This window comes from Dipodomys spectabilis, unplaced genomic scaffold (genome assembly GCF_019054845.1).
Source record: "Dipodomys spectabilis isolate Male_0828 unplaced genomic scaffold, ASM1905484v1 ptg000050l, whole genome shotgun sequence".
NCBI lineage: Eukaryota > Metazoa > Chordata > Mammalia > Rodentia > Heteromyidae > Dipodomys > Dipodomys spectabilis.
In genome coordinates this window covers 8,745,495-8,815,151 of record NW_024870727.1, presented here as the reverse complement: position 1 = coordinate 8,815,151, position 69,657 = coordinate 8,745,495, and the positions used below count along the sequence as shown (strand labels likewise).

The window sequence follows — 69,657 nt, the reverse complement described above, 5'->3', positions numbered from 1 at the left end:
TTCTTGGCACATCCCACTTCGAGAACCATTGCTTTGGGGATTTGATAGATGCTGTGTAATAGGAAATTAGGATGATAAATACTATTTAAAAACACTGGTATTGCCAGACACCAGTGGCTCATGCCTGTGATCCTAGCTGCTTCGGAGGCTGAGATCTGGGGATCAGGCTTCAGAGCCAGCCCGGGCATGAAAGTCCGTGAGACTCTTATCTCCAGTTAACCACCAAAAAGTCCATAAATGGAGCTGTGGCTCAGGCCACAGTGCTAACCTTGAACAAAACAGCTCAGGGACAGCAGCCAGGCTCTGAGGTCCAGTCCTAGGTAGCTGAGCGCTGGTGGCTGTTATAGGGTTGGATTGTGTGGCTCACAATCTGGAGTTCAAATCTCCAATATAGGAAAACAAACCAAAAAAACCCTAAAGAAACCCTACTGGTTATCGGCTGGGTATGGTGATTTCCACCTGTAATCTTAACTACTTAGCAAGCTAAGGCAGAGGGATACTGTGCCTCAAAATTTGAAAAAGAAACTAAAACCTTGGATAAGTCAGTTCTGGATCTCAACAAACAACTTTCTTACAGAATATATGAAGATTTGTGTTGCCAGTACTTCCCAGGTAAGAACACTATCGACTCTTTCCAGGACCTTTTTTCTTTTTAATTCCCTCCCCCCACCCCTCTACCCCTGCTTGTTGGGTGGTTTGAACTCTGGGCCTGGGCACTGTCCCTCAACTCTTCAGCTCAAAGCCAGTGCTCTACCACTTGAGCCACAGCACCATCTCCATTTTTCTGGTGGTTAATTGAGATAAGAATTTCATGGACTTTCTTGCCCCAGTGGCTTTGAACCTTGATCCTCAGATCTTAGTCTCTTGAGTAGCTAGGATTACAGGTGTGAGCCACCAGGGTCAGACTATTTTTTTTTTTTATGAGTTCTTTTATGTTATCTAGGCTGACTATAAACTCCTGGGCTTAAATAGTCTTTATATCTTGGCCTCCCAAGAAGCTGGGATTATAGTCATACACCACCATGCCAGGTTTACTATCATCCTTTATAATGGCCACATCGGTCTCATAGTTTTCAATTTTTAATCTTTCTTTTCTCATGTTTAAATTGGGCCATAACAGGACCTTTGGAGAATTTTCAGTTTGTCTTTCTCCTGCTTTGGGAAATACTGTTTTGAAGCTAAGTCCCTGGGTCAGGTCAGGGAGTTGGGAGGTCATCTGTCTGTCTTCCAGGGATCTGACCAGACTGATGTTATCTTATAACCTGGCTCTTTGCCTTAAAAGTTCAGGCAGCTGATTTTGTCAGCAAACATTGGATCTGGTCTATGAGCAGGTTCACATTAACCAGACTCCTAGCATTAGAATCACACAACCTCATACCATGTCTTTGTTTAATTAATTAATTAATTCTATTTTTGGTCCCAGGTTTGGGTTGAACTCAGGGACTGGGTGTTATCCCTGAGATTTTTTGCCTAAGGCTGACACTCTGTCATTTGAGCGACAGTTCCACTTCCAACTTTTTGGTGGTTAACTGGAAATAAAGAGTCTCAGGAACTTTCCTGCCCAGCTTGCTCCTTCGAACATGATCCTTAGATCTCAGCCTCCTGAGTAGCTAGGATTAAAGGCTATACTACTGGCACCCAGCTGTTTACACTTAGGAAAAGAGCTACAATATTTATGTTGGCACAGAATCTCCTCCCCCACATACAGATGGCTTATTCTTGGCTTATGAAGCCCAAGAATAAGCAAAGTTTCATCACAGGTAGGAAATTAGAATAAAGAAGGCTAAATTGCTTTCAGAATACCTTTTGGCTAATTAATTTCCTCAAATGAGAAAACATTGCCTTTTTTTGTGTGTGTGGGTACTGAGACTTAAACTCAGGGTGCTGCTTCTTAGGGTTTTTTTTTTTGTTGTTGTTGTTTTATCTTTGTTGTTTTTTTTTAGCTCAAGGCTGGCAATCTACCATTTGCATCTCATCTCATTTCTGGAGATAAACGTCTCACAGACTTCCTGCATGGCTAGCTTTGACTTGAGTAGCTAGGATTACAGGTGTGAGCTGCTAGCACCCAGTGTAACTTTGCCTTCTGAGGGATATATTTACTTTATAGATTTAGTAATGCAATTGAGTGGGTTCAGTTTTCACTCTTAATATATCACAATGAAGATTAAACTTCAACATGAACTTTGGGAAGAACAAATAATCTGTATTCAAACCATGTCATCATCTTAATATATACTGGTCCCCAAGTTATTGTCCTTTAGTGTTTCTGCAATACTCACTTCCAGTTTTCTTTTTTCTCCCTCTCTTTTTTCCTTCTTTGCTCTTCATTTTTTTGTTTGTTTTTTGTTTTGCTCAAGGCTAACACTCTACTATATTTGAGCTATACCTCCTCCACTTCTGGCTTTTGTTTGTTATCTAGAGATAAGAGTCTCCTCTTCACTGCATTTGATTCCGGTTCCCTGCATCTTTTATATACATTTTCTAATTTGGAGAGGGGAAGGGAAATAACAAAATGCTGAAACAAGGATACAGGTTGACCCATTGTAACAATGAGAGGTACAAGACACTATGTTGAAAATGAACTTTGCAACTTGGGGCGGGGAGGGAGGAGATGGGGAGGTGGGGAGGGAAGGGGTGATAGGGGAAAAACAAAGGAGCGGGCAACAATGCTCAATAGGAAATATACTCATTATCTTACTCATGTGACTGTAACTCCTCTGTACAGCATCTTTACAATTAAAAAATGTATATTAAAAAAAAGAGTCTCCTGGACTTTTCTGCTCAGGTTTGCTCATTGAACTTGGATCCTCAGATCTCAGCCTCCTGAGTAGCTAGAATTATGGATGTTACCATGCCTAACTCACTGTCTGCTTCTTCTATACAAGAAATCTTTTCAATATTTGATAGCAATTTAATATGATAGCTACTAGCCACAGCAGCCACAATAACCACATGGCTACATTGGATGGGGCAAGACTTATAACTCAACATTCTGTACAGAAGGTTCTATTGGAGAGTATTGGTTTAGAATCTACATTTAAAAGAAGCAGCAAGAAGATCCTTAAATATTTTATATTCTAAGCCAAAGGCAAAAAAAGTGTTATAATTATTTGATTTGACTAAGATTTGGCCTTTATAATTAAATCCAGTGATATATAAAATTAAAGTGGGCAGATATTTGCTGGCACATTCCATCTTTCTACTTCTTTCTCTGAGCCTGTTACTCTTAAATCACTTAGGATTCTCTGAGCTGAAGACCATAGATTCACACTATTGGTTTAAACCCAGAAGAAGAGTCGGTTCAAGGTTGCAGAACTATCCAGAGATAGAAATTCAGCTCAGCCTCTGGAAGAAACTGGAACCTAAGACTTGAGTCTTATCAGCACTCTGCTTCTCTCTGGCATCTGCTGCATTTAGCTCTAACTCTGCTGATTGGCTTACACTGCTCTCTCACTCCACAACATAGTCAGAATGACTGCCAAATGCTCCTAAGATTATATTTCTTCCATTCAATGTCCCAGCCAGGCTGAAGTTCTCTCAGCGGTCATTCCAAACATCTTTGGGAAGGCACTCATTGGTGAGGATTGGCTCAGGCATCAATTCCTGGTTCAACTGGGGCTGGGGCTGAGGACAAGCTCAGCTTACACTGCTTGAAGTCCTGTTTTTCCTGGTGATGTGGTTTTATGTGGTGTGTGTGTGTTTGCGCCTGCATGTGCACTCGCACATGTTTATGTGGGGGGGGGTAGCCAATGCAATTGCCACGTTACCATTTGGGGACACAGTAATCCTCATTTGGCCTTTTACATGAGCTCATTTTCCCTGGGCTTAATACTTCTTTTTTTTTTTTTTTTTTTTTAAGTTTCTTTGTCATGTGTTCCACTATAAGGGGCCCCTGCTAGATGATTACTTAATGTGATACAGACAATAAACCATAGTAAAGAATTCAGTTGAACCCCGCATAGGTTTTCTCGCTGAATAAATGATGATGAAATTGCCTACCTTGAAGATTCCTGTGAGGTTTAGAGACTAATGATAATAATATTATTCTCTTCAAAGAAAAAACGCTTTCCATTTAACCTGGGTATCAGAGCAGGAGAAGAGTGCTTGCCTAACATGCAAAAGGCATTGGGAAAGAAGAAAGAAAGAAACAAAGAAAGAAAGAAACAAAGAAAGAAAGAAAGAAAGGAAGGAAGGAAGGAAGGAAAAAAGGAAGGAAGAAAGAAAGACAGAAAGGAGAGAGGGGAGGGAGGGAGGGAAGGAAGAAAGAAAAAAAGAGAAAGAGGGGAGGGGAATGTAAGAGAGCTGGTGGCTTATGTTTGTAATCCTAGCCACTCAGGAGGCTGAGATCTGAGGATCTCAGCTCAAAGCCAGTCCAGGCAGCAAAGTCAGTGAGACTCTTATCTCCAATTAACCACCAAAAAATGCAGAAGTGGAGGTGGAGTGCTAGCTTTAAGTTTATGCCCCAGTACTGGCACGTGCAAGCTCTCTCTCTCTCTCTCTCTCTCTCTCTCTCTCTCTCTCTCCTCTTTCTCTTTTCCCTCTTTCTCCTCCCTCCCTCTCCCTCCCTCTCCCTCTCCCTCTCTCTCTCTCTCTCTCTCTCTCTCACACACACACACACAAACTTGGGCCTCAGTGGAAACAATCGATGAGAGAGATAGAATCTTTTAGTAATGCAGCCCTCAAATCATACAACATAAACTTTCAGATCCTTTTTTCTCTTTTTATATCCAACTTGATCCTGCCTAGAACTCAGATCTGAAAATCAAGTAAAAACCCTTCACACATTTCAAGGGTGAGAATGTATCCATCTGTGATCTAGGCAAAACTTCATACCCCTTTCCTCATCTGTAAAACAGGATAATAGCTACTAGTTCTTAAAAGAATTATGAGAATTAAGAGTTATGTAAAGTGCTTAGAACAGAGCCTAACAAAGTTAGACACTACATAAATGTCAACATTGATTGCTATCATTTGATTCCCTGGTTAAACTTCAGGTTGCAATATATTAGTGGTGGTTTGAAATACAGAATAGAATAGAATAAAATATCAGAGTGCTTGCATATATGAAAGTATTGTTATGGGTTAGGAATGTACCCAATCTGAGAGGTCTAGCATTTTTTTTTCTTTTTGACTAATTGGAATTGGTCCTAATTGCTTATTCGCATGTACACTAAGAGTCAGAGAATGAAGAGTAGAAGAAACTCCATGGGTGTTGTTAAAGTTCATTTGCTTCTAATTCTAGACCTGCCAGTGCTGAGCAATGTGTTTTTGGCAGATGACCTAAACTCTGCCTCACTGTCCCTTTTCTTCATCTTTTTTAGGGCCAGACAGGAAAGGTACTGACTGACTCTCTTACTTATTGGCTAGTACTCTACCAACTGAGCCATGCCTCCAACCCCCACCATCCCTTTTTTCTTTTTGTCAGACATGGGCTTGAACTCTGGGCCTGAGGGCTGTCCCTGCATTTTTCAGCTCAATGCTAGCACTCTACCACTTGAGCCACAGTGCCACTTCCGGTTTTTCTGGTGGTTAATTGAAGATTAAGAGACTCATGGACTTTCCTGCCCAGGCTGGCTTTGAACCACAATCTCAGATCTCAGCCTCCTGAGTAGCCAGCATTTTAGGCATGAGCCACTGGCGCCTGGCCATCCCTTTTCTTAAAGGAGTTAATTTCTAGCATGTATTACAGAAATAGTGAAATATTTTGAACTGCTCAGAATCCCACATTTCTACATAGAGAAACCTCTCTCAGCTTGAAGCCTGGCAACATCACAGGCAAATGATTCCTGTCTTTTTAAAAGCTTTAATTTGGAATAAAAAACTTCACCAAACTTGCTAAACATTTATAAAATTCATAGAAGTGACAATGAAATACAATCTAATGTGATGCTATTTTTGTTTGCAAATTTTAAAATGGAAAGTTTGCATATTTCTTTCTTTCTTTGGTCGGTCATGGGGTTTGAACTCTGGGCCTGGGAGCTGTCCCTGAGCGCTTCAGCTCAAGGCTAACACTCTAGTGGTTATTTGGAGATAAGAGTCTCATGAACTTTCCTGTCTGGGCTGGCTGGCTTTGAACTGTGAATCTTAAATCTTACCCTCTTGAATAGTTACGATTACAGGCGTGAGCCACTGGCAACCAGCAACCCCCAAGTTTGCACATTTCTTTTTTTTTGGGGGGGGGCGGTCATGGGGCCTGAACTCTGGGCCTGGGCACTGTCCCTCAGCTCTTCAGCTCAAGGCAAGCGCACTACCACTGAGCCACCTTCCCAGCCCAAGTTTGCACATTTCTAACATCTTTCTCTGTCGTTTTTGGCTATTCTTTCTGACTTTTTTTTTTCCCTTTCTAATCCCCTCCCCCCCCACCTTCCAACCTGAACTCATTTCCCCTGACATACATATATATATGTATGTGTATATATATATATATATATATACATATATATATATATATATATATATACAATGCTATACCAACGATTTCAGTTGAACCCTGAATACATTTTCTCGTTGAATAAGTGATGATGGAATTGTCCTTTGATGCTAGGCCTAATCTTGTTTCTGTAATAAAGATAATCATTTGCTTTCAATGTTTTAAATTTTATATTGTATGATAAATTTCACTGATAGTTTCTGAAAATCCTGATAAATCTTAAAAACCATGACTCAGAAAGCCACCCCAGCGGCACGTTCCCTGTACCTTTGAGGCCAAGACCTTGCAATTCAAGGGCAAAGTGAATTTTAATTTGGTACATCTTGTATTTTGACGAATCAATGGAAAAATATGTCCTCAAAGCTTGATTGGCTCTAGCTACATTTGCCTCTTATTTTTTTTTCAAACTATTATACATAAAATCACAGGCACAAAAGATCCTTCCAAAAACAGATTCCTTTGGAAAGCAAATCCAAAGGAGAGAAGAGACAGGGAATGCATCTGATTTTTCCCAAGTCTATTTACTGTTCAATTTATTTTGATTCTTAGGTCTCTGGACATTCCAGCAAGTACTTTTGTGGTTGGTAAGATGGCTACTATTTATCAACTGCAGTTTCAAAATCACTTCATTTTTTTTTTAAACTATCAGTTATAGTGCTTTCTGAAAATTGTTTCTCCTCGCTAGACACAGGAGTCGGATGCAGAGAGCTGGCGAGACGCTGAGTCTCAGGACGGTCTGGCCGTGGGTCCTCAGCTCTTCAGCTAAACCTTCCGAACGTTCTCGGGTTGGAACATCCATTCCCCCAGACTCACAGATGCCGTTTCTCCATCCCCCTCTCCACCCCCCCCCCCTCCCGCCCGGCTCTGCACAGAACATCATTATCTTTGCGGTGCTTCTGTCTCTATGGCAATAACAGATGGGAAATGCTGGGGAATTATTCATGTTCAGCAAAGGAGGCAGGGAGGGTGGGGGGGCGGGAGAGGGGGCACGACCTGGGGGCAGGGCGGCGGGGGCGCGGGGAGGCTGGGGAGCCTCGGGTGAAGGCTGGCTGTGGGGAAGGGGAGAGGGAGACTCAACGAGCCCGAGGAGGGCTTCCAGTCGGCCGATTCCAAACGTGGACCTCCCCCCCAATAGGGACCACCTCAAAACTGTAAAACAAGCATCGGACCACAACGGGGGCACACGAGGCTGCGGGGCGGTAGAGACAAAGCGCCCGGGTCCCCGCGGTGCCGCTCCCCGGAGGGTTTCAGTTCCTGGTCTTGAGGCGGGGTGCAAAAAAAGGGGATTTCTTGAGGTTTCCAAATGTGACAGCGGCTGGGCGGAGCTCACCCCTCAATGCTGCCGGGTCACCCCGGGCGCGCGGCCCACGGAGACCCCGGATGGTCGCGGTCGAAAGCTCTAAGAGAACCCCGAACCCAGCCCCCCGCGAACGGTCACGTGTGGACCCCCAGCCCCCGACAAGGCCGCGTCGTTCACCGCTCCCTTTCCGACCCGGAGAGCGGTCCGGCGGGGTGGGAGCTGGGAACCGGACCAGATGTCTTCTCTCGGTTTCGCCGGAACTTTGGTCACCGTCCTCCACGCCCCAGTCCTCTCCGGGCCCCCCACCCCGGGCCCGGTGCTGCGGGAGGTCGTCCCGTCCCCCCCCTCGGGGCTGAGGGAGGTCATCCCCCCACCGCCCCCGTCTGCCTAGCCCAGTACTGAAGGAGGTCGTCCGGTCTACCCCCCCCCCCCCCCCCGCCCGGCCCGGTGGAGGACAGAGACCCCCCAGACCCGCCCGCCCTCCCCATCGGTGCCTAGATCGGTGCTGAGGAAGATCGTCCCCCCCCCCCGGCCGCCCCGGTGCAGAAGGTCGTTCCCCCCCCCCCCCCGGCCCGGTGCTGAGGAGGACGTCCCGTTCCCCCTCCCATCGGTGCTGAGGGAGGACGTCTCGTTCCCCCCCCCCCCCCCCCCGCGGTCTGCCTAGCCCAGTACTGAAGGAGATCGTCCTGTCTACCACACCCCCCCCCCGGTGGTGGATAGAGGTTTCTCCCCCCGCCCCCCCCCCCCCGCCGTCTGTCTGGCCTTAGTGATAGAAACTCCCCCTCCTCCCCCGTCTGCCTGGCCTGGTGCTTGGGGAAGGTCGTCCCGTCTCCCGCCCCACCCCCGGGCCTGGCCCGGTGATGCATAGAGGTCCCCCCCTCCCCACGCCGCGCCCGCCTTGGGGGTGGATAAAGCGCCTCCCCCCCGGGGCCTCGGCCCGCTGGGCCCGGTGCCGGATGGAGATCGTCACCCCCCCCCTCCCCGTCTACCCCGGTGGCCGATGGGGGTCGTCCCGTTCCGCCCCCCTCCCCCCGCCTGGCCCGGTGCCGGATGGAGGTCAGCTGGGGGGAAGGCGTCTGGGTGGAGGCCGCCCGGGCTAGGCGCGGCCAGGCGAGGCGGGGGCCGCCGGGGCGGGGCGGGCGCTGCGGCGGCAGCTGGCAGGGCGGCCTCGGGCCGGAGGCCCCGCGGGGGCGGGGGGGGCCCCTCGAGGCGGGCGGGCCGGGGCGCGGGGCCAGCGCGGGGGGCGAGGCCGGGCGGCCGCCACCCGGCCACCTCCCGGGCGGGGCGGCCCAGCTGCGGCCCGCGGGGCGGGGGAGGGCGCCCGCGTCCGACCGCGGGCGGCGGCGGCGGCCGGGGTCGCGCACAGTGCACTCGGCCGCCCTCCCCGGCTTCCCTCCCGCCCGGGCCGTCGTGCGGCGGCCCCGAGGCCAGGGCGCCCCCGGGTCTGGCCCGTCACCACAGAGCCGCGGGTGGGGCGGGGGCGGGGCGGCGGCGGCGGCGGCCCCAGACAGCCGGCTGGGCGACTCGAGGAAGGAGGGCGGGCGGCGGCGGTGGGGGCGGGGCGGGAGGGAACATCCTGTCTGCTCCGGGTGCGCCGCAGACAGCGCCCGCGCCAGCCGCCCAGACGGCGCGCGGGGCCGGGAGCGTGGGGCGCGCGCCCGCGTGGGGGCGGGGCGAACGCGCGTGCGCGGCGGCAGGGAGGGGGGAGGAGGGAAGCCTGGGGAGCCAGGGTAGGCAGGCGGCGCGCGCGTCCCCGGGGAGTGGGGGGGGGGGGGGATAACTGGCGCGCGCGGGGCGGCGGCGGCGACGCCGGGCGGGGGCGCGCGCGCGGGGCCGCCGCTGGCTGCGCTCCCGTCCCCTCCCCCTCCGCCGCCCTCGCTCTCCCCCGGGCGGCCGGAGACGGCGGCGGCGTCTGCGGGAAGCCGAGTGTCTCCGCAGTGACGTGGGCGGGCCGAGGCCCGGTGACGTCAGAGGGCTGTGTGTAGCGATGTGTGTGGGGTTCGGAGCGGCGCCGGCACAGCCGAGGGGAGCGGGCGAGCGGCGGCGGCGGCGGCGGCGGCGGGCACAGGTGCGGCCCCGGCTCGCGGGGGAGGGCGGGAAGGGGGGACGCGGCGGGCGGCCAGGGGAGCGCGGACCCCGGGGAGCCCGACGGCGGTGGCCGGGGGGTGGTGGGGAGTTGACAAAAGCCCGTCGGGCTTCCTGGGTGCGGAGGCCGGAGTCGGGGTCCGGATGCGTGGGTCCGGGGTGAGATCGGGGGTCGCCTGGTGAACCCCCGCGCCCCCCGCGGCGCTGGCCTCGCCGACCCCGGGCTTCAGACTTGACCGGTGCCACGGGGACCCGGGGGACCGAGACGCCGCCGTGCGCTCCGCGGGAAGCCCTGGGCGCGTCGGGGTCGGGCGGCGCGGGGACCTGGGCTTGGCGCTGGCACGTCCGGGTTGTCCCGGGTTGCCCCGGGCTCGGGTCGGGCGCGGGGTGACGGCGGGCGGCAGCCTTGGGGGCGGGGGCGCCGAGGTAGCCCGCGAGGAAGTTCGGGGGGGGCGGTGCGCGGGATTTCCGTGGCCCCCGCAGCCGGGCGGAGTGGGGAGGACACTTGGGGTTCCCCCAAGCTCGTGGGTGGGGGTGGGACTGGGGTGGGGAGGGGTCTCTGACGCCCCCACCCCTCCATCCTCCCCGAGGTCCCGGGCCCCGACTTCCGCGCGGCTGTCGGGTCGAGATGGGTGAGTGGCTTTTCGTGGCTGAGGGTTTTGGGGCGCCCCGGTTCTAGGTCCTGCCTCCTGCCCTCTTTCTCAGCTTGCTTTGGCTGAGGTGTCCCTGTGGTGGCGAAAGTCAGCCCGTGATGGCTGGTGGCTTTCGCCCTTAGTCCTTGGCGTTTGTGTTCAGGGAAATGGCTCCGAGTTTGGAAAGCAAAAAAAAAAAAAAAAGAAAATAAAAAATTATTTTTTGGGGGGGGGGGATTCGCTCACGGAGGAAATGGAAGAAGAACCTCCCCCCCCCCCCCCATTTTCCTCCGTTTGCATCCTTTGTGAGGTCTTGTCTGCTTAGTGCTTTTTGTCCCGGATTAGTCTTGTTCAAGGATGGAGATTCCCAGGCGTGGAGTCTTGGAGCTTTTGGCCTCCATTAAGCATTCGCTCACCTTTTGAAAGGAAAGTTAATTTTTTGCCCACATTCCAGAAGGGTAGTGTACACTGACCGGATGAATTATGCACTTGAGATTGTAAATTAGTTACATATGGTAGATACCTTAACTTGTATTTTTTTTTTTTTGCGGGTGGGGGAAAAGGGAGCTGGTTAAACTGGTGAGTTTTTTTTTTTTTTTTTTTTGTAATTATATGCGATTGGAGAACTATGTAGGAGGTTTAAAAAATTAGTAAGATGGCATAGCTGATAAAACCTCTGGACAAAGTTTTGGAAGTGAGATGGTTGAATGGTTTTCCATCTCTGAATCTGTGTAGCCTTCCTCCTCCTGAGAGATATATTGTTCCCTTTACTCACCATATTGCTTTTCTATGTAAATGAAAATAATTCTGGTTAACAGGTATGTAAGTTGAAGAAATCACTTTAAGTGTCACCTTTGGTAAAGTGAACTCAGGTTAAGATTAAGGAACTGGTTTGAAACTGACCCTTTGGCCTCAGGAACAAACTCAACTATAACTCTCCTCCATCCTCTCTCTCTTCTTCCAGATTAATTAAAAGAAGAATGAACTAAACTCTGAAGATAACTGGGCAGTTTTTCTTTATCTTTTTTTTTTTTTTAATTATAGAAATTCAAGGGGAGTCAGAAGTGGTTCTTACTGGCTTGGAGGTTTATACAAGTCTTCAGTTTGTCAGCACAGACCAACAGACCATCATTTTTAGTGGAGATATTTTCCTTCTCCTTTTTTGGTGTCCCTGGTGGCAAAAACTAAAATTGATTACATCATTTTGACTTGTATTTGGGCCTAGGTTTTATGACACAGTAATAGCTTACATTTTCCACATGCTTTGCTTAAAAACAACCACTAAACACAATCATTGTGTTGAACCTGGACATCTTGAATGGAGAAATTGGTAGCTTTATTTTAACACGTGTATTTGAATAAATCAAGAAAACGAAAGCCTTTTCAGATCTCTGCTTATGATTATGTTCTGTATTACAAGCAAAATGAGGAATTTTATAGCATTTGCAGTGACCTTGTCCTAGAGGATAAGCAGAACCAATGCCAAGTTGCAAAATCTATTAGGAAAATTTCTCCTTGGAAATTAAAATTTCCTATGAGTAAGTCACAAGTATTCATTCACATTATTGTTTCTCTATAAGCAACAAAATGCAAATGCAAACCTCAGATTTAATTATTTAACCCAGTTAACGTAGCAATGGAAAATCTACAGACAAATTTCTCCTTGGTTCCGGGCTCAAATAAACTGAACGGGATGGGAGATGATGGCAGCCCTCCAGTGAAAAAAATGATGACAGACATTCATGCAAATGGGAAAGTGGTGAACAAGGTGCCAACTGTAAAGATGGAACACTTGGATGACTATGGCGATGCACTGATGGAAACGGATGGAGAGCATGGCAAGCGAAACCCTGTGACTGAACCTTTACATTTAAATCCCAGTTTGAAACACACACTGGCACAATTCCATTTAAGTAGTCAGAGCTCTTTGGGTGGACCAGCAGCCTTTTCTGCTCGCTATTCCCAAGAAAGCATGTCACCTACTGTATTTCTGCCTCTGCCAGCCCCTCAGGTTCTTCCTGGCCCACTGCTCATTCCTTCTGACAGCTCCACAGAACTTACCCAGACTGTTTTGGAAGGGGAGTCGATTTCTTGTTTTCAAGTTGGAGGAGAAAAGAGACTCTGTTTGCCCCAAGTCTTAAATTCTGTTCTCCGCGAGTTTTCACTTCAGCAAATAAATACAGTGTGTGATGAGTTATACATCTATTGCTCTAGGTGTACTTCAGATCAGCTTCATATCTTAAAGGTCCTGGGAATACTTCCATTCAATGCCCCTTCCTGTGGGCTGATCACATTAACTGATGCACAAAGACTGTGTAATGCTTTATTGAGGCCACGGACTTTTCCTCAAAATGGTAGCATACTTCCTGCTAAAAACTCATTGGCCCAGTTAAAGGAAACTGGCAGTGCCTTTGAAGTGGAGCATGAGTGCTTGGGCAAATGTCAGGGTCTATTTGCACCTCAGTTTTATGTTCAGCCTGATGCTCCCTGTATTCAGTGTCTGGAGTGTTGTGGAATGTTTGCGCCCCAGACATTTGTGATGCATTCACACAGGTCACCTGATAAAAGAACTTGCCACTGGGGCTTTGAATCAGCCAAATGGCATTGTTACCTTCATGTGAATCCAAAATACTTAGGGACGCCTGAGGAGAAGAAACTGAAAATAATCTTAGAAGAAATGAAGGAGAAGTTTACCCTAAGAAATGGAAAGAGAAGTCAATCTAAGGCAAGTTTTTAAAAGTAGTGATTTGGGGTAGTGGGTATTGCTTTACTTTGAAATTGAAATTTTTTGTAACTTTAAGAAACGTAATTGCTTATGCAATAAGAATCTTATCAGTGGTATGTTTGTATTGCAATTTTTAAGCTATAAAATATTTTTTGTATATTTTCTCTCTTAAGTTCCCAAAAAGCAGGGAGAAGTAGGCTTACTGCCATTTTCAGATAAAGAGTGAAGCCAGAGACCAAGTGTGTGTGTGTGTGTGTGTGTGTGTGTGTGTGTGTGTGTGGTCTTGATCTCAGGTCTGTGAGCTCTCCCTTGGCCTTTCTGCTCAAGGCTGGTGTTGTACTACTTGAGCCACAGTTGCATTTTCAGCTTTTTGGTGGTTACCAGGAGATACGAGTCTCACAACTTTTCTGCCAGGCTGACTTTGAACCTGTGTCATCAGATCTCAGCCTTCTGAGTACCCAGGATTTTAAATGTGGAGCCAGGCAGAGTGACTTTCATGTAGATAAGGAGTGAAGGAATTGGGACTTTGGTTCTCCTTGGCACATCTTGCTTCTTGATGACTAAATATATTGCTTCTCTAGGACTCAAGGTAATTTACACTGTGGTGTTATCTCCCTTTGCAAATGTTGTCATGGTTAGCCAAAACAGTTCTGGTGGTAGGCTCAGAGCACACCTGTGGTTCTGATGCTTTTGTGCTTGGATGGTCAGCTTTGATCATGTTAAAAAAAATAGAACATGTTTCTCTGAAGAATTTTCATTCCAGGAGTCAAAAATAATTTTAAAACTATAATTAAAATTATGATACAGATTAGAATACATTTTATTTTAAAGTCTAGTGTAAAATTTTATCAGCTAAGAGATCTTAATATTCTCATTGAATTATCCTATCTGGTAGGATAAGCTAGTATCTTAATTCTGATTAAGATTTTGGATGCCTAGGAAATAGAGAAGATTTGATCTAGTTAATTTTAAGTATTTCCTACTTGATTTAAAATGGGTATTATATAATAATAACCTAGCACAATCTGTTTAAAACATGTCAAGCATTGTTTTTGAGCTGTTTTAAAAAAATTTTTATTTAAGTCTTACAGGAAAAGATTGACCATGATTTAAGAACGTTAAAATTTCTTCACTATTCTGATCCTTTTAAATAATGCTGTCACTTTCTGTACATGGAAGAAATGAAGTATATCAAATAACTGCAGAACATTCATAGCAAAGTCAGAGTTTAGACTAGAATTTAAGACGAGGTGTTCCATGCCTTATGATTGTGCTCTTAAGGTCTTGAGGGAAATTTAGCGTAGTTTTTAGCGCAGTAGTTTTTTTTTTTTTTTTTTTTGGGTCCGGTCGTGGGGCCTGAACTCTGGGTCTGGGCGTTGTCCCTCAGCTCTTCAGCTCAAGGCTAGCGCTCTACCACTTGAGCCACAGCGCCACTTCTGGCTTTTTTCTTTTTGCTTATGTGGTGCTGAGGAATCGAACCCAGGGCCTCATGCATGCAAGGCAAGCACTCTACCACTGAGCCACCTTCCCAGCCCCACCCTTGAAATTTCTTGCCAGTGGCTACTAGATAAGTTTATATTCTTCAGGCAGTTATTAACTGGTTTTTAAGCAGGATTGACTTGAAGCCAATATACCGCAGTAGGAAACATGCTTACAGCTGTACTTGTGCAGGGCTGATGTTCCTGCCCATGGATGACACACAGCTGCAAATGTGGAATGCCCCCTTTTAATACTTTTATCTTGTCCCCCTCCCAGGCTACCTGGGGGCTTAACCCGTATAAAGGCATAGATAGCTGCATTATTTTCCAGATACTCTCATTCTAATCTTCATTACTCCAAACATTTTTGGGATAAACTACCTTGCCTGTTCCTGTTCTGTGTTTGGATGAAAAAAAATAGCTAATAACAAAAACCAAAAAGACAGTGATGAATTCACTTGGGTGTATGTGCTAAAGTTTGGTTAATTAAAATCATTCCTCATTTTGGTTGAACCCATGTATCATTCCATTATATATTAATATAAATACATTTTTTATTTTGGCAAAGTGTTTTTCTCCTCCATTTCTTTTCTAGTGAAGATATGCTGTAGTTTTGTTTTGTTTTGTGGTGGTCGGGGGGCTTGAACTCAGGGCCTGGATATTGTCCCTGATACTTGTTTTGTCACAGAGCATTCTACCACTTGAGCCGTAGTACCACTTACAGCTTTTTCTGCATAGGTTATTGGAAATAGGAGTGTTACGGACTTTCCTGCCTGGGTTGGCTTTGAACCTCAATCCTCAGGCTCACAGGTGTGAACCACCGGTGCCCAACTATGTTGTGATATTGCTTCTAATTTTATGTGAATTGGAGAAATTAGGAGAATTAAGGATACTTGTAACAATCAGATCTTTTTAAGAAAATAATTTTTGATTTGTGATTAATGAATACTTGAGTGATTTTCTTTAAAAAAAAGTCACTGTAACTTAAAAGCTTACTCCTGAAAACATTGTGAGGTAGTTTTTGAAGATCTGTGAAGGTTTGTGAAATTATTTCCTTCTCACAGGTGATCTGGGTGTATAATGGAGAAGAATCAGGTGAATGCAGGTTTTCTGACATGAAATCCAGTCATTTTTCTGAAGCAAGTACAGTAGCAGAAACTATTTTGAACAGTGTTAACTTTTCTTATCAACTTACTTTAGTGGTTCTTAAATTCTTCACTAACCTGTACATATAAACTAAAGTATTTAATTGGGAATGGGGCAGATTGATAATCCTTGACTGAGGAACATTTTATTTCATTTTTATTTAATTTTATTTCTGTTTGTGAAGTTGGTTGCCATAACTCTGCCCCAGTGGCTCACACCTATAATCCTAACTACTCAAGAGGCTTAGATCTGAGGACTGGAGCTCAAAGGGAGTCTTGGCAGGAAAGTTTGAGACTCATTTCCAATTAACCAGAAAAAACAAAAACTAAACCAAACAAACCCTTAACATCTAGAGCTCAAGCTCTGACTGGCACACACATACACACAAAACTAAACAGGCCTTTTAAAAACATTAATAAGACTGCTAAATATTACATTAACCTATTATATAAAGGACCTTATGTTTAGTGTGAATACTAATACAGTTTTGTATGCTTATATAGTTTTTTTTTTTTTGTCGGTTGTGGGGCTTGAACTCTGGGCCTGGGTGCTGTCCCTCAACTCTTCAGCTCAAGGCAAGCGCTCTACCACTTGAGCTACAGCGTCACTTCTGGTTTTCTGGTGGTTTATTAGAGATAGGAGTCTCACAGTCTCTCCTGCCCGGGCTGGCTTTGAACCACGATCCTCAGATCTCAGCCTCCTGAGTAGCTAGAATTACAGGCGTGAGCCACCAGCGCCCGGCGCTTATATAGTTTATATAGTCAAAAAGAAACCTGAGGAAGTGGTGCTGTGACTCAAAGTGGTAGAGTGCTAGCCTTACTGAAAAGAGCTTGGGGACAACACCCAATCCCAGAGTTCAAGCTCCATGACTAACAAAATGAAAGAAAGAAAGAAAAAGGAAACCTGAAGCCGGGAATTGATGGCTGATGCCTGATGCCTGTAATCCTAGTTACTCAGGAGGCTGAGATCTGAGGATCCCAGTTTGAAGCCAGACTGGGCAGGAAAGTCTATGAGACTCTTATCTCCAATTAATCACAGAACAAGCTGGAAGTGGCTCTTGGGCTCAAGTGGTAGAGCACTAGCCTTGAGCAAAAGAAGCCCAGGGATAGTGCCCAGACCCAGAGTTCAAGCTCCAGGACTGGTAAAACAAACAAACAACCAAACAAAAACAAAACCTGAAACTCAGTAGGCACTTGTTTGAAATGTAGCAACTTAAGGGATGGAAATTGTATTTATAATATCCACTAGCTTTTTTTACATACCTAATGGCTGTTTTGTTTGCAAAGCTAGGACTTACAGGTAGGAGGAATAAGTTGAGTAAGGTTAGTGTTATAAGTGAAAACTTGAATTTATTCTTGTGAAAACCTGAATTCTTTGTAGAAAGAAAAGATGTGTGTATGTGTGTGTGTGGGGGGCGGTGAGAAAGCTTGTGTACACCTGTGTGTATTTTAATTTTCTATCACATAATATTTCTAATCTTCACCTGGAAACCTGATGTAGTCAGTATGTGTAGCCTCATTTTACAGAAGAGGAATTGGAGGCACTAGGAGGCTGGGGATCAAATTCAGGTGTTTCCGAGTCTGGATGCCATACTTTTTTTGGTTGTGGTACTTGGGGCTTGAACTCAGGGCTTCTTGTTTTTGTTAGGCAGGTGCTTTAACTTGTGTGGAGTGAGCCACACTCCAGCCCTTTTGCTCTTGTAACTTTTGAGATACAATCTTGCTTTTTTTTTTTTTCCTAGTCCTGAGGCTTGAATTCTGGGCTTGCTTACTATCTCTGCACTTCTTTTGCTTGGGGCTAGTGCACTATCCCTTGACCCACAGCTGGACTTCAGCTTTTTTGTTGGTTGTTTGTAGATAAGAGCCTTTCCAGGCTGGCTTTGAATCACAATCCTCAGATCTAAGCCTCCTGAGTAGCTAGGATAACAGGTGTGAGCCACTAGCACCTGGCTTGATCTTGCTTTTTTACCCAGGGAAGGTTGGACCCTTTTCCTCCTACTTATGTTTTCTGTATGTCTAGGATGACAAATGCATAGTGCTGTGCCTCGCTTTTTATTAATGCAGCTGGGGGTCTTGTTGAGTTTTTGCTGAACCTCGTCTGGAACCTCTAGCCCTCTCATATATGGAGTAGCTGATGGCATTACAGGCATTAAGTACAGCACCTGACCCACCTCAGACACTTGACCCAATTCAGTGGAACAAGGGGAGACTTCAGTTGAAAGAGAGGGTATTTGGCCACGTCTTCCAGGAAGCTTCTCACCCACAGACATAGGGGGTTTGATCCTGAACACTTGTTTATTCTTCATTGATTTGCCCTCCAGCTATGATATTTGAGTATGGGGGCAGGATGCCCATGAGTACTAGGGTTGGATGCTGTCTTATTCAGCTTGGCCTGTCAGAAAAAAGCACTGCAGATCGATCAGGTGGAGGGCTGAAACAACAGATACTCCTTTCTCACAGTCCTGGAGGCTGGAAGTCATGATTGAGGTTGGCAGGGCTGTTTTCTGGACCCCTAGAAAGTACCTTTTAAACTCTCTTGTTATTCAAGTCATAAATATACATGATCTTATACTTGCCTAGGTTTTCCTTGCTGACTTTGATCTGAGCTATTTGTGCTTTTTTTTAAACCAGGAAATGATTATTGTATTTAAAATTGTACAAATAAGCAAAACAGTTGCATTCCCAATTATTTTTCACATCTTCAGTGAGTATTCAGCTAAATCAGAACTAGATCAAATACATTTTTGTCTATGGAAAAAAGGTTACAAAGTGAAGCTATCATTTGTACATAACATTTGAAGGGTGGTATTTACTTAAGATTATTTTCAAGTACATTAAAAGAGAACATTTATAGTTGAGCTTGGCCAAGGTCAAGGGAATAGTAGATAAACACATTATAAGTGATTCTTCACTGTTAACAGCATATGACTGGAAATCTTTTTTTTTTTTTTGGGTCTGGTCATGGGCCTGACTCTGAGCCTGGGCGCTGTCCCTCAGCTCTTTACAATCTTCACCTCAAGGCTAGCACCACTTCCGGCTTTTTTTTCTTCTGCTTATGTGGGAATCGAACCCAGGCCCTCATGCATGCAAGGCAAGCGCTTTACCACTGAACCACCTTTCCAGCCCTCTTTTATTTATTTATTTATTTATTTATTTTCCTGTTATGGGGCTTAAACCTTGGGTTCTGAGCTCTGTCCCTGAGCTCAAGGATAGCACTCTACCACTTTGAGCCACAGTGCCACTTTGGGTTTTCTGTTCGTTTTTTTGTTTTTTGGGTCCGGTCTCTGGGCCTGGGCACTGTCCCTCAGCTCTTCAGCTCAAGGCTAGCGCTCTGCCACAGTGCCACTTCCGGCTTTTTTTTTCTGATTATGTGATGCTGAGGAATCGAACCCAGGGCCTCACGCATGCAAGGCAAGCACTGTACCACTGAGCCACCTTCTCAGCCCCTACTTTGGGTTTTCTGGTAGTCAGTTGAAGGTAAGAGTCTCACAGACTTTCCTAGCTTTGAAGGACAATCTCATATCACAGACTACTGAGTAGCTAGGATTACAGGTGTGAGCCAACAGCACCTAGCTGTGGCAATCCATTTTAATAAGTATATTACCAGTGTATTAAAACTAGAATGTATAAAATTCAGATTGGTTTTAGATAAAACCATGTAGTTTTTATTCTGTACTTTCAGAAAAATAATATAGAGCATCTGATACAAATAGATGTTCTAAAGATAACTGAAAATTTTTTCCTCTGGTTGAGTATGAGGCTCAGTAGGAGACTATAGGCTTTTAGCATACATGAGGCCCCGAGTTAATTCTTTAATTTTTTTTTCTTTTTGGTGGTGGTACCTGGGTTTGAACTCAGGTCCATGTGCTTGCTAAACAGATGCTCTTATCACTTGAGCCACAACCCAGCTCTTATTTATTTATTGCTTTCGTTATTTTGCAAATCTGGTCTTGGGCTGGCCTAGACTACAATCATCCTTATGCTGCCTGTGAAGCTGGAATGGTGGGCCTAGCTCACCATGCTCACCTTTTTTATTGAGATAGAGTGATACTAACATTTTGCCTTGGTTGTCCTTGTACTACAGTCCTCCCTATCTGTACTTCCTGAGTAGCTGACATGACAGCATGACAGGCATGAGTGCCCTCTAAAAGCATGTTAATAATTTCATTTCATAGTTCCATTTATTTTTGCAGAGATCATTGGAGTTAAAATAGTAAAAAAAAAAAAAATCCTCCTCTTGTACTTTAGGCTAGAAGACATGTTTCTTGGTATAAACCTAAAGAAGATTAAGCAAGTACACTAGAAAAAGTTTGTTAGCTACTAAGTATAGTTAGTTCAAGCCCCAGTTACTGACACACACACACACACACACACACACACACACACACACACACACACACACACACACACACACACACGGAATCGTTTGCATTAAAAAAAATGCTGGTGGCTCATACCTGTAATCCTAGCTACTCAGGAGGCTGAGATCTGAAGATCCTCATTCAAAGCTAGCCTGGGCAGAAAAGTCTGTGACACTTGTCTCCAGTTAGTCAGTAAAAAAAGATTGGACTGGAGGTGTGGCTCAAGTGGTAGAGCTCATAGTAATAGAGTGCCCAGTCTCAGAAGAAAAACCTGAGACAAGAATACAAGGTCCTGAGTTCAAGCCCCAGTACCAGCACAAAAAGAAAACAAGAGCTGGGTGCTAGTGGCTCATTTCTGTAATCCTAGCTACTCAGGAGGCTGAGATCTGAGGATCAAGGTTCAAAGTCAGCCCGGGCAGGAAAGACTGTTAGACTTTTATCTCCAATTAACCACCAGAAAACTGGAAGTGGCCCTGTGGCTCAAGTGGTAGAGTACTAGACTTGAGCTGAAGAGCTAAGGGACAGCTCTCAGGTCCAGAGTTCAAAGCTCCATGACTACCACCACCACCACCACCACCAACAACAACAAAAAGAAAACAAGGTCTTAGGATAAAAAATGTAGGAAGTTATATCTCTTTGGTCTATTTAGCAACACTGTGTGTTGTGTGCATGTGTACATATATATATATATGTATATATATATATATATATATATATATAAAATATTATTATCCAAGTAGTCTTTCATGAGAGAAGTAAGCCTTGCAGAAAATTATTTCAGTTCTCCCTAGAGGAGTACCGAGGACCATTCAAAATGTGTTTGAGAAAGGCTAATTTATTATATGCAATATATACTTTGGGGCATTTTTAATTCTCTTTAGAACTTTTAACTCTTGGGACTTGAGAGGGTCAGGAGGGTCATGAAATCAACTTAATGGGTTACCAGGACTAAAAAAGAAACATGAAATAGAATAAAAAAAGAATGTATATAGTGTGTCTCCTGGTCACATATGTATGTATGTATGTATATATATATATATATATATGCTGTATATAATAAAGTAGTATACTATAATATATAGCATAGTATATTACATATGTAGCTTATAGTATTTGAAGACCATAATTACAAAATATTCTAAAATAAGATGGAGATATAAAGCTTTAGATTTCTACTAATGTTCTGACAAATTTTTTCAGTAAAAATGTGTTTATGATACTGAAATTTCCACATGATTAGCTAGATAGCTAGTGATAGAATGCTTCTAGCTAAAGGCCCTCCCAGTACAAAACCAAAACAAAACTGAAAATACAGCCCTCTAGCCCCCCAAAGCACCAGGATAGCCGCATAGTTTTAATAGTAAATGGATTGAACTCTAAAGAATTACAGGATAATTTTTTTTAATTTTGAAAAGTCTAAGGAGTTAGGATTTTTATCAGTTCCTTCATCTTATGAGGGGAGTGCTACAACACACTTTGCCAGAAGGATTTTAGGTAATAGTTGTATGCTTTACTCTAAGAGCTTGAGTCCTTGCTTTGCTCTGGAACATTGTTCAGCACTTCATTGGTTTAGTGAAGTATGAGGTGAGTCTGATCTTGCAGCCTGTGGGGCAGCAAACATTTCTGTGACTTCTGAAGATGTAGCCTTGATGAGTTAGCACATACCTATTGTCTCAGTTTTGCATTAGGTTAATTAACTCTAATGATTACAATAAAGGGAGCCGTAAGACTAAGCCTTAAAAATCTCCTACTAGCTATTTGTTACCTTGCCACACTATTCCATTGCAGTTGTGGAGACATGTCACTCACATGTTGGCACTATTGAGGACACTTGAGATCTGAAGGATTTGGTTTCTTTCAGTAGTTGTTGGCAGCCGTTTGGTGGGGTGTGTTTTATATACTTCTTAAAATCATTTGACCACTTGTATGTCTTAATATTGTAGATGGTGGAAAGATCATGATAGGAGCAGTCACTTTATACTTAAGGAGTTATTTTCTAGTTATATATCCTGTGATGTATTTAATAAGGTTGCCAATGATTTATTTGGGGCTAGCCCCAAAATAATGTGGACTTATGTTATATAGCCCTTATATAATCAGTAGGAAGCTAGACTGTTAAATTACCAAACTACTTGTTTTGAATACAACAATTTAAAAATGAATTTTGAGTTGTGCATCAGTGTATGCGTGTAATCCAGCTAATCAGGAAGCTGACATCTGGAGCATTGTGGTTTGAAGCCAGCCCAGACAGAAAAGTCTGGTAGATTGCATTTCTAAAATAACTAGCAAGGGGCTGGGAAGGTGGCTCAGTGGTAGAGCGCTTGCCTTGCATCCATGAGGCCCTGGGTTCGATTCCCCAGCACCACATAAGCAAAAAGAAAAAAAGCCAGAAGTGGCGCTGTGGCTGAAGTGGTAGAGCGCTAGCCTTGAGCTGAAGAGCTGAGGGACAGCACCCAGGCCCAGAGTTCAGGCCCCACGACCGGACCCCCCCAAAAAAATAGCAAAAAAAAAAAAACTGGGCTAAAAGCGTGACTCAAATGGTAGAACACCAAACATGCTAGCTAAGTGGGTGCAAGGCCCAGAGCCCAAACCTTAGTACCTCCCTCACAAACAAGACTTTTAATCATTTGTAGAACTTAAAAAATTCTATTTTTTAAAAATAGGGTTTTTTTGTTGTTGTTTTTTTTTTTTGCCAGTCCTGGGGCTTGAACTCAGGGCCTGGGCACTGTCCCTGAGCTTCTTTTTGCTCAAGGCTAGCACTCTTCTACTTGAGCCCAGAGTGCCACTTCCAGCTTTTTATGTTTATGTGGTACTGAGGAATCAAACCCAGGGCTTCATGCATGCTAGGCAAGCACTCTACCACCAAGCCAACTTCCTAGTCCCTAAAAATAGCTTTAAAAGTTGATTTTTGTTGGGATTTTGGAAGTCGTATTAGTATTTTGAGCTATTCTCAATTTTTTTAGTTCATCAGTGTTTGTCAATAGGACTTAAAAATGATAATCTGATGTAATTAACAACTAGAATGTCAAGCCGGGCGCTGGTGGCTCACGCTTGTAATGCTAGCTACTCAGGAGGCTGAGATCTGAGGATCGAGGTTCAAAGCCAGCCCGGGCAGGAAAGACCGTGAGACTCCTATCTCCAATAAACCACCAGAAAACCGGAAGTGGCGCTGTAGCTCAAGTGGTAGAGCGCTTGCCTTGAGCTGAAGAGCTGAGGGACAGCGCCCAGGCCCAGAGTTCAAGCCCCACAACCTACAAAAAAAAAAAAAAAAAACTAGAATGTCACTTGAAAGCAAGGTTTATTGAACATTAGTCTAGGACTTACAAATTTTTTTTTTTTTTTTTTTTGGGCCGATCATGGTGCTTGAACTCTGGGCCTGAGCTCTGTCCTTCAGCTCTTCAGCTCAAGGCTAGCACTCTACCATTTGAGCTACAGTGCCACTTCCGGTTTTCTGGTGGTTTATTGGAGATGAGTTTCACGGACTTTCCTGCTCTGGCTGGCTTTGAACCGCAATCCTCAGATCTCAGCCTCTTGAGTAGCTAGGATTACAGGGGTGAGCTACCAGCGCCCTGCTACAAAGTTTTTTTTTTTTTTTAAAGCACAAATTGGATATTTGTATAAGAATAGTGATGACTTTAAAAAGTAGTGACAAATATGACTTTTTAAAATGAAATGAAGCCCTATATTTGTCATTGTTGTAAGACTAATAACTGTGTCATCAAGATACAATAGTTCTTTATTAAGAAATTTGATTATCAAAGGATAATGTGCATAAAGTCACAGTTAGGATGCAGGATTTAGAGAAGCATCAGTTAAACGTTTCCTAATTTTTACTTGTTAAAAATTAACTTTCTGTGCATATTGGGTTGTTTAAAATTTGCTTTATAGCTATTATTTGGTGTTTAGAAAAAGAATCTTTGGACTGAAATAACATATCTGAAATGTTGCTTATGTGTATGGAGATGCCATCTGTTCATTTGGGGAAAGATAATGGTGGGAAGATGAACAGTCAAAGCATTTAAAATACTGAGGCTCTAATCTGTCAAATGATATACTTTGCTGAGCAATACACTGTATTTTAATGTGTAAACACACAAAAGAATAAATTTTCTGATGTTGAAAGGTAAGACAAAAGGCAATAGATTCTAGTATCTTGGTATCTGATTTGTATTTATGATCATAGCATTACTGCTGTGCCATTTAATTATATTCTTTTTCTGAAAACCTAATTTGTATGTTGACACAAATGTAGAATAGATGAGAAAATCTGGCATGTCTGTGAATATTTTGTTGTATAATATGTGCTTTTCTTAATTGTTTTTAACGTGCAGTTAGGATAATTTGTAACAAATGTGTTTATGGTTTCCCATAGCATATTAAGGAAAATTAGCGTGCAGCACTTTATCACTGTTAGTGCTGTGCATTTTCCATCACTTGTATTATTTAATTTGTATATCTGATGAAAGGCAGCCTAGAGACTTTCTGGGCCCTTCATTGAGGAGAAAGGTACTAAACGTGAAAGAGACTATCTTGTGAATTTTACAGTGGCTAGTCATTGTGATTTCATAGTCCTGTCGTGTGTGTGTGTGTGTGTGTGTGTGTGTGTGTGTGTGTGTGTGTGTGTGTGTATTGATTGTGCCTGGGGGTGGTCTAATCCAAGACCTTACACATACTAGGCAAATGCTTTGCTCCTGAGATACCCTCCCGAAGTGTATTAAAGTCTACCCTACAAATTAATGAGCCATACTGTCCTTCAAAATTCACTCAATAAATTGATTGTTCTCTACTGGGTGATAAGTAGTACTGATAATACAAAAAACTCTGTCTGTGTGTGTGTGTGTGTGTGTGTGTGTGTGTATGTATTTAACCTTAAATTGCTTTTAAATTGTAGGCTGGAATCAGACATTGGGTAGGGGCTCCATTTTTAAGATTATTAAGGGAATTTCCTTAGAACCACTGATCTGGGACTCTCAGTGGATTACTGTAGGAATAGTGGGAATTAAGAGAGATATGTGCTTAAATGGATGTACTACCTGTTATTTAGATGGAGTGTACAGATATAAAACAATACTGGGTTTGGATTATGAGTAATGAAAATGACTAAACTTGTCAGATTTCAAACGAAGGTCTTTAAAGAAGTGTTTGCTTGCTTTCTGAACATTTAGGCTCCCATAACCATACTAGGAAAAGCTTCACTGCAGAAGTCACTTTTAGCAATTTTTCTCTTGTTTAAAATATTGGGGTTTGAACTCATTGGGGCCTTCTTGCGCTTACGACAAAGCAGGTTCTCTAGCCCTTTTAGCTTTTGTTATTTTTCAAACAGGATCTCACTTTTTAGCTGGGAACCTGGACTGTGATCTTCCTTGTTTTTCCTCCCTGTGTTGCTGGGATGACAGATGAGCAACATTGTGCCCAGGCTTTTATTGATTGAGATGGGATCTTGGTGACTTTCTGTCTAGGCTGGCCTTTAACTGGGATCCCCGCCCCCTCCAACTTCAGCTCCCTAAGTAACTAGGATTACAGGTGTGGGCCACTGTTCCTAGCTTAGCTTTCCAGATTTTAACTTAAAAGGTCTGAAAATGATTTATTGAGCAATATGTCTAGAGTTGTTTCAGATGTAAAACTGATTTAAAAAAGGCATTTTCTTCATTGGCTTAACATTAACCATTGAATTCAAGATGCCCTTTGATGTCATGGATTTGTTAGAATAACTTACACATGCCTTTTTTAATACTGTTCCATCACAGACAATTGGAATAAAAAGTATTCTACCAATTAAGCTACTATTTTTTTTTTTTTTTTTTTGGGGGTCCGGTCGTGGGGCCTGAACTCTGGGCCTGGGCGCTGTCCCTCAGCTCTTCAGCTCAAAGCTAGCACTCTACCACTTGAACCACAGCGCCACTTCCGGCTTTTTTTTTTTCTTTTTGCTTATGTGGTGCTGAGGAATCGAACCCAGGGCCTCGAGCATGCAAGGCAAGCGCTCTACCACTGAACCACCTTCCCAGCCCTAAGCTACTATTTTTATACACTAAGGTTTTATTTTATTTTATTTTTATTTTTTGTGAACACACTGTACAGAGGGGTTACAATTACATAGGCAGGTTAATGCGTACATTTCTTATCAAGCATTGCAGCCTCCTCCTTTGTTTACCCTTCACATCCCTTCCCAGCCCCCCAGGTTTTTTTTTAATTTAAATGGAATGCAGGGCAAGTGCCCTACTGCTGAGCTATTACTTTTTAATTTTTTAATACTATTTTTTAATTTTATTTTTTTTGTGTGCCAGTCCTGGGGTTTGAACTCAGGCCCTGGATTCTGTCCCTCTGTTTTTTTTTACTCAAGGCTAGTGCTCTACCACTTGAACTACAGCTTCACTTCTGGGTTTTTGGTGGCTAATTGGAGGTAAGAGTCTCGCTTGGAAACGTGATCCTCAGATCTCAACCACTTGAGTAGCTAGGATTGTAGACATCATCTATCCATGCCCAGCCTCCAAGATTAAAAAAAATGAATATGTTAAATTAAAAAATTATTATTATAAAGGTAAGTACAGAGGAGTTTCAGTTACATAAGTCAGGTATTGAGTACATTTCTTAATTTCTTTTTGGACAGTGCCATTCCTCTCCGCATTCCCAATTTTTCCCTCCTACCTCCACCCACAAATGTCTAGTGAGTTACTATTGCTACATTAAACATTTTTAATGCATTAATCTAAGTGGTATACAAAACATAATTTAACTACATCATATTGTTTCAAGACCTAAATACCAATTACTATACTCTTTTTAGAAGTGTGGGACAATTGAGATATATAAATTATTCACCTGTTTCAGAGGTCTCAAGTTTTGCTCATTGAGGTAGTTTTTGTGTTTACATTTTATCTCCTTTTTAGGCTGTTAGCTGTCAGTTAACATTTATTGCTGTCATTTAGTATTTGTTGACAGAAGCATTTCTTTTTATAATTTGCTATCAAAACGGAACTGTAGGCTGAGAAAACAAGTGATTACTTTATTTTATAAATAAGCTGTTGAATTTGTTCTTATTCTCAGTTCTGACCTAATGATCAGAACTGTGATGCATATTTGGATCTTCAGAATATTCGATCAGTATTTTAAAAATATTTATTTACATGTAGTCTGGACCTTCACTGGAATAGTCAAATCCATTCGAAGTATTATTTTCTTTTAATCTTGTGATCTCATTCTTTCAAATTCCTTACTCAATAATTCTTAGCCAAAAATTTAGATCTCTCACTAAACTTCCCCCCCCCCCCCCCCCCCTTGCGCTTGCTTGCTTGCTTGCTTTTTCCTGTTTTGGGCCTGGATGCACTGTCTTTGAGCTTTTTTTTCCCCCCTTAATGCTAGCATACTACCACTTGAACCCTAGTTCTAATTCCAGCTTTTTTTTTGGTGGTTAGTTGGAGATGAGACTTTCCTGCCCTTGATGGCTTTGAACTACATTCTCATCAGCTCTCCTTTTTGACTTATTCTGCCTTTAACTCTTTCTTAGTCCTGTACTAAGAGTTCTCACTGTACTTGATTTGTCTGTTCATCAACTCTCTCTACTGTCCACTGTGGTACCTGTCAGCTACTTCTTTCCTCTTCCAACAGTGAGGCTTGTTTTTAGCAAGACATATTTTTCCTGTAAGCTTAGGGTAATGATTGTAATTTGAAGTACTTGGGGAAGCTTAGCAAGGGAGAACAAAGTATAAAGCAAGTCAAAGTAAGGGAGACGTTAGTGACCATAGGTGATTTATACCCTTTTTGCCTCAGTTTCCTAACTTTGGTTGTTTTATTTAAATATGTAAAATGGAGATAATGATACTTCCTGTGTGTGCATGTGTGCTGATGTGTGCCCACCCATGTGTGGTTGGAATTCTCAGCAAGTGAATGTGTACTAACTTGCCAGTTCCTTTATCCTTTGTTTATAAGTATATAGCTTCAGTGCTTAAAAATTTGAAAGAGATTTCTAAGTTTCTGAGGAAAGATGGTTTACTGATACTTGTTGACAAAGCGATTTCAGAGTTAATTGGCCAAAGCACTTATTGCTCTAAAAGGTGATCTAGTTAGTATTCTAACAAATACTATGGGAATGGGATATTGTGTACTTGATTATAGTAGGAAGAATAATCAGAATTTCTTAACATGGTACATTTTCAGAGTGCTACTGTTAAAAATGAGGAATTTGTTGTAGCCCATGTTAACACACTGAAACTTGGGACACGACAGCCCTAATGAGTCTTTGAGTCAAGGTGATTAGACACAATACTTTAAAGATACACAGCTCAATAGAAGATGGCCCTTTGTGCTGGGCACCCATATCTCATACCTGTAATCCTAGCTACTCAGGAGGCTGAGATCTGAGGATCATGGTTTGAAGCCAGCCCAGCCAGGAACCACCAGAAATGCTAGAACTAGAGCTGTGGTTCAAGTGCTAGTATTTTACCGTTGAGCACAAAAGCTCAGGGACAATGCCCAGGTACCTGAGTTCAAGGCCCCAAACTGGAACTAAAAAATTTAAAGAAAGAAAGAAAAAAAAATGTCCCTTTGGTGGTGGAGAACTTGCTTGGAATGGGCCCTGGATTTGATCCCTAGAACTTCAAAAACAAAGTTGTATTTTACCCTCAAAAACCTTACCTTTCCACATTTTTCTACAGACTGATACACCACCAGGAATGGAATTACAGTCATGGTATCCTGTTATAAAACAGGAAGGAGACTCTGTTCCTCAGACACATTCATTTTTACACCCCAGGTGAGTGGATATACATTCATCCAACAGCTTGTTGCCATGTACTGGTCTAGGAGCTTAGTTTTAAGGTTTCTCTTTAATAGATTATCTTTGAAAATTCACAAGCAAGGAAGTTAATATCTTTTGTCTCTTTGTCATCATAGGAAAATCATAAGGAATTCATATTGGTTAGTTACTCTTATTAGAGAAAGCCCAAAGAATCTAAAGAATGTTAATTGTACTGAATATGTGAGACAACCGTTACTGGTGTTTGTATGCTATTTCTAGAAGTAGGTCATTTCCTTTCTGTCCTAAGTGAAACATGAAAGCTGTCTTTTTTATTTAATTAAATGGTTTTACAAAAAGGTTGCAGTTCCACGTGTCAGATGAAGAGTTAAACCAGTTCTTCCAAGAAAACTTGGAGCTTTTATAATAGGCACATCTCTCATATTTCATATTTTATATTTTCACATGGGTTATAAGTATAATCTTCTGTTTATTGAATCCTAGATTTTGATATGCTGCTATAAATCTGATCTCTCCAAGCATGGGGAAGAATTTCAGTCTTATTTATTCTTACACAAAATCAGTGACATATCTATTGCATTAAAACTTGTCAGGTTTTTTTTTTTTTTAGCAGAATACTCTGCTTTCAGATGGAAAGTTCATGAGATTGATAGGAACAATACAGATGTCCTATACACATGTAAGAGGAGCTTAGCTGATGAAGTATTAATTAAATAGTTGCATATTGTTTTGGTAAAGATTACATGTTATTTAAATACTTAGCTCAGATTTGTTTCATGGTCCCTGCAGGTAATCTAGGCACTTTTATGTGAGCTTTGAGAAAATGGAGCAAAACTCAGTCTTAATTTGGTACAACTTGTTACCATTTTATAGGTAGAAAGTACAAATTGTATTTTTATTTTATTTATTTATTTTTGCCAGGGCCTGGGCACTGTCCCTGAGCTTCTTTTGCTCAAGGCTAGCACTCTATCACTTGAGCCACAGTGCCACTTCCATCTTTTTTTGCTTATGTGGTACCGAGGAATCCAATCCAGGGCTTCATGCATGCTAAGCAAGCACTCTAGCACTAAGCCACATTCCCAACCCTAATTGTATTTTTAAAAGATTGCCTTGTTGGGATTGATAGTAGGAGAACTGCCTAGCAGCCAGGAAGCATCCAGAGTGCCTGTTTTCTCTCTGAGCTATTAACAGTGGACCCTAGAAGCTTGTCATTGGCCTGTGTGGGCCCTGTTATAGCAGTGTAGTGGGTGATTAAACAAACTGACAAAGACAAGTGTTCTGCCTTTAGAGATCTGTGGGCAAGAAAATACTCTTCAAAGTAGCATGTAGCCTGTTCTCTTTCTAGAGTAAACTTGACCTACTCAGCTGCTAAACAGTTCTGGAAAGTACTTCATGCTTTAGTTCTCAGCTGGGTTTATAGGAAGAGGAAAAGACTCCTTTTCTTTTCCATCAAGTGTAGTTAGTGCTTAGAAATAACTTGCAAAATAATAATTCTTCGTAAGTTTTGGTCTCCTAAAGTGCTAATAATTTCCATTTATCAAGGACTCTTTATTTTGTGAATTGCTAGATTGTCTTTTTGGTAAATGAAAAAAAAATTGAGTTTAACTGTAGAAAGATAGCACACATCATATTTTTACCCAAATGTAGTATGTAATATTTACCTTATTTTGCCTTTCTTTGTTTTCAGCTACTACTTGTACATGTGTGATAAAGTGGTTGCCCCAAATGTGTCCCTTACTTCTGCTGGGTCCCAGTCTAAAGAAGTCACAAAGACAGAAGCAACTAAGACCATATCAAGACAGTCTGAGAAGCTTCACAGCAGTAGTAAACATCAAAAAACAGTGTCTTATCCAGATGTCTCACTCGAGGAACAAGAGAAAATGGATTTAAAAACAAGTAGAGAATTATATAACCACTCAGGTAAGTATTCAGGAGTTATATTTAAAAAATCAGATGTCTAATATAAAGCACACTTATTTTGTATTTTAAGAGAAGTTTTTTATTCTTTGAACCTCAGTTGTTTCACGGGCCTAGAATTTTCCAGCCTGTGGAGGCTATAGAAAGACTGTTACATGGCTTCACACTGAAAGTGATTCTTGTATTTTTCTTCTTTTGGCCAGAATTTTGCAATAGGTTTCTATTTTTCCTAATTTTCTATGGATTGAGATGTTGTTAATATTAAGAAATATATGAGTGACAGTGTCCAAAAGGAAATGTATTTTTTATTAACTTTTTTTTTTTACTAATTTTTATTGAGATTAAGTGAGTACATAAATTTCACACTATTGTGAGATAGTGATACTTAAAGTCACAAATTTTAACCTTAAGGCAAATTGTCACTATCATGATCTATAATGTTTGTGAATTTTATGAGCTTTGACAGTACAGTTGTTTCTTCCACATTGGGTGATATGTACATTTCTTTCCTTTTACTTAGTGTAAGCTGTTAAACTTTCCCTCTCATTCCCTCCCTCCCATCGCTGCCCTTTAGTTGCTTAGTTCGTTTTCATCAATGTCCAGTGAAGCTGATGAGCCCCTCTGTTGTATATTTTCCCATTTCTCTCTGATTCTGTGTCCTTCTCCTAGCTTCCCTCAGATAGATAGATAGATAGAATAACAATTTTTTTAAAAAATTGTGAGAGCACTTAGTTGTGGAACTCAGGGAAATGTCAGACTCAGGAACTGAGTGCCCTAGGAATCAGGCAGATGTCTGAAGTTTAGAATTCTGAATGGTCATCTTAGAAAAAAATCTGCTTATTTACTACACCTTGTAAATGTTGTGGATAAAACAAGACTTGTCCACTCCACTGCCTGTTCTCTTCCACATTAAAAAAAAAAAAGTAAAAAAAAAAAAGCGGTACAGCTTTGCTTAGTGCCTTACTTGTGTGAGTTATTAACTATTTTCATAGAGAATTGAGATTCTTGTTTTTTTTTATTTTTTTCAGTTGGTCATGGGGTTTGAACTCTGGGCTTGGGCACTGTCCCTGTGCTCTTCAGCTCAAGGAGAGCACTCTACCACTTGAGCCACAGTGCCACTTCCAGTTTTCTAGTGTTTTTTATTGGAGATAAGAGTCTCATGGACTTTCCTGCCCGGGCTGGCTTTGAACTGCTATCTCAGATCGCTAGCTAGGATTACAGGCGCCCAGCTTGGGTTTTTTTGTTTTTTTTTTAATATATACTTTGACTTTTTACCACTTGGTTTTCCTTTGGTTTGAGATATGGTACAGTAATTCATTATGCATCATTATGTCATATTTGCATTGTATTTTGTTTCCCAAATGAATTTCAGTAATTTAAAAACAATTGGAATGTAATTTACATGCCATAAAACTTAAAGTGTACAGTTCACAACTGTCACTATTTAATTGGAGAACATTTACATCACTCCACAAAGAAACCAATCCTCTAATGACTCCTCAGGCTCCTTATTCTGTTTTATGTCTTTATGAACTTGCTCACTCTGGACATTTTCTATAAAAAGAATTATATAATCTATGTTGCACATGTTGGTACTTTTTTTGTAGCTTAATATTTCATTGTATGGATGTGTCATATTTGTTCTTTAGTTGATGGGCATTTGTAATGTTTTCACGTTTTGGCTATTATGAATGATGCTGCTATGAATAATTGGGTACAAGTTTTAGAGTAGACATATGTTTTCATATTAAAGGCTGGAATTGCTGGGTCATATGTTAACTGTGTTCATACTTTGAGGGACTCTGCAATTACCTCCAAAGTGACTGTGCCATTGTGCATTCTCTAGCAGTTTGAGAGGATTTTGAGATTCGCACATTTTTGTCAACATTTGTAACTATGTGTCATGATTATTGCATTGTCAGGTGGTACCACGTGGTTTTCATTTGAAATCCCCTAATAACTGATGATGTTGAACATTAAAAAAAAAAGTTTTCCTGGGTACTAGGTATTTTCTCAGAGGAAAGTATAATTTAGATCCTTTGTCTGGATTGGCTTGTCGCTTTTCTTTTGAGTACTAAATTGGGTCACATGTTACTTTTGAGTACTAGGAGTTATTTTTGTATTTTGGATTCTTACCATGTAAATAAGTTGTCATTCTGTCACTTTTTCATTTTATTTATAGTGACCCTTGAAGCATGTAAGTTCTTAATTTTTGTGATTTTTAATTTTCTTAATTGTGATTTTTTTCTGTTTTGGTCGGTCATGGGGCTTGAACTCTGGGCCTGGGCGCTGTCCCTGAGCTCTTCAGCTCAAGACGAGCACTCTACCGCTTGAGCCACAGTGACACTTCCGGTTTTCTAGTGGTTTATTGGAGATAAGAGTTTCACAGACTTTCCTGCCTGGGCTGGCTTTGAACCGAAATCCTAAGATCTCACTCAGCCTCCTGGGTAGCTAGGATTACAGGCGTGAGCCGCTGGCTCCCAGCTTTAATTGTGATTTTTAATTTCTTAATTTTCTTGATTTCTGTAGTCTTGTAGTAAACTTTGAAATTGGAAATGATGGGTCCTCAAATTTAAAATAAGCTTGTCAGTTTCCCTGCAAATATCTAAATGAGGACTTTTTTTTTTTTTTTTTTATTCTTTTTTTTTTTTTAATTTTATTTTATTTTATTTGAGAACATACTGTACAGAGGGGTTACAATTACATGGGCAGGATAATGCATACATTTCTTACCAAGCATTGCAGCCTTAAATGAGGACTTTTGATAGAGATTGAATTGAGTAATGGACCAGTTTGGGAAGCATTGTCCTCTTTACAGTATTGCCATCTACTCTGTTCATTCCATGAAAATGTGATACCTTTCTATGTATTTAGGTTTGCAATTCTTTCAGTAGTGTTTTGTAGTTATCATTACAAACATATGACATCCATTGTTAGTTTTTCCTAAGCATTTTATTTTTCTTGATTTATATATAGAATTGTCTTGGATTTCAATTATGGTTTGTTACAGTGACTTTTAAATGGTCTTATTCATATTTTATAACTTGATTTTTTTTCTGTTCAAAGATCCATTGATCTCAAATAATTCTGCAAGTAAGAAGAAATCTGAACCTGCCTTAGTAAGAGACACAAGGAAGCATGATGCTGCAGCCTCCTCTCCACTTCCTGTCAGAGATGTTACTTGTGAAGATGATAAGGGAAAGATCATGGAAGAAGTAATGAGAACTTATGTAAAGCAACAGGAGAAGTTGAACTCAATTTTACAAAAGAAGCAACAGCTTCAGATGGTAAAATTTGTATTTAAAGTTCTATCTAAAGTTCAAGCCCTATGATCAACAACAACAAAAAAGAATAATTAATAGTTGTTAAAAGATAATTTCTAAGGGTTTTAGTGTGAAAGTCAAGAGGAAATGGTAAACTGTACTTTAGATTATTTAGTTTTATATTTATAAGCATTTTTGACATGTTATTTTTTTGTTGTTGTTGATCATGGAGTTGGAATGGGTCTGGGCACTGTCCCTGAGCCTTTCTGTTTAAGGCTAGCACTCTACCACTTTGAGCCACAGCTCCACTTCATTTTTCTGGTGGTTAATTGGAGATAAGAGTCTAATGGACTTTCCTACTTTGCTGGCTTTGACCTAGGATCCTCACATCTTAACCTCCTGAGTAGCTAGAATTATAGCGTGAGCCCACCCAGATGACATTTAAATTTTTAGCAACAACAACTTTAATAATTGCTTCAATAGAGAAGTAATATATTACAGATGTTAGATATTCTCTGACATAGTTTTTCTTGAAGTGATGTTTTAAATATGCAAATGAAGTAAAAATTGTGACATGATTTTTATATTATAGGAAGTGGAAATGTTGAGCAGTTCAAAAGCTATGAAAGAACTCACTGAAGAACAGCAGAATTTGCAGAAAGAGCTTGAATCTTTGCAAAATGAACATGCTCAAAGAATGGAAGAATTTTATGTTGAACAGAAAGACTTAGAGAAAAAATTGGAGCAAGTAATGAAGCAAAAATGTACCTGTGACTCAAATTTAGAAAAAGACAAAGAGGCTGAATATGCAGCACAGGTAAGAATAATTCAGTTTGTATATTGATGCCCTTTCAACAAGGAAATGGAAACTATTACTTTTTAATTTAGGGAGTTACTTTGTCATTGTATTGTAGTTTGCAAAATAGTTAATTGTGGTAAATACTTTATTTGATATTGTTCACAATTATTTTTTGACCTTTATTTTTAACATTTATTAGTTTTCTGTAATAATTTACTTGAATTACTAATCTCTAGTTCTTTGATTATAAAAGTCTTATGTTGTTTCTGGCTGGAACTTTAAATGCTCATAGAGCACTTGCTTTGTATTCACAAGGTTCTGGATTGGATTCCCAGCATCAAATGCATGAATGAATGAGTAAATAAGTAAACCAACAAAAAACTAAGTTATGTAAAATGTATATATATAGATATTTGGAGCAGCAGTAGTGGGGTTGAACTCAGTCTTTATCTTGTAGGTAGGCCCTCTTACCACTGAGCCATGCCTCTAGCCCTGATTTTTGCCTTATGTTTGAAATAGGGCCTCTCTTCCTGCTCCCCTGCTCACTTGAACATGATCTGTTTATGTAGATTTCCCACTATAATCCAGGATCAAAGGCTCACTCCACTATGTCTTAACTCTCTATTAAGGAGTCTTGGGGACTTTTCTGTCCCAGTTGGCCTTGAACTATGTTCCTTCCAATTTCAGCCTCCAAAATAGGTAGAATTATAGGCATGAGCCACCAGCTCCTGGCTAAAATTGTATTACTTTAATGTAGTATATGGGCTTTCAGGTAAAATAAACAAAGATAAACTGTTGGCTGCTATATTGAAAGTTCAGGTGATAAGTAGTAGTGGCTTGCATTGTGGAGAACAAATGCACAGGAACTGGCTGTCATGAGAGGTGTAGGAGAGCATGGGGTAGTGAGCATGCAGAAGGTGTATTTCCTCAATCCAATGTCATGTCAGATGTAAGAGGACTCAAGGGATTGTGTAATATGCACGAAATAGCTGATTTTGTAAAAGGTAATGTATTTATAGGTCTTAACTATAATGAGATTAAATGGGAAAAGAAAACAATGAAAGCTGACAGATTTTTTTTAAATCACATAGTTGGCAGAACTGAGACAGAGACTGGACCATGCTGAGGCTGACCGGCAGGAACTCCAGGATGAACTGAGACAGGAGCGGGAAGCAAGGCAGAAGCTAGAGATGATGATCAGAGAGCTAAAGCTGCAAATTCTGAAATCATCGAAGACCGCAAAAGAGTAGAAGTGGTTGAGGAGGTTCATCTGTGGATTATGGACAGCGTTTCTTTTTGTTTGTTTGTTGCTTGCTTTGGTAATTGATTTCTGAGCATCTTATCTGCATGAAGATTAGACATTCTGTTAATTTGTAGATCAGAGAGCCAGAAGAGATTATATATTAATACATACATTTTTACATTTTCCAAGTGGATGAAAATGTGGTTTCATTGTACTTTTTTTCCTTGTCAGCTTGGTAACAATACTATATGGTTTCAACTAATAGATAATCAACCTGTATTTCTAATGCACACTTGCAGTTGTGTACTTTTTAAAGAGCTGAATTATGTGATGGAAGAGAGCTGGGTCAATTGCATTATCCATATTTCACACTGAATTTTAGATACAAGTAGTAGCATCCGAATTCCAGTATGTAACAAAGAGCTACTCTAGGAGTTGAACCTGTTTTTCTCATTAATAGTGTCTCCTAAGTTGATACAATATACTTATTATTATATACCACATTTACTTTGTTTAGACTATAGAACAAATTTCCACCATTTTCCTTTTTGATGTCTCTTAGAGGCATTCTGTTAATGAAGTTACAGCACACCCCCTGGACATGACGGGAAGGGTTACATGCTTTAGTATGCTATGCTGCTAAACACAAGAAGCAGCTGTGATTTGTCTTTAAGTGTGGTTTTATTTAGAAGAGAGAGAGAGTGTGTGTGTGTGTGTGTCTATGTTTTGAAGTGACTTCAGAAAAAAAAATTCTGAACTTTTAATAGTGATATTGACAATAATGTTCTTGAGAAAAGTGGATGCCATTGATGTACATTAGTTTCTATATAGTCCATAATCCTCCTGTACAGTTTTATATGTAGTCTTATGTGGATCTTACTAAAATTTATATAATGGATTTGTTCCTTTTAAGTGATAAAATATTAAACACCTCAAAGGTTATTTTGGACTTTTGTATGTTTAAATATTATGTTATCAAAATTGCACGAATGGACCATTTTCAATTGCTCTTTAATAGAAAATGAATTTACAGACAACTAATAGGTTATTATAGAATAAATACCTATCATTGAAAGGTTTATAAAATAAATTTCAGATGACAAAGGAATTTCATAGCTTGGGGAAGGGCCACACCTGCACTTTGATTTTTCTCTCATTTTCTTTTTTGCACAGAAAAGTCTATCATTTTTAATATTAAATATCACATTAAAAATGAGTAATTCTTAGGTTAAAGTTACTAGGTAAAATTCTCAGTCTACAGTTATTTTAAAGGAAAATTTTTGACTCCCACAGCACATTATCCCATCAGGTTTTTTCTTGAGGTACTAGATAAAACTACTTTAAAAAGCTGAATTTACTTTAAAAAGAAATTAGCTTGATGAAGGTTATGTGCTGTTTCAATCGTAGGTCCTCTGATGGTTTAGGACTTCAAAACTTACTAGGTTATAGTGGATTGGTTTTATATTTTGCTTCATGGTACTCTCATCTGCAAAGGACACCTTTGTATTTCCCCAAATGTAGTTTGTTTTCTAAATATTTTCTGATCTAAATATGTACTTTGCATTTACCATATTAACCCTATAATTTAATTTGTTGATTCTTGGAATTTCCTCAAGGAGGAAAAAAAAATGTTAAAATGACCATGTACCCCAGTGCCATTTATGTACACCTGGAGAAAGAAAAACAATAGACACATAAAGTAGTTAGGTTGTGAATTGATTGTAAACTCAAGTACCTGTAATTTCATTCATCTTATTAGCTCAAACCTTTCTGCTTATGCTACTTAGCAAATGATAATCTTTAAGTTTAAGCCTAAAACTTCCAAGATACTTTGCTTATTCTTTGAATTATATTTTAAAATTCTAAGTGGGCATCGAAACACCATTAAATTATACACTGTTAAACTAGAATTGAGTAAAGAAACCTTTTTTTCTAGTCTTTGATGACTTTGTAAGATCTTTACTTTCCCCAGAGGATATATTGATTGATGTGCCATAGGTTTCTGTCTACCTTCCTTGAAGATTATTTTTTGTCAATATGTAAATACATGTCTTATTATTAAAAGTAACTTTAAGTTAAATTGCACCACATAGCTTGAAAAATAATGTAGAGATTTTGTAATACTTTAAAACTGACCTCTGCTAAAATGTTCATTTAACACCCTTCTATTCTTTGCATGCTCATGTCATGTGCTAGTTGCTATCTTAAAGTTTGTTTTGGTGTTTTGTGTGCTATGCCAAGTTCACTAAGCAAGCAGATTTTCCCTTAGATTTCATATTTCTGTCTCTATATATTTATATATGCATTTATATATATATGCATATATTTTAAGGTAAAACAAGAATGGTTAAAAGGTACATTAAGTAATGGCCTATAAAGTTTTCTGTAGCCTTTCAGGAAGAAAGACAATATTGGAAGTGGGTGATGAGTGATATTAAACTAGTTTGGGTGGTGATAGTTTTGGTGGCCTAAACTTTTGTGAGGAAAATGAACTAAATCTATAAAGGGAGTAACTGTCACTTAGAAGCTTGTAAACATGCTCACAAGTGCAACTTCTAACACTCAAAGAATAATCAATGACTTAGGTTTGGTTTGTGCTTTAATTTTTGTAAAGTATATTCTTTTGCTTGGAATTTCTGTGTCCTCTGTAGTTAGGATGTTTTTGTTTCTTGAACTGATTTTTATATTTAATATATTACCAGTTTAGATATTAAGCCATTTGTACAGGATTGAGGAAGAGGAAAAAAATCATGTACAGACTGAATTATAGAGCTGTCACTATAGTAGGCAAAATAGACCAAGTACTATGATGTTTGCAGGTGGCCCCTTCTGGAGATCATAGCAGAAGGAACCCGTTCATTTGCACATCTGTGGCTTCTGTATCATGGAGCATGAAATGATAAGAAACTCAATAATACAGAAGGTGTTTCCCTGTAAATAGTGGCAAAGTAGTACTGAGGAATTTTTAGTAGCTTCTGAAGCTTTCTTCTCAATAATGACCATGTTTGATTACTTAGGGAATCTTTTTATTTGCCCTTTATGCATTTAATTCACAACAGGAAATTAAAAATTTATATGAATTTGTGCTCATACTGTACATCTATTCCTGTGCTTGGAACTACTTGTTAATAGTTTTTATTGAAGCTATCAGCAATAAGGAACGTAAAACTGCTGTATTATACGTTGTGGAGTTGAATAATTTAAAACCAGCTTAATTTTTTTTTCTAGAATAGAATACTTAAGCATTTCCACTGTGGAAGAAAGCATATGGGTATTTTGTATTGCATCTTGTTTTAAAAGGACAGTCCTTTTTTTTTTTTAATCCACTTAAATGACTTCTAAAACTCGTAGTGTAATTTGGAGCCTGTTTAGAAATAGAATTAAATATATAGTGCTACTGTTTTGAATTAGAAAGTGATCAAATGTAAAAACATTTAAAAAATTAAGCCCAGAAAACAAATAGTGTTTGAACTTAGTTTAATATAAATTTGTAAGATTTTTTTCTTCAATATAGATACCTCACTTGAAAATAAAGGAAGCACAGCATACTTAAAGTAGTTCTTAAAAAAAGCATCCTATTAAGACAGTTGCTAAATTTAGGACATCTTTTGGGAAGTTAGAGTTTATGAGAAATAAAATGTACCTTCTTTTAACTATCTTGTTAGAAATACTTGTTTTATCCTGATAATTTTAAGCCAACACGGTAGTCTTAAATTGTTTCTGAATTTCTAACTGGTGAAAGCAGTCAATGAACGATCTGTTTGGCAACTATTGAAACAACTTGATGACTATATTGACCACAATTCAACTTCAACTTATAATTTTGCCAATGATGTACAGTTTTCTGATTAAAATTGCTGTGTTGGTTGCATTACATGACACAGAACTGTCCTCTACCTCACGTGAAATAAATATTTTATATGGTTTTACTAAAAATAAGACTCATCTATCTGGTCATTTAGTTTACAAATTTTGAATTCTATTTATTGAAACATGACATACTGTGCTCTTAGCTTATACCTCAATTGTATTTTGTGCTGTTTTCCATTTTCATGCCTTGTAAATAACTTGTATAGATTGTGGATGAAATTCCAAATAAAAAAGTTTTAATGCCAATGAAATTTGATCCCGTATTAGGTTAACTTTCCTGTTCTCAAAGACTGACATTTTCTCCGTTTATTTCTTTACAGTCTATGCATTACACATTAACGTGGAAAACCTATTTGATTATACTATTTTATTATAAAAGAGAACATTTCCTATAATTCGGAATACCAGCATTTTGTGACAATTGGACTTTTGTTTTAATATCTTTCCCAGATCATGATATAATCTTATCTATGAATGATCTATGTTATCCATCAATTTAGCAATTTAAAGCAACAAATGTCTCAGTATCCAAGGGCAGAAATCCCTGAGCAGGTTGGCCGAGTGGGCTGAGGAGCTGATCTGAGGGCACCGGGTCAGGTGGGGAACAGTCAAATGAGCTTGACAGCTGGAGGGTCTGTTCTCAAGTCACAGCTGTTGACAGGCACGCAGTGTGTCTGTACCTACCTATGTACCGCATTCATTGTTCTTGCCACAGCCTCCAGGGGGCTGGCTTACACAAAAGCCGTCCCTTCTGAGTCACACACAGTCCTGTGGTAGGGGTAGGCCCTGAAGTCCGGTTCTGCTGAATGGGAGGAGGCTCACACAGGGACATGAAATGGCAAGAGGTGCGGACCATCGCAAGGCATTTTAGATTATGGCTCCAATACTCTATCTTAATTGTGTGTGTGTGTGTGTGATGTATGAACAAAATTGGCCGACTTAGCTATTTTAAACATACTTAAGTGGCAATTAAGGATATTCATCGTGTTCCAAACTTTTATCCCAGATTTTGTACCTTTCACATAATAATTTCCCATTTCTTTCTCAGCCCTGATAAGTATTTTCTGTCTGTGGATTTACTTCTTGCACATAGGTAGAATAAAAATATTTTGTTTTTGGCTTATTCCATGTACCATGATGTATTCAGAATATATCCTTGTCACTTGTATCAGAATTTCATTCCTTTTTGTGGTTCATTATGTATTTATATCCCTTTATAGATATTCCATTGATGGACACTTCTTTCTTGTTTTTGTTTTTGGGTCCGGTTGTGGGGCCTGAACTCTGGGCCTGGGCGCTGTCCCTCAGCTCTTCAGCTCAAGGCTAGTGCTCTACCACTTGAGCCACAGCACCACTTCCGGCTTTTCTCTTTTTGCTTATGTGCTGCTGAGGAATCAAACCCAGGGCCTCAGGCATGCAAGGCAAGCGCTCTACCGCTGAGCCAACTTCCCAGCCCCTGGACACTTCTTTCTACCTTTTTTTCCCAGATGAAAACTAAAATGTTTACTAAGTCTCAGAAGTATAAATTTGCTTTACAGCAACTTTATTCTCAGAGCAACTGAGTTAACAAACCCTCACATTGCCAACTGTTGGAGGAATCATATTCCTTCTTACATGTACCAAAATCTCATGTCAGCAATGAGTTCTGGGTTGCAAAAGAGGGTTTACTATTTGCACCTGTCTGTAAGGCTTTGTTACAAATTAGACAGACAGACAGACACACACAAACACACATGTGCTCTCTTTCTACTTTTTAACTTGCAAATAGTGCTGTCAATGTTGACTGACAGGTACACGAAGTCCCTACTTTGTGTATGTTTGTGCTGATCCTGGGGTTTGAGCTCAGGGCCTGGGCACCGTCCCTGAGCTTCTGTGCTGAAGGCTAGTACTTTATCACATAAGCCACAACTTCACTTCTGGCTTTTTGCTGGTTAGTTGGAGATAAGAGTCTCATAAACTTTCCTGCCTGGGCTGACTTCCAACCGCAATCCTCAGATCCCAGCCTCCTAAGTACCTAGTATTACAGGCGTGAGCCATTGGTGCCTGGCCAGTTTTACAAGTTTTTTGTTTTTTTGTTTTCCATTTAAAATCTATTGACAGAAGTATAGCTAGGCCAGCCCTGGTGGCTCACCCATGTAATCCTAGCTACTCAGAAGGCTGAGATCTGAGGATTACAGTTTGAAGACAGCCTGGTCAGGAAAGTCCGTGAGACTCTGATCTCCAATAAACCACCAGAAAACCAGACATGGCATTGTGGCTCAAAGTGGTAGATGCTAGACTTGAGTGAAAGTCTCAAGGATAGCACCTAATGCCTGAGTTCAAACCCCACAACTGTCAAAAAAAAATTTTTTTTAAAGAGAAATATATCTGGCTCCTTCAATCTTGGTTTCTGTTTGCATGGAATTTCTTTTTCCCACTCCCTCCTTTCTTCCCTCTCTCTTCCTCAGGTCTCAGCCTACTGAGTAGCTAGATATCAGGAATGAACCATCAGTGCCTGGCCCCCTGTGTCTATTGTAAGCTTACCTGAAGGTTTTTGCCCTGTGCATTTCTGAGGAGGCTAGTAGCAGATGCAGTATTGTACTTGAGGAAAGTATGGTCAGACCCAGAGCTCACTATTGGAATGTGGATGACCTATATTTTGGTGAAAGCAGGCTTGAGGTGCTGTGGGGATGCATAGGAAGAGGCCAGGAGGCCCAAAGTTAGAGATCCTTGCGCTAAGCAAAGCTTTTGAATGCATAGAGTGACTGAATGGAGAACGCCACTGTGCTTTAGTGAGGAACTGCTAAGGAGTTGTTTGGGTGGGATGGATGTTTCATGGGGCAGGTGTGTGTGTGTGTGTGTGTGTGTGTGTGTGTGTGTGTGTGTGTGTGAGGTATATGTGTAGCTTGAACTCAAGGCTGCACACCCTCATTTGGCTTAAAAAAAAAAAATCACTGAAGGCTGAAAAGCAGCTGCTCCATTTTGGGCCTTTTGCAGGTTAATTGGAGATAAGAATCTTTTGGATGTGTTTGCCCAGGCTGACTTTGAACTGTGATCCTCAGATCTCAGCCTCCTGAGCAGCTAGGATTACAGGTGTGAGCCACCAGTGCCCAGCTTAAAATATTTTCACTGTAAAAACTAAAATGGAGCCTGGAGCAGGTGGCTCAAGCCTGTAATTGTGGCTACTCGGGAAGATAAAATCTGAGGATCCTGATTTCAAGCCTGTGGGGCAAGAGAGTCTCCGAGACTCTTATCTCCACTTAACCACTTGACAATTGGAAGTGGTGTTGTGGTTCAAAGTGGTAGAGCACTAGCCTAGAGGAAAAGGAGGCCCTTAGTTCTAGCCCTATGACCAAAAACAAACAAACAAACAAAAACACCCAAGACAAAACAACAACAACCAAAAAAGTTAAAAGTGTCCAGGCACTCTTAATTGAAATGTAAATAAAAAGAACTTAATTGAAAAATGTCATAATTTTATTAGATAAATGTTTCTAAGTGGGAACAAAGAATATATTTTTTAATCTTCTTGATACATATTGCAAACTACTCTGGAAATGGGGTGTGTTGGTGGTGATGATATTTTGTAATTTTTAGTTTGGTGTTAAAAAAATAAATAATTTTTTAAAGCATCATTGCATTTAGTTTTGATGGCTACTTTATAAACACAATTTTACTAGTTCTCTAATGTATTTAAATTATACAGAGGCCAATGTAATTAAAAATGGACACAAATGGGTTTTCCTTCCTTGCTATTGTTTCTCACGTATTTTTAAGGTACCATGTGATTTGTTGTTGTTGTTGTTGTTGCTTTGTATGTCCCTCCTCCACGGTATAACCCCTGTTTTCACTGTATTTGATGTCGGTATAATTTGGGAAGGGGAAGGGAAAAAACAAACTGTTTAAATAGGGATACAGATTGATCCATTGCAACAATGAGATGTACAAGACGCTATGTCGAAAAACGAACTTTACAATTTAGGCAAGGATGTGGGGGGGTAGAGGGGTGGGTTGGGGGGGGGTTGGAGGGTGTAGTTGAGGAGGTGGGAGGGACGAAATGGTAGGGGAAACATAAAGGAGGAGGCAACAATGCTTGATAAGAAATGCACTCATTACCTTGCTCAGGTAACTGTAACCCCTCTGTACAGTATTTTCACAATAAAAAACATTTAAAAAAATGAAGTAGGACATGAATTTTTAACACTGGGCGTACACAGAGAATCTCTAAATGAGGTTTGTTCAGGACAAAATTGCTCACTGGCGGTACTTGAAAACCTATTTTGTGTTAAGATTTTATGTCATAACTGTGAGTATAATTCCCAAGTAGAGCCTGCTACAGAGTAAGTAAAAATCTTGCAATTTAATGGTCCTATCTCCAAAAGTAATGTTACAATGACCTGGTAGTTTTATATCCTGAAGCCTTTCTCCTATTAAGACGGATAAAAGCCCAGTGTCAGTGTCATACTACTCACCTGAAATCCCCAGCAACCTAGGAAGCTGAAGCAGGAGGAGGATCATAATTTCAAGACCAGTCTGGGCTGCAAAGTGAGATTCAAAGTCCAAAGGTCTGGTCGTGGGGCCTGAACTCTGGGCCTGGATGCTGTCCCTCAGCAATTCAGTTCAAGGCTAGCGCTCTACCACTTGAGCCTTAGCATCACTTCTGGCTTTTTCTTTTCTCCTACATATGTGGTGCTAAGGAATCGAACCCAGGGCCTCATGCATGCAAGGCAAGCGCTCTACCACTGAGCCACCTTCCCAGCCCATTAAATAATTTTTATCTAGTATTAATAGGGACTATGAGAGCCCTCTAGTGGCCTAGGTAAGTTTTGCAGAAATATCTGTGGAATTAAAAAGATTTGAATTCAACCTTTATGGCTGTGAAGGAGGCCTAGAATGATCTTGGCTGCTAAGGAAACCTTATCTTGTAGTTAGAACAAAGGGATGTCATTTGATTTCCTTTCCAATTCTTGTTTATGTGCTCCCTGGTTATGAAACACTTTGGATTTCACTTACCTGTTTTACAAACACTGTGTTTATAAACAGATTTACAAATGACTGGTTATTTTTGGAATAAAAGCTAATATTTATTTGCTTACTTATATATTTATTTGTTGTGACTGGGGATTTAACTCAGGGCACTGGCATTATGGTGAGCATTTTTCCACAGCCATGTCCCAGCTGAATGAGCTAATATTTATTGAGTACTCTGTTAGTATTCCCCCGAGCATTTTACATACATGTGAGACTTATTTCTCACAGTTATGATGAAGGTAAATAGAAGCTGACAGCTGGTGACTCACACCTAGAATCCTAGCTACTCAAAAGGCTGAGAACCGCCAGTCTGGGCAGGAAAGTCCATGAGAGTTTTATCTCCAATTAGCCACCAAAAAGCCAGATGTGGAGGTGTGGCTCAAGTGGTAGAGTGCCAGTTATGAGCAAAAAAGCTAAGTGAGAGCTGGAGGCCCTGAGTCCAAGCTTCAGTATCAACACACACATGCACATACATACATGCATACACACACACACACACATACATGCAGGCACACATATACACATACACACATATGCATGCACACATACATATTCACAGATACATACATACACATACATATATACACACACAGATACATATACATACACATGTATACATACATACACACACACATACATATACATACATATTACACATACATACGTACATACATACACACATACACACATCTACCCACATACATATACACATACACACACACACACACACACACACCAGGCGAGAAGACTCAAACCTGAAACATTATTTCATTATGTTTGTTCATGATTTTGGCTTATCTACAAGCAGAAGGAGGACAAATTTGGGATAAAATGGCTTCTGTAGTGATTGTATTATTAATGTACGATGAAGGCCAAAAAATGGGACTTTGAAAGACATTTTTCTCTAGTAGTTCATTTTTATTTGATTTGATTTTTGTCAGTCATAAACTTGAACTCAGTGCCTGGGTGCTATCCCTGAACTTTTGTGCTCAAGGCTAGTGCTCTACCACATTGAGCCACAGCACCACTTCCGGTTTTCTGGTGGTTAATTGGCAATATGTATCTCACAGATTTTCCTACCTGGGCTGGCTTTGAACCATGATCCTCAAATCTCAGTTTTTTGATATAGGTGTGAGAGTCACATAGTGCTGAGCTTGACTTTTATTTCTTTCCTTCCTTCCTCCCTCCCTCCCTTCTATCCTCCCTTCCATTTCCTTCTTTGTCTTTCTTTCCTTCTTTCCTCCTGTGGAGTATCTCTAAGTTTTCCTAGCTAATCTTTAAACTTCTGGGCTCTAGTGATTCCCTCATCTCAGCCTAATGAATGCTGGAACTACAGGCAAGCACCACTGTGCTAGGGTTAGTAGCTAAATCTGAAGTCCTAGATGGAAGTATTATGTAAATGTGACATATTTTGCTGGTGGAGTTGGCCAGAATCTCAAGATAACTGCAAAGCATTTCTTCTTGTTTTATTTGGCACACATTAGTTAACATGGGGGATTTCATTGTAACATTGTCACCCATGCCTATAATATATTCCATTCAGTCTCTCCCCTCCCCCTTCCTAACATGATTTCAACAGGTTTCACTGTTCTATTTTCATACATTCAAACTATCTACTTTGACAACTATACTCATCTTAGTTCACCTTATAACTGGGGACTTTAAAAAAAATTGGTCATGGGTCTTGAACTCAGGGTCTGAGTACTGTCCCTGAGGTTTTTTTTTTTTTTTTTTCTCAATGCTGGAGCTCTACTCCTTTGAGCCACAGCACCACTTCCAGTTTTCTGGTGGTTAACTGGAGATAAGAGTCTTATGGGCTTTGGTGTGAGGGCTGGCTTTGAACCACAATCCTCAGATCTCAGCCTCCTGAGTAACTAGGATTACAGGTGTGAGCCACTGGTGCCTGGAAGTAACTAAGGACTTTGAAAACTGAGAGGTGAGCAGTACATACCTTTCCCATTGAGAAAGCTCTATTTGTCTAGAGGTTTCACTTTTCTTCCTTATGTGCCTTTATATTGCCACCCTAGCAAAACTTGGAGTTTTGCAAACTCAATTTCTCTCTCTGTCTCTCTGTCTCTGTCTCTCGCTCATTTTGACATATTCTCTATGCTGTGAATTTGTACTCTGATTCTAAAAATATGTACATGTGGAGTTTCTGTGTTATCAAATATTTAAAAATCACAATTTATCTTTAAAAAGAGGTCCTATTAGAAGGACTTGATTTGTAAATGAGTAATCTTACATAAGTACTTTCATATGCATCTTCAGATCTCATGTTTGGTTTCCTGAGGAGGTGTACTTTCTTCAGGACACGAAGAAGACTGTCATAGACAAATGCATCTTGCAGTTAAGTCTAATTATTATTTGGCATATTGAAATTGTTTCTGTGCAAGACAGGAAATGTTTTGTCTTTTTTTTAAAACCAGCATGCAATGATCAAAGACAACCACTAGTGGGCGCTAATAGCCCACTCCTTTGGCCGAGTGCTCTCGGAGGGACTGTAGCTTGGCAAGTAGGAGTCTTTGCCTTGCAACCTGCATTAGCAGCTCTAGTTGGTCTGCTATTTTTAGATGCAAATGGTAGAAAAAGAGCTAGCCCTGACCTTTTCTTTGTTCAGTACACATCTGCGTTTTGGAACATTTGACTGACCCTCTACTCATCCTCTTGAAATAACTTCAAGTAACAATGATGAAGAATCATTTGCTAAGTCATAGACTCACATTTTCCCTAATGAAAAGAACACTGGGCTCAGGGTCAGAAGTCCTGAAATCAGATCTCATTCATCCATTTCTAGTTTTGTTATGGATTGTGAGGAGGTGGCACAATACAGTTTCCCAAGAGAAAAACGAACTGAGGTCTTCCTGTGTTTGGCTAGTCTGATCTGGGATTCCTGTGTACAGAGAGACTCACTGCCACATTGAAAGGGCATCTGGGGCTGTGTGGGTGTGGAAAGGCTGGTCCTAATCAGAAGGGCTTGAGGAGTAGAGTTACAGCACAGACAGGCATGTGGATGATTTTAGCACTGGTTGGTTTCAGCGATTTACTGTACAGAGCAGCTTGCTGTGGACCTGAGTTCAGAGCCTAAGAGCAGAGAGCAGGTGCTGCTGATAGCAAAGGATTCTCTCTGCTTCTGTCTAACCCGTGGCTTCAAGTTTTCTGGGCTTCTATGTTCATCTGACTTCCTTTTGAATAGATATACCTTTTCTCTCTTTACAGCTCATTTATTTAAACAGGTTACATCTTTCTGACATCCCAAAGTAGCATTTTTGTTCATTACACATCGATGTAATGACTTCTCTTATTCAATAATGCTAATAATAACCTAATTGTTTAGCTTCATCTCTTTCCAAGTAGTAGAGGCTGGCTTGTTTCTGTAATTCACTTGGCTCCTGAGTGATCACTGCGATCCTCCCACTGGCGTCCATCACAGAGGCGGTTCTGTTTGGGCATTTTGTTTCTTTGCTGTTTCCATGGAAACAGATACTCTTCTCAAGGCTAATCTCTTAAAGAGTTGACTTGTAATGACCCCAGCATCAGAAACGATGACGAAGGGACACTCAGTTCTCATGATTTGCCACCCATCTCTCAGGTTTTAGAAGATACAGCAGGAAGTTTATGTGCTTGCTAAAATCCTTCACACTTTCAAATTGATTAATTGAGGTGTGTGTGTGGGGGGGGGGGCGGGAAGCAGTGGCCCAGATGAACTGATCAAGGGATAGATTAAGATGCTTGGCACTGGAGGCCCTTGCTTGCAATCCTAGTTACTTAGAAGGCTTAGGTCTGAGGATTGAGTCTCCAAGCCAGCCTGTGAATGTTTGTGAGACTCTGATCTCCAATCAACTACCAAAGAACTGGAAGTGGAAATCTGGTTGAAATGGTAGCTCACCAGTCTTGAGTGGAAAAAGCTAATGGGCAGTTACCCCTCCCCTCCCCCCCCCACACACAAAGGAGAGAAAAAGATTATTAAGATAAACACCATTCAAAGAGGTCTTTTCTACGTGATGGAAAGATGCAGATAAAGAGGACTGAATTATTTTGGGTTTTGGTTCTGTTTTGGCAGCACTGGGCTTTGACCTCAGGGCCTCCCATTTGTCAGGGCCTAGACTTGAATCACGTTCTCAACCCCTTTAAACAGGGCTTATTTTTGGGTGCAGGTCTTGGATGCTGTCTCTGAGCTTTTGTGTCCAAGGCTAGTGCTCTACCATTTGAGCCACAACCCCACTTCCGGCATTTTGGTGGCTAATTGGAGATAAGAGTCTCAGGGAGTTCCCTACCCGGACTGGCCTTGAAATGGGATCCTCAGATCTCAGCCTCCCAAGCAGCCAGGACTACAGACAGGAGTGAGCCACCAGCCCTGGCCAAAGAGGGCTTTCTTGAATGCTCAGACAAGGCGGTGCTGTGTCTCTCTCTAGGGCCGGGCGGGAACCTGTGTGCAGCCCGCCGGGCTCCCGAGGTGTGGAGGTGCTCAGAACCTGGCCGTCCGTTCCTGAGAGACGCACGCACGCAGTGGGCCACGCGGCCGCGCGGGGCCGCCTGAGGCCTGGGCTCCCTCTGGAGAGGAGCCCCGCTCCCCATGCCGGTTACCGCGGGGCGCTGGTTGCCCAGCCTCCGGTAGCAGGTAGCGGTGGCTGACATCGGGGCGCCCGCGGAGCCCTCTGACTGGAGACAAGGCACGGGAGGGGAAACGGAGGCCCCGAGACGCGGACCGGAGGGGAAGACCTCTCAGCGTCCCGAGGGGCTCGCCCCTCGCCCCCACGTCGCACCCCGGGATTCGCCCCCCCCCCCCCAGCCCCGCGCCCCGCGCCCTGCACACTCTTCCCCGCCGGGCGGGGGCGGGGCACCCCCACAACCAGCCCCGCGATTGGCCATCTCCACCCGCGGCCGCCTCCGATTGGCGTTCGCTGTCCGGGGGGCACGGGATTTTAAAGAGGGGGCGGGGCGCCCCGTCCACACCCCGCCCCGCGATTGGCCGTCTCCACCCGCGGCCGCCTCCGATTGGCGCTCACGGTCCGGGGCCCCGGGGTTTTAAAGAGGGGGCGGGGGCGCTGCGGCGCTTGGCCGCTGTCCCCGCCGTCCCCGCCGTCCCCGTCGTCGGAGCCGGGTCCAGGCCGCTTGCAGGTTCGCCCGCCCGCCCGTCCGCCCGCCCGCCAGCGCGTCGAGGGCGCACCGGGGCCGGCGCCGTCCAGCCCGGGGCAGGGGCGCAGCCAGCCAGGCTCGAGGCGCGCGCGCGTGCGGGGCACGACGTCGCGGCGGCCACCATGGTGGCCACGTGCCTGCAGGTGGTGGGCTTTGTCACGAGCTTCGTGGGCTGGATCGGCGTCATCGTCACCACGGCCACCAACGACTGGGTGGTGACCTGCGGCTACACCATCCCCACCTGCCGTAAGCTGGACGAGCTGGGCTCCAAGGGGCTGTGGGCCGACTGCGTGATGGCCACGGGCCTGTACCACTGCAAGCCCCTGGTGGACATCCTCATCCTGCCGGGTAAGTCCTCTCCGGGGCCTCGGCGGCCTCCCCCTGCCCTCCACCCCCCCCCCCCGCAGGGGTCTGCTCAGAATCCAGCCGTGGGGACGGCGGTGGGGCAACAGACAAACCTTCTAGAAACATCGGTGAGGGGCGCGTTCAGAGACCTGGGGACTCATGTCTGACCCCCCCCCCCAGCTCCACTAAGCCCCGAAGGACGCACGAATTGGGGGGTGATAGCGGGGATCTGGCCGGTGGGGCTCCGTCCGGGAGCATCGCCGTCGCCCTACTCACCGCAAACAACTCCCCCGCGTCCCCCCCCTCCCCCGACGGCCCGGGCCCCGCATCCTCCCCGCACACAGCCCTGACCCCTGAAGGTTGCACCCGCGGATCCGAGGGGAACGGTGGGGGAAGAGCGGAGCGACCGCGGCCGCCCCGACGCCGCCCGCGCGGCCAGCGTCCCGGCCCGGCGCCGGTTTGAAGTCACACCCCGGCCGGGTGAATATAGCCAGGGTCCTCGCCGCCCCGCGGACGGACGCTCGCCCCGCCCCAGCCGGGGCGCTGGCCGGCGGCGTGGCCGGCGGGCGTTGAGGACGCGGAGACTCTCAGCGGTGAAGGTGCGGGGCTGGGGGGCCCGCCGCTCTGCGCATGCTCCCCAGACCTGACAGATGGCGCCAGTTCCTCCTTCCCGCTAGCTTCGCGATCGCGACCCTGTCCCCTCTCATCTTCCGTTGGATTCCCGTGCTCTCGAGCTAGGCTCTCGTATTACAAGCGGTGTCCTGCCTCTGCGCACCCTTTCAGGGTCCCCGTGGGTCCCCACCCTCCTCTCTAGTCCCGATCGTCACGCACGGAGACTGGGCGCGCCCGGCCTGGAGTCACCTTCCGAGTTGTGGATTTGGTAAACCGGGCTAGGACCCCGGGCAGAAAACCAAATGACCTAGGACTGCGTGTTAACCTAAGGCGCTGTCTTCTTCTAAATATTAGAATCGCTTTAAAAACGGAGCCAGGACTTCCTTGAAGGTAGTAGCTGCTCCATAAATGGTAGCTCGAATTTTCTATACAGGCAAAAACCCAGGTGGCTCACGCCTGTCATCCTAGCTACCCAGGAGGCTGAGATCTGAGGATCACAGTTTAAAGCCAGCCGGGGCAGGAAAGCCTGTGAGACTCTTATCTACAGTTAGCCACCAAAAAGCTGGAAATGGTAGCATGCTAGCCTTGAGTCATAAAGCTAAGGGAGTGCGCTCTCTCTCTCTCTCTCTCTCTCTCTCTCTCTCTGCCTCTGTCTCCCCCTGAGAGCACCCACAGTGTTAGTGTGCCCTTGTCTGCTTTTTGTCTGCTTGTCTGCTTCCTTACTCAATGTAACTCCACCAAGTTTTCTTTAAAAAAAAGAAAAAAAAGCTAAGGGACAGAAATTAGGCCACGAGTTTAAACCCCAGTACTGGTGCACACACACACACACACACACACACACACACACACACCTTTGACTGTAGCATAAAATTATTTTCTGCCTCCTTCCTCTGAAAATGAGACACACGGAGCTGCATTCAGCGCAGCGTGGTTTGCTTTCAGAGAACACAGGCTAAACTGAGCAGGAGGAGTACATTTTCTGGCGGACCTCCAATCTCTTGTTCTCTCCCCTCCCTTACACTTTGGATGGGGCAGGGACAGTCCTCAGTCTCCATCTTTTGGCTTCCAGGCACAGACTTGGCCCTGTAGCATGTGGACAGGCTGTGCCATGATTTTCAGACCTTGGGTTGCTACTGTTGCTGGGCTCCTTTGTGTCCACTCTGGCCATCCTCCAAGCTGCAGGGAGGGGTGGGGCCTCCAGTCTTGGGGCTCCTCCCTGGGGGCCTCCAAGTCAGTAGGTACTTGAGTCTCATTAACACTGAGGTGGAGATGGGCAGTGGTTGAAAGACAGGCTCTTGCACAGCCTACCTTGCTAAGAGACAGTGTTGGAATTGAGATTTGGTGCCTGAGACAGATTGGCTGGGTTTGGTATGAGGTTCCCGCCTGTGACACAGAACTGTGGTCCGTTTCTTAACTTTGTCACCAACTCTGTCTGCCTCACTCCCACTATTAGCACTAACTCTACCTGAACAGAGAAAATAATAAAGGCAACTTTTTTTTAAGAGGGGGAAGAGTGTCATAATGAGAATAAGTAAATTTAAAAGTGAAGCAAGAAACTGAAGTCTGTCAGAGCCTCTTAGGACCTTGGCAGATTTAGTCTACAGAAATATTGTATCTCTGATGGTTTTTCTCTGTGTGTCTGTCTCTGTGTCTCTCTGTCTTTCTTTTTTGTGCTAGTAGCAGTGCTTGAACTCAAGGCCTGGGCGCTCTCATGTGGATTTTCCACTCAGGGCTGCCACTTGAGCCACAGTTCCATTTCTGGCATTTGGCCAGCCCGGGTTGGCTTTGGACTGAGACCCTCATGAGCCTCCTGAGTAGCTAAAATTATAGGCCTGCGCCATGGGCGGCCCTGGCCCTTTCCTCCTTTTAACCTTGAGTTGCTTCACAACAAGATCCGCAGAAGTGCTACGGATCTTGGGCAATTTAGCACATGCTTAATCTAGGAATGGGAGAGAAGCCAATGGGGCTGATTTCCTGTGTCGTGGGATTGGGGCTCTAAGACGCCCACTGGCTGCTGAACCCTGTCTGCGCTCTCGTTCCAGGTTACGTGCAAGCCTGCCGCGCGCTCATGATTGCTGCCTCGGTTCTGGGTCTGCCGGCCATTTTGCTCCTGCTGACGGTGCTCCCCTGCATCCGAATGGGCCACGAGCCTGGCGTGGCCAAGTACAGGCGGGCCCAGCTGGCAGGCGTTCTGCTCATTCTGCTGGGTAAGCTTCCTGCCTGACCTCCTGGCACCCGAACGCCCAATGAACCCCAGGTCTCGCAGAAGCGGCAGTTGCTGCTTCATGGAGTTGAAGAGAAACATGAAAGGAAGTCAGGAGGCTCAATCCACCAGCTGACAGACTCCCCGAATCAGTAACTCCTTTCTGTGCCCCAGAAGTTCACCAGAGGGATAAGAAATGTCCTTGAGGGGCACTGAAGGTAGAAAGTTAAGAAGAAAAGATTCTCAGGCCTTGTGGTTCATGGATGTAATCTTAACTGCCCAGGAGACTGAGATCTGAAAATTCACGGTGTGACGCCAGACAGAGCTGGAAAAAGGAAACAAGTCCATGAGAATTCCCCCCCCCCCCCCCCCCCCCCCAGTCATGGGGCTTGAACTCTGGGCTCTCTTTTTTTGCTCAAGGCTAGCATTCTACCACATGAGCCACAGTACCACTTTGGCCTTTTCTGTGATTCATTGGAGATAAGAGTCTCATAGACTTTCTGGCCAGGGTTGGCTTCAAACTGCGATTCTCAGATCTCAGCCTCCTGAGTAGCTAGGATTACAGGTGTGAGCCACCAGTGCCCAACTCCATGAAACTCTTACCTCCAATTAACCAGCAAAAAACCAGTAGTTGAGCTGGGGCTTAAGTGATAGAGCACTATCCTTGAGCAAAAAAACCTCAGAAATAGTGTTTAGGCTCGGAGTTCAAGCATCAGGACCGGCACACACACACACACACACACACACACACACACACACACACACAAGACAGGAGGAACACAGCCACATGTTTTGAGAATTGAGAAGGTGGTCATGCCATGGATGGAGGGAGAGACAGTTGAGTCGGAGGGCAGAGCCTGTGTTCTCCATGTGTGCTGTGAGGCCTACACACAGAGGACTGATTTAATAATCTAGGAAGGGTTCTTCTGGCTCTGCTGTCTTTGGGGATTTCATTTCTCTCCATCCCCCCCTCACCCTTAGACTCAAATTCTTTTAACATGTTCCAAATCCATATAGCTGATAGAGGATATGGATTTTAAGAGCAGGAGCGTGTGTGGCAATGTGTACATCAAGTTGGAGAAAATGGCCTGTGTATAGGTTAGATATGAAGTCACTTTCTCCTGGGCCCAAATTCCCATTTCCCAATGAACCCGTCAGATGTGGCATGAGGGGAACAATGCCATTTGCTGACGTCACTTCCACCTGGCGGTGACACCAGTATGGTGAGAGGATGTGAGGGGGGGGGGGTGTCATTTCCCAGGGTTGGAAATGGGTGGGTTTGCAGGGGCTGGTGAAGCCTTGGAGAATTCAAATGTGTGTGTGTGTGTGTGTTTGTGAGGTGAGCCAGGTGCCCATGACTCCTAACTATAACCCTAGCTACACAAGAGGCTGAGACCTGAAAGATCAAGGTTCAAAGCCAGCCTGGGATAGGAATGTCTACAGGATTTCATCTATAATTAACTACCAAAAAAAAAAAAATGCTGAACTGGAGTTATGGTGCAAGTCAGTAGAGCACCAACTGTGAGCAAACAGGCTATGAGAACTTGAGCGAGTCCCTGAGTTCAAGCCCCAGTATAGGCATGAGTGCCTGTGCACGTGTGTGCATGTGCATACATACACACACACACACATACACATACACACACATCAAATCTGTGTGTGCCGCACAGAACAGCAGAACACTCATCACCCTCCAGCTTTGTCTAACTTGCATGCACTCCTTTTCATATTGATTTCTTGCGGCCATGTCTCTGAGTCCAATTCCCTTTTCAACAGGAAGGCAAAGCTGCCCAGGTAAGCCGGGTGGACTGGGCTGTGTAACTAGGAAGAAGTCCTTTGTGTTCTGCATTCTTGCTGCAAGGCTCTGTGGAGGGTAGACACAGAGCTGAAGGATGGGTCTGTAATCTTACGTGTTTACCTTTAGAAATTCTGGCTTTTCACTTGAGCATTATGAAGGTCCACAGTGGAGAGAAAACCTATACAAACAAGCAGAAGCCCCACAGAAGATAGAGGGATAAAAGCAAGGTATAGAGAGACAATTTTTTTTAATTCCTAAAAACAACCAAATTGTCTGGTTATTTGAGGATTAGGGGAAGTTCTCAGTGTTTTGAAATTTCCTAACTTAGTTTATCTTTTTTTTTTTCTCTTTGTATTGGTGCTGGAGCTTGAACTCACAGCCTGGGTGCTGTCCCTCAACTCTTTTGTTCCAGGCTGGCACTTTACCACTTGAGTCACGTCTCTACTTCCAAGTTTTTGCTAGTTAATTGGAGATAACCAAGCTGACTTCAAATGACGATCATTCGGATCTCAGCCTCTTGACTAACCTGGATTGCAGGCATGAGCCATTGGTGCCTGACTTTTAGTTTAACTTTTAAAGTTGGTCTCAAAGAAGAATTATGTGCCATTGGGCCAGGGAGTGGGTGTGTATCTCTTACTCCCTGTTTGCTGTGTCCAGTGAACTGACCGGGAATGTATCCTTGAGTGATCTGCTCTCCCCTCTTCCCAGCTGCTCACAGTTTCATCTGCCGTTTTCTCTGCCTCTTGGATCTCTGATTTCTGCATGGGTCACCGCTGGTCTCTGGGCTGGATATTGTTTTGTCTGGAAATGTAAAGCTCATTGTCTCAAGTGTGGCACCTGCTGATGTCCTCCAACTCGTTCCACCCCAGAGCCCAGCGCCTTGTTTTCTCTCTCTTGGTGGTGGGTGGAGGAATCAGAGTGAAGGCTCCCTTTGTGTCGCTTTGCCTGAGAGAAGCTGGTGCTGGGCCCGTACTGGGTGCTGGGGTCACCTGATGGTGTTCAAGCTGACCAAAGGAAAAGGATTCACCCTGGAGTAGCGGACCTGGGAATGAGGTCCTTAGCTGTGTCATCCATGTTCTTGAGATGGTAGCTGGAAATGCAGTCGAAGCCAGTTCCCCCTCATCCTGAATATCTGTACCTATTTTTTTTTTTTTGTGCAAGCTCCATCTTAACAGCGTGGGTGTGATGGTGTGAGAATTCCTGCTGTGATGAGGGAACAGGAGGCCTGAAGCAGTGGCTTCTTAAGCCAGATGAGTAGATCAAGCAACAGCAGGTGCCTCAGATCTGGGGGGAGATCTGAAGCGAATCGGCTCTGTATGTGGCTTCTCAGGAGTCCCTGACAAGGTGGGAGGTACGCATGCCCTGCCTGTTCTAGCTTGTTCGTGGGACTCAGACCCTAGTGTACTGACTCAGGAATCTACTGCTTTTTAGCTGTGTGCATCGGGACATTTACTTCACGGCTCAGCTTTTCTATACAATGAGAACAATAATGCCTCCTTCTCAGATTGGTAAGAACAGGGAAACGATGCATGGAAATAATTTAATTGGGACATAGGAAGTGCCCCGTAAGTGGTTGCTCCTATTATTATTATTATTGTTGTTGTTGTTGTTACTGTTGACTTCTAGAAGATCTAGTGCTGACCCAGAAGATATCTGGGTATTCTCCCAATCACATCTAAGTTTTGCTGGGCCTTCTCCACACGCAGAACTGGTGAGGAGAGAAAAGAACCTGTTTCTGGAAGCATTAGTTCAGGTCCTGTCCTGATAGAAATATTTTCTTGGTTATTCTGTAGAAACTAGGATGTGGGACTCAATAGTTGGAAACATTTGCTTGTCTTTATCATGAAAAGCTATTATAAGGCTGAATCTAAGTTCTCACTCAGAGTGAATGATTCTTACCTGGCAACCAGTTAGAAGGGACTTTATGTGGATGTTTTTTACGAAACAAGATGGGACTAGAAAGGATAGAATTGCTTCTAACTGGATCTCTTACATCTTTTTTTTCTTTTAAGTATCTGGCCTCAGTAATACTTTATTTGCAGTAAAAAATTATTTTTAACATGGATCGTTCAGAGCAATAGTGAATTGTAGTCCATTCGAGGGAATGGGCAGATATGATACAAATTCATATCTTTATAGATATATCTATATTTATCGATGTCTATCTATGTCTCTCTGTATAATTTTTTGCCAGTACTGGGTCTTGAACTTGGGGCCTAGGCAATTTCCCTTAGCCTTTTAGCTCAACCCTAGCTCTCAACCACTGGAGCCACAGCTCTACTTCCAGCATTTTTTTTGGTGGTTAATTGGAGACAAGAGATAAGCCAGCCTGGGCTAGCTTCGAACTGTGATCCTCAGATCTCATATGCCACATAGTTTCTACCACCCAGAGAGAAATGAATTAGTTGAGGGAGTATGTGTCTAAAGTGGATGAGTTTGGATTGAGATGTTTCTAACTAGTCTCCATAATGTTCTAAATGAAAGATCTCAGCATTCTTTGTAAATTCAAGGATTCCTTCTCCCTGTAGAAAATCTGATTCTGGATGTATGACAAACACAGAGTGCTGGGTACTGGTGGCTTTTGCCTTTAATCCTTACTACTCAAAAGGCTGAGATCTGAGTGGAAGAGCCAAGCCAGAGAGTGAGGCCCTAAGTTCAAGCCCCTGGACCAGCACACATACAAACACACACACACACAGACACACACACACACACACACACACACACAAAGGCACAGAGACAGAGAGACAGAGACTCTAGGAAAAAAGATAATGATACATGGAATAAAAAATAATGGGAAAATATTGGAACTAGGCCAGGAAAAAGAGAGATCCAAATATTCCACTGGTTTGATGATGAGTGTAAATACCAGATCTCCCTAGCACTTGCTTGTGTAAGTGCAGTATCACCTCTGACAGCTGTGTTTTCTTATGTCAACATTTTAGAAAATGACAAATGAGAAAAAGAAAAGCTAAAACTTTTCTAGTTTCAAAGGAGAAGAGAGCAACAAATTAACTAAAAAAAAAAGGAATCTGAAAAGTCTGAGTGGTAAAATTCCGGTCTTGTTTCTAGAGACTTAATTGAAAAATAAATTCTAATAACATAAAATGAGAAAGCATGAAAATTTCCCTTCCACTTTTCAGTGTTCTTGACCTTATAGGTAACTGATTTTTTTTTTTAGGAAAACTCTTTCTTTGTAGTTCATAGATAACAGAACTGTTCCATACTTTCTTTTTCTTTTGTCCACAAATAGAAGTATGTCTACCCAGCTTTCTATTAAGAATGTCAAAAATTAGTACTAGTTTTATTACTATTTTACGTGGTTTAATAAAGCAGTGACTTGACTTGCATTTGTTGCTGGTCAACACATATCCCTTTCTCCCTTTAAGCCAGTGCTAAAATTGAGCAAATTCTCTTTTTTTAAAGTTTTTAAACAATTCTCATCTCAAGTTCAACTGAAGGTTACTGTTTCCAGCAAGCCTCTACTTTCCTTTCATGTTGTGTGGTGGCCTGTCCTCTCTGAGTGGTTTTGATGTGGTTCATTGCTGAGAGCCACAGGAATTCCACCAGAGTTCATTTATCCACTAGGAAATAAAGGGCCTACTGGTATTCATTTACTTTGTTTTGCATGCATTAAGAAGGAAGTTTTTAATGAGGTAATTCATGAGCCAGTGGCTCTTATCTGTGTTGAAGTCACATTAAAGTTTACAATTTTGGAAGTTAGCTGGGCTATGTAGAAAGGGGAAAGTACAACTGAAATAAGAATACCTCTCACTTGTCCATCCATCCACCCATCTACCCACTCATCCATCCATCCATCCATCCATCCATCTATCCATCCATCCATCCATCCATCCATCCATCCATCCATCCATCCATCCATCTGTCCATTTATATATCCATCTACCCACTCATCTATCCATCCATCCATCCATTCATCCATCCATCCATCCATCATCCATCTGTCCATTCATCTATCTACCCATCTGTCCATTCATTCATTCATTCATTCATTCATCCATCCATCCATCCATCCATCCATCCATCCATCCATCTGTCCGTTCATCTATCTATCCACCCATCTGTCCATTTATCTATCCATCCATCCCATCCCATCCATCTTTCATCTGTCCATCCATTTAATCACCCATTCCTCTTTTTCTTCTCATTCATGGAGTCCAAACAGCAAAACAGTGAATGTTTCTAATACACTGTCCTGCTTTGCCTCATGTATATGGGCTTAAGGTTACATTTTAACATGTCCCTATATCCATATAAGCATAAAATGTATGCATATATATGTATAATGTATTGCTCAGATTCATACTATTATTCTCCTTCTCCTGGTCTTGCCAAACATTTTTCCTGGGTCTCCTCCCTCTCCTTCCCTCCCCTCTTCTCTCCTCTCCTTTCCTTTCCTTTTTTCTCTTCCCCTCTCTTTCCTTCCCCTTCTCTCCTTCTGTGTGGGTCCTGGGTACTGCCCTTGAACTCATTTTTGTTCAAAGCTAGTTCTCTATCACATGAATCACAGCTCTACTTCCAGCTTTATTGTGGTTAATTGGAGATAAGACTCTAGGGACTCTCCTTCCTGGGCTGGCTTTGAACCTCAATCCTGAGACCTAGGCCTTCTGTATTAGTAGCTGGCATTAAGGGTATGAGCCACCTGCGCTTGGCTTTTTCTAATGAGTTATATTACAATAAAACCTAGCAAAATCTCTGAAACATGTAAAACCAACTGTTGGTTACTTTTGGAATCTTAAGTCTGATTCTTTTCTTACCTGAAGGTAATCTTATTTTATTACTTTGCTTAGGAAGTGGGAAAGAATTAAGTGAATTGAGAGGCAGCATTTTGGTCTTACTCTATAAAATCTAAACTAAGGCTGAAAGTTGTTTTGTAAGATGTGGGGAAATCTTTTGTGATGGCATTGTAGGAGTTAACACAAAGTAATCAAAACAACATAAAACTTAATTTGAACCATAAGCTGTTTTGAAATAAGTTAATTGTTTATGGAGATTGATTGGATGGACTGTATGTAATCAGTTGTTTGGGAATGAAACCTTTTTCCTATGTAATTTAGCTTGTCACTCCCCGCTCTTTTTCTCTAAACAGTTGGTGTTTGGAAGTTCTTGCCCTCAGCAGATCAAATGCCCACTTTGGGGGGTCTGGTGTGGGTGCTGGATTGTGTGTTGCTGTGTGAATCTATGGTAGTTGTGGATTCTGAGTTCTCTCTGGCTCTAACACTTTAGGAAAGGATTTCTGGTCCTGTCTTTACAGAGAAAAATGCTATTATCAGTGCCTCATCGCAAGATTGACACAGTAGTCAAGAAATGCTTCAGGAGTGCCTGATTTGGAATTCATGGCTAAAAGAGGAGAGAAAAAAAGAATTCACCCTGTCTATGAAGTTTTGGCAGCTCTGGGCTTGAACAGGAATGGGTGTTGGGGGAAGGAGGAAAGGCACTCTAAATGTTGGTCTTTTTTTTTTCATGGAAAGAAAATCTCTCCTCCCATGGTATCTCCTATAACAATGTTACAGAAATAGGTGTGCTTGTGTTTAATCTGTAAGAGAAAGGAAACCATTTACTGAAAATATTTTAGCTTCTTAGGGCAGGTCCAGTGCGCTAGTTTGAGGCCAGCCAAAAATTAGCGAGACACTATCTCAAAAATTTAATACACAGAGCAGCAGAGAGGGAATTTAGCATTTCATTTAATCAATACAAAGTCCTTGTGTAGATCATAATTAATGAGGTGAACTTAGGATGCTAACAAACTATATTTGGACAATTAAAAGTTCCTTAAATCTCTTCTCTTGCCGATCACTCCTACTTGTGGGTTTCATACTCTTTTGTGGTGTGTGTGTGTGTGTGTGTGTGTGTGTGTGTGTGTGTGTGTGTGTGTGTAACTATGTTACAGTCCTCCTGCGTCAGCCTCCTGAGGGCTGGGATTACAGGTGTACACCATCATGTCTGTCTGGGCCTGGGATCCAGAACATTTTTGGGATTGGAATCACATCTGTTTATTTATACTCAGCATGGGCATGGTCTTCAGTCTGTTGTTAACAAAAAACTCAGTGAGATAGTTTAAGGTATTTCAAAGCCTGTAAGACATCAATCTTCCCTTCAGTTTAAGAACAAATGTATGGGCTATTCTATTTGAGAGCTTGTGTTAAAGAAAAAATGTATTATTTTTTCTCAGCGGGCACAAAGGATAGGTTAGAAAACTACTATGAGTAAAAATTAGGGAAAAAAATCCTGCTGAGCTAGAAGTGACAAGGCACCCAAAGTGGCAATGCAATGTGTCATCTTGAATTCAGGGCCTGGTGCTCTTCTGCTTGAGCTACACCTCTACGCCTGGATTTTTGCCCTCTCTCTCTCTCTCTCTCTGTACCAATCATGGGTCTTGAACTCATGGTCTGGGTGCCATACCTGAGCTTCTTTTGCTCCACTTCTGGTTAAAAATTTTTTTTTGAGTAGTTTAGGGAGATACAATCTCATGGACTTTCCTACTTGGGCTGGCTTTGAACCACGACCCTTAGCTCTCAGCCTCCTGTGTAGCTAGGATTACAGCCATTAGCCACCAGTGCATGACTGGCTTTTTGCTGTTTAATTGGAGATAAGTGTCTCAGCTTTGTCTGTGTGGGCTGGCTTCTAGCTGTGACTCTCAGATCTCAGCCTTCCTGAGTAGCTAGGTTTATCGGTGGGAGCCATCCAGTGTATAGCATCTTAACCTATAAAATTAGAATCTAAACCTTGGTGAAAGATCTTAAATTCTACCATCATGAAAAATATCATTGTAAAATTCTTGGATAGATGAATTCTTTTTTTTTTAAATTTTCTTTTCTTTATTTTTTATTGTGAGAATACTGTACAGAGGAGTTACAATTACATGGGCAAGATAACGAGTACATTTCTTATCAAGCATTGTTGCCTCCTCGTTGTTTCCCCTTTCCATCCCTTTGGATAGATGAATTCTTTTACTCACAGGACTGTTCATTTGTGTGTTGGGATTTTGTGATTGTGAACAGCAGAACAAAACTAACTCAGATACTCACCTGGTCCTCCAATCATGTCCAACAATGTTTGCTGTAGCAAGAAAAATGGCAGCAGCTTCTTCAGGTCCTTGTCATTTGAGCTGACAAAAGTAAAACAAATCAAAGGGAACACTGAGGTGGGGATCATCTTGCTTCCCACCTCTGATAGCTCAGGTCATCTAGTCATTCAGCTAGTGTACATTGAGCTCGTATAATGTGCCTGGTATGAGGAGATAGAGTCTTCAGGAGGGACCCTTGCCTTCAAAGAACTTACAGTCCAGCACATGGGAAATACATACGCAAAGAAAAAATGATAGTATGACTAGGTAAGTGGAAGAATTAGAATGGTATCTAAACATATAGAGATAAATATATATTGTTTTGAACCTAAATGATGATTTCTAGGTTTGCATTGGGGATTCTCTTGTCTTTGTCACCTGTTGGGGGAAAAAAATGAGACCCAGTTTTTTTCCCTCCACTTCATTTTTGTTTTTGTTTGTGTTGCTTATGGGGCTTGAACTCAGGGCCTTGAATTCTCATTTGGCTTTTTCCTCTCATACATTCCACCACCTCCACTTCCAGCTCTTCACTGGTTAATTGAAGGTAAGAGTCTCAAGGACTTTCCATCCCCAGGCTGGCTTTGAACCTCGATCTTCTGGTCTCAGCCTCCTGAGTAGCTAGAGTTCCAGGCGGGAGTCAATTCATCCTATAGATTCGCACTTGCAGGTTGCCCTGGCCAAGAGAGAGCGGTGTGGCTAGTGTTTCGGGGTGGAGTGGGCGCTTGGCGGGTGTGTGTGTGTGTGTGTGGGGGGGGGTGGATGCCTCTGCGGGGCGCATGAAGGGGTTCGCACCCATGTGGAGGACCTGCTCTCCGTGTCTCCCCAGCTCTCTGTGCCATCGTGGCCACCATCTGGTTCCCCGTGTGCGCCCACCGCGAGACCACCATCGTGAGCTTCGGCTACTCCCTGTACGCGGGCTGGATCGGCGCGGTGCTGTGTCTGGTCGGGGGCTGCGTGATCGTCTGCTGCTCCGGAGATGCCCAGTCTTTCGGTGAAAACCGTTTCTACTACGCTTCGGGCTCCAGCTCTCCCACTCACGCCAAGAGCGCCCACGTGTAAGCGCGCTGCGGCTCCACCCAGGTGCTGTCGATTGGGGGCCCCCCCGGGCCTTGGGTTTGCTTGCTGCAGTGTGTATGTGTGGGGGGGGAGGGTAAGGCGGGGAGGGCTCCCCTTGGGCCAGGCACCAAAGCCACAGATCCAGAGGGCACCCCGCCTGGCATGCTCTGTAGTCTTCGCACCTCTCCGCCCCACCGCCCCTTGGGTTGCCTTAAAAGAAATTTCTAGTTTAGGTCACGTCCATAGTATAGTTTTCTCATATTCTTGCTCCTCTTCCTTTTTTTTTTCTCTCCCTCTCCCTTCTTGGACATTCCTTTGTTGTTGATTAAAAAACACACGATTATTTCGTTTCTCTCTAAATACCTTGCAAACATTTGCTGAATCGGGTGTGGATGGGGAGAGAAATAAAAGACCACGTTTCCAGCCGTTACACAGGACAATGGCCGCCTCCCAAGACGCCTCGCGGTTTGCTTCTGTGCATCCCAGGTCCTCCCCTCCCAAGAGACAGCAAAGACTAGAAGTAGGAACCCGCGTGGGAGGGAAGGGAGTTGGGGAACTTTCTCTGCATGGGAAAACTTCCCTATCTTGAAGGGCGAGAACCGGGCTCTCTTTTTTTTTTTTTTAGTTTGTGATCTTCCATTTATCTGTACATACTTTTTCAAGATGGATCATTTTTTTTATTAAAAAAAAAACACATAACCATGGTCTTCCTGAATTTCTCAGTTCATCAGTATGAAGGAAATGAACCAAGCAGACTTTTAACTATGCAATACATAACAATACAAGTGAGTAGACCTTGAGCTGACATTCCACCATACTTTTTTTTCTTTTGATTTCCCAGGTTTGTATGATGATATCTTTATTGTTTCAATCTTACTTTTTGCATATGCTTCAAATTAACACATTTTAAAGCTTCCCCCCCCCCTTACTTTTCATTCCATTAGCCATGTTGAAGTGATATGTGTAACATAAGCTGTACTGTTGAATTTGGCTTGTACGGGTGTAAACACTCATGGTGTATCAGTTTCTGAGACACCCTCCCCCCCCACCTTCTATTCTCCAAACACGGATGGTGCATTTTGTTCTTCAAGTGAAATCTGTGCAATAAAATAACAAACTCTGCAAAACCAGCCTTGGCTCTTTTGTTGCATCCAGAAGTTTTATCTATGGATTTGAAAAAAAAAAAAAAAGCTCAGCAATTGGTTAAATTGAATCTGATCAGTAATCGAGAAAAACCATTCTATGCTAACTTGAATAAATTTGGAAGTTAAATTTTATTAACTGTATCATGGTGCTAATGTGTGATCATAAAGATACAACCCAGAAGTTCATAGAGTTTTTTTCTTTTTTGCTGGTCCTGGGGCTTGAACTCAGGGCCTGGGTGCTGTCCTTAACCTTTTTTTCCAAGCCAGTGTTTTACCACTTGAGCCACAGCTCTGCTTCTGGCTTTTTTCTTTTTGGTAGTTTATTGGAGATAAGAGTCTCATGGACTTTCCTGCCTAGGCTGGCTTTGAACTGCAATCCTCAGATCTCAGCCTTCTGAGTAGCTAGAATTATAAGTGTAAGTCACTGGCGCTCAGCTCATAGACTTTCTTAAATGGAATAACTTTATGGTCTCTTGATATTATGAATATTCAGCCACAGCACACCAAATTTTAAGTCTGATACAGTTAAAAATCCTTAATGTCTTTGGAATATTTAGTACAGAAAAATAAACCCATTATATTGAACCTTTAGTTATAATACTCACAAGGACTTTGTGCAAACATAAATATGTAGGTCTTTGGAAATTTTGAATACAAAGAAACATTGAGTTGACTTTTATTTTGCATTCCAGTATTTCTGTCAATTTATAAGAAAGTGGATTACAATCTATCTTGGCAAATTTCTCCCAAATAGAATACTAATTTCATTAGCTTGTAGTTTAACCATTGGCAAACATTTCTTTGCAAATAGTCATTTAGGATAGTCATGTGCAGAAAATTGTGTGCATTAGAGCTATTATAGTTATAGTTATATCTAAATTACCTAGGCAGAAAAGACAAGATTCCTGTTGACACAAATATTTGTCTTGCAATGATCCAGTTTTCATAAGGATCTAAGTCATGTGACTCTATTAGAGGGCCTTTCTTACCTCATTAGAACTTGTCAGAGGCAAGGTACTGGTAGCTCATACCTGTAATCCCAGCTATTCAAGATCAAAGTTCAAAGCCATGAGACTCTTATCTCCAATTAACTAGCAAAAGCTGGAAATGCAGCTGTGGTTCAAGTGGTAGAGTGCTAGCCTTGAGCAGAAAAACTAAGGGACAGTGCTCAGGCCTTGAGTTCAAGCCCAGTACCGACACAAGAACAACCACCAGCAACTTGTCAAGGTATATGGACTGCAAATCTGAATGGAGCAAATGGCTAAAGGGGAAAGGAGAAGTAAAGCGTCAGGTCCACTTGCTTCTTCATCACAAAGCAAAGGCATCATCAGGCACTGTAGCCCTCCTCTCTTCGGGACTTGCCACCTCTCACTTGCTTCCTTCCCCAGTCTGCAGGGGAGCTCCCTGAGTTCCAGTCCTCCTGAAGCATGAGAGGGGAACCTCATGTGTCCCTTAGCTTTTGTTGTCCAACAATAATCAGGGAATCCTATTTTGTAAGTGGAGGGTAAATGTTCATATAGTCAATTTGAAATGTTCTAGAAGCCATCCTCTTTTTTTTTTCTTCCGATTTTTGAGTCAGTGTTGGGGCTTGATCTCAAGGCCTTGTGCTCTTACCTGGCTTTTTCATGTAGGCCTAGAGCTCTACCACTGGATCTACACCTGCACTGTTGGCTTTTGGCTGTTTACTTGGAGATGAGTCTCTTGGATTTGTCTGCCCAGCTGTCTTCAAACGTTGATCCTCAGATCCTAGCATTCTGAGTAGTTTGGATCATAGGCAGGCTCATGCCTGGCTACAAGTCACAATTAAAAAACTAAAACCATACAAATGAAATTAATGTGAAATCTATTTTACTTGATATGGTACATCAAAAGATGATTGTTTCAGTGTACGATCACTTCATGAGATATGCTGCCTTTTTTATGTTGCATGTTTTGGTTCCAGGGTGTTTTTTTTTTTTTTTTTTTTTTTTGTGCTTACAGCATATCTTAATTTGTACTAGCCCCATTTCAAGGAGGCTAGTACACTGGCTATTGGACTGGATAGCACAGTTGTGAGACAATTCTGTCTTGGTAATTGGCAAGAGGAATTCAGAGTTCTCTTAGAATTTGGCAATTGTAATTTTTTGATTAATTAGAATAAAGGTGAAACAAGAATCTCCCAATCATAGGTAATGACAGTCCCAAAGGATTGGAGCTATGAAGTTGAGACCTGTTTGTGTCAGGTCTCATATGTTTATTTTTTCCCCTAGTCTTGATATAAAGGAGGAAATTGAGATGTAAAGATAGGGTTATGGCATTTCTCAAGGTCGAATAGCTACTGTGAAGATCTAGAAGGGATGCAAATTGAACAATACTCCATGGGAAGAATTCTTTCCCACGTTTTCCTGGGGTGTGATTAGCTGATCATTCCTTGTCCTCTCTCTAAGGGTCATTAGGTTTTGGGCAGGCGATTTTGAGAATCAGAATCCTGGCTCTCCTCTTTCCCTGGCCTGTTCTGCAGAGACAGCATGCAGAAGAGCTTTAGATTAAAATGACCCAGTCCTCTTCCTGCTTTCCAAGAATTGGATGGAAACTAAATTAGAGGGGGGGGGGGGGGAGGAGAGGGAAAACTGTGAATCGAGTCACAACGACAGCACTAGAAAGCAAAGCTTGTGTGAAGAACACAGCTTCCATATTTGCGCTGAATCGGTGACTTGCCCAACAATAGAACAAGGTTTGGCTGTGTCTGCGTGGCACTGTGTCTCTGTACAATGTCTACCATGCGATGGGTGCCGTCTTCAGTGTTTGTCAGGACACTTCTGCTCATGACATCATGCCGGGAGCACAGGGAGGCCACTGTGGGCCGGCCTCAGAGCTGCCATTGAGGCCTTCCCACAAAAGGCTGTGTGAGCGCCAGATGTGCGTCTCCCCCGGAGAGCGACCCCGAGCGGGCCGGGGACCCTGGCACACGCTGCTGGGGCTTGAATAACAGCTCTTGAGGAATGGACATTGCAGGCCCCTCTGCAGGCTCTGCCAGCTCCAGCTCTGCGGCCCCTTGGGGAGGGGGAGGGAGCGGAGATGGAGGGGCCCTGTCACTGGAGATGGAGATGGCGAGCCTGGAATGGAGGAGCGAAGGCAGCGCGCCGCCAGGCCAGCCTTGCTCCCTGCACAGCCCTGGATCGCCACAGCTGGGGGACTTGCTTTATTTTCCTTAGGTTGAATTCTATTCAGCTGTGCCTTTCCATCTGGGCTGAGAGCGAGCAGAGATCACCTGGGATCTCGTGGGGACCCAGTTGCAGATTCCGCAGGTGCATTTCTGAACAGGCTCTGAGAGAGCATGCTTCTGGTCCTGGCCTCACTCCCGGAGGCTACCTCCAGCTGGCCCACAGGCCGGCCGTCCTTAGGCACATCCATAGCAAAGGGTCCCTTTCTAGAGGGTGACCCTGGAATAGTGCTTTGCCTTTTAAGATTATTTTGGAACTTCACTGATCAGTGCTGATTCTGGTGTAGAACCAATCATTTGGCTAGAGAGTTTTGTTCCTCATTGAAACAGAAACACCTGGTTGGGTATGGTAGTACATGCCTGTATCCCCAGTTAGTTGGGAGAATTGAGGTTTGAGGTCAGCATGGACAAAATGTTAGAGATACTCTTATCTCAAACAAATCGGGAGCCTAGGAATCTGCATTCTACTCCGGTTTCTCTCCAGATAGTATCAGTCTTTGTCTTTTACTAAATGGCCTGTCAGTTTATTCTGGTCCATCCTGACGTTGGAGACTCATGGAAAAAAGTTGAGTGAATGTAGGCCAAAGTAGTTAGTCCAAAGTCATGTTGCTAAGGCATCATTTCACATTTCCGGGGACTTTATTTTAATGTGGTGGTTTGTGGGCTTAGAGAACTGTTTCTGGAGCTACTCCAGTAGAGTGAGTGCTGCCTTTGTCCTAGTGATCTCTCATCCTGGTGTTGAGTTCAGTATCTCATTGAAGTTAGACCAATCATGGTACCTTTCACCACTGAGGTGACTGTGACTGGCCCAAGAGATCAGAATTTCATCCAATCAGAATGTACCTGCGCACATCCTTCATTGGAGCTGTAAGTGAGGGCACAAGTCCTCCTTGAACTGAATAGAACTGAGAGGAGTTGAGCCTGGAAGCTCTCAGTTACTGTTGTCCTTGCTGTGGAAAAGCTGAATGTGGGAAAATGAGGTAAAGATGCAAGGAGAAGTAGAAGCTTAAGAACGTGAGTTTATAGTATACAGGGGCGGGGACTGATTTCCCTGTTGCTGAAGCCAGCTTCATAGATTACCCTTTGAATCTACAAACCAGAAGTGAACACTCACTCTACTCTCTACCCTCTACTTTTTAAATTTTTAACTTTTAATTTTTTGGTGCCTGTCCTGGGGCTTGAACTCAGGGCCTGAATGCTGTCCCTGAGGGCTATTTATTTATTTATTTATTTTAGCTCAAGGCTAGCGCTCTACCTCCTGGGCCACAGCTCTACCCCCAGTTTTTTGATAGTTTATTGCAGATAAGAGTGCCATAGACTTTCCTGCCTGGGCTGGCTTGGCACCAAGATCAAAAGATCTCAGCCTCTTGAGTAGCTAGGATTACAGGAATGAGTCACTGGCTCCTGGCAAACCCTTTAGTTTTCCTACTTGGGTTCTGTCTATTATAGCCCAAAGCGTTTGGTCAGATTCTGATTATAGACACGGGTCGACAATATCCCTGAGTTTTCTTTGGGACTTTATGGCTTTTCTTAAACTTGCTACATGATCAGAGTGGGGTCCAGGCCTTCCTTGGTTGCTGAAGATGGGTGTGTGATCAAGCCAATCAAATGCTCTCCTGAAATTTCTCTAAGAGAGACTAAGAGAGGAGCCTTTTCTTCTCTAGTATCCACAATGACCAACCATCCGGTGAAGAAGCCTGTCTGTAGGGAGGGGGAGGAAAAAAAATTCCTGGAGAGAAAGGAGTCCAATGGTGTCAGGTCTCTGATTCTAGGTGACCATTAAGTCAGCACCACAGTGCTTTCTTCAATAAAGCAAAGTCCTCAATGGCAGCGAGCTTTCTGAGCTGTTTGGCTTAGACTTCAAGCATGAGGTGGTCATATATCTGGTTGCTGCTTTTGGGTTGCTTCAAGAGGGTGAAGTTTCACTTCATATCTATCCTCGTGGAACCCACAGATGCCAGCTTCTCTGGCTCAAATAGACCTGGTTCACAGATTTTGTATTTATTCATTTTTATGCCAGTACTGGCATTCAAACTCAGAGCTCTCACTTGACTTTTTCTGCT

General features: G+C 42.8%; 2 protein-coding genes and 1 non-coding gene across 3 annotated transcripts; 2 read left to right on the top strand and 1 right to left on the bottom strand.

Moving 5' to 3' along the window:
* Positions 1-9,619: 9,619 nt before the first annotated feature.
* Skil (SKI like proto-oncogene) lies at positions 9,620-40,251 on the top strand. Its single transcript, XM_042678829.1, has 7 exons — positions 9,620-9,798; positions 11,412-13,172; positions 28,808-28,905; positions 30,596-30,828; positions 33,892-34,112; positions 34,681-34,905; positions 35,979-40,251. Exons 2-7 carry the CDS (start codon positions 12,084-12,086, stop codon positions 36,135-36,137), a joined length of 2,025 nt encoding a protein of 674 aa, XP_042534763.1. The 5' UTR covers positions 9,620-9,798; positions 11,412-12,083; the 3' UTR covers positions 36,138-40,251.
* A 1,348-nt stretch (positions 40,252-41,599) lies between these two features.
* On the bottom strand, positions 41,600-41,722 carry LOC122107316. Its single transcript, XR_006147338.1, has one exon. It is a non-coding gene; the product is annotated as a small nucleolar RNA SNORA40 (small nucleolar RNA).
* Positions 41,723-50,209: 8,487 nt separating this feature from the next.
* Cldn11 (claudin 11) lies at positions 50,210-64,354 on the top strand. Its single transcript, XM_042678830.1, has 3 exons — positions 50,210-50,494; positions 53,146-53,310; positions 63,018-64,354. Exons 1-3 carry the CDS (start codon positions 50,269-50,271, stop codon positions 63,248-63,250), a joined length of 624 nt encoding a protein of 207 aa, XP_042534764.1. The 5' UTR covers positions 50,210-50,268; the 3' UTR covers positions 63,251-64,354.
* Positions 64,355-69,657: the final 5,303 nt, after the last annotated feature.

What these genes read in the sequence shown, in the direction of transcription:
- Skil (XM_042678829.1), top strand. Translation starts at nt 12,084, where the DNA reads ATGGAAAATCTACAGACAAATTTCTCCTTGGTTCCGGGCTCAAATAAA. An exon ending in AGAATTATATAACCACTCAG is followed by an intron (nt 30,829 to 33,891) that starts GTAAGTATTCAG and finishes TTCTGTTCAAAG; the next exon opens with ATCCATTGATCTCAAATAAT. An exon ending in AGGCTGAATATGCAGCACAG is followed by an intron (nt 34,906 to 35,978) that starts GTAAGAATAATT and finishes TAAATCACATAG; the next exon opens with TTGGCAGAACTGAGACAGAG.
- Cldn11 (XM_042678830.1), top strand. Translation starts at nt 50,269, where the DNA reads ATGGTGGCCACGTGCCTGCAGGTGGTGGGCTTTGTCACGAGCTTCGTG. An exon ending in GGACATCCTCATCCTGCCGG is followed by an intron (nt 50,495 to 53,145) that starts GTAAGTCCTCTC and finishes CTCTCGTTCCAG; the next exon opens with GTTACGTGCAAGCCTGCCGC. An exon ending in CGTTCTGCTCATTCTGCTGG is followed by an intron (nt 53,311 to 63,017) that starts GTAAGCTTCCTG and finishes GTGTCTCCCCAG; the next exon opens with CTCTCTGTGCCATCGTGGCC.